The sequence below is a fragment of the Camelina sativa genome, chromosome 6, assembly GCF_000633955.1.
Source record: "Camelina sativa cultivar DH55 chromosome 6, Cs, whole genome shotgun sequence".
NCBI classification, from domain to species: domain Eukaryota; kingdom Viridiplantae; phylum Streptophyta; class Magnoliopsida; order Brassicales; family Brassicaceae; genus Camelina; species Camelina sativa.
The window spans coordinates 2,596,094-2,654,351 of NC_025690.1; the positions used below are offsets into that span (position 1 = coordinate 2,596,094).

The following is a 58,258-nucleotide window of genomic DNA, read 5'->3' on the forward strand; positions in this document are numbered from 1 at the left end:
AAAAAAAAAAAAAAAACTCGTGGTCCCAAAGAAAACGTATAATTGATACTAACATTAATTAAAGAAAAGATTCAGTAAATGAAAGAATTTGACTTTTTTTTATATAATTATGAAATAGAAAGAAACTAAGTTTACTAGAAATTTTTGATTAGCAAAAAAGAAAAAAAATCCATAAACATTACTACGTTTTGTAATAGTTTAGGTTACATTAAATTTTATTTAGTATATGTAATGTGTATTTTTATCGAAGATAATGGCGGTCTGATTGTACAAACCGGTAAAAAGGTTTATTTTTTTTTAACTGATTTTTTTTATTTCGAAAGAAATAACTAATATTAAAATTAAAAAAGCATTTTTCTTTGTTTAAAATATAGGGAGACACATTATATACCACTATATATAAACATGTGTATCCATTATCAAATGGGATGTTTGTGACCTTTTGTCTCTTCTTCTATAATTCTCTTTCTCTTTTCCAAAAACAAAAAAACAAAAAAGATGTATGCAATGAAAGAAGAAGATTGTCTTCAAACATTTCACAACTTACAAGACTACCAAGACCAGTTTCTTCTTCATCACCATCCTCAGATCCTCCCTTGGTCGTCATCATCTTTACCTTCTTTTGACCCGACCCATTTCCCATCTAACCCGACCCGTTATTCTGACCCAGTTCACTGCTTTGACAGAAGAGCTTCTGCGTCTTCTTCTTCCTTTAACTATAACGACAGTTTCGTCTCTCCTCCTCCTTCCATGGAGCATCATCAGAACCATCTGAGGATTCTGTCCGAAGCTCTTGGACCCATCATGCGTCGGGGCTCGTCCTTTGGGTTCGATGGTGAGATCATGGGAAAATTGAGTGCACAAGAAGTCATGGATGCTAAGGCTTTAGCTGCTTCCAAGAGTCATAGTGAAGCTGAGAGAAGAAGACGAGAGCGAATCAACACTCACCTTGCTAAGTTGCGTAGTATTCTACCAAACACAACCAAAGTAAGTTGTCATAAATTAATACGCTTCCCCTTTCACGTCTCTGATCTTTTGAAATTTAAGTATGTTTTTCGAAAAATTTATACTAATTAATTTAACTATCTAATGGTACTTTCGAAAATTTATCTCTATTCAGTTATAATTAGTTAATAGTAATAGTAATTGTAAAATTTTCAAAACTGATAAGTGCCTCAACACGATATATTTATATGCTTTTTTTTTCTGTGGTTATCGATCATATATACATATGTGGTACTATTGTCATTTGTTTTTTTTTTCATTGTTATTTATCTTTTTTCTAACACTATGAAAAATCTTAATTAAATTGGTATTTCTGGTAGGCAAGTATAGTTCATAGATGTGGTATTTTAATCTGTAGTTATTATCATTACGAAGAAGCAGAAAAAAAAAATTAGTACATATTTATGATTCGTTTCTCTTTAATACAGACGGATAAAGCTTCGTTGCTAGCGGAAGTGATCCAACACATGAAGGAGCTAAAACGACAGACATCACTTATCACGGACACGTGTCAAGTCCCCACAGAGCCCGACGATCTGACCGTGGATTCGGCTTACAACGACGAAGAAGGAAACTTGGTGATAAGAGCTTCCTTTTGCTGCCAGGACAGGACTGACCTCATGCATGACGTCATTAATGCCTTGAAGTCTCTTCGCCTTCGAACTCTCAAAGCTGAGATCGCAACCGTAGGTGGTCGTGTCAAGAACGTCCTGTTTTTGAGCCGAGAAGACGATGAAGAGGATCATGATGGTGACGATATGGAAGGCTATGATGCAGAGAGGATGATGAATGATCGTGTGAGTTCGATAGAAGAAGCGTTAAAGGCGGTTATAGAGAAGTGTGTCCATAATAATGATGAAAGCAATGATAACAATAACTTGGAGAAGTCATCTTCAGGGAGTATTAAGAGACAAAGGACTAGTAAGATGGTAAATCGATGTTACAATTAGTTAATCCCTCTCCATAAAATTATTATTAATTAGATTGTCAAGTCATCATTACTTAATTAGGGTTTAGTTAATTAGAATTGCAAAATGGGATTATGGGTTGGTGGTTTTAATATTTAGTAGTATCTTTTTGGGTGTCTTTTTTAAGATTTGGTTTGGGTTTCTTCTTCTATGTTTTTTTAATCTATGAAGAACCCTTTGTTTAGGGTTTTATAGTGATGGGTTTGGCTTATATATTGTGCTATCATTAAGACATTAATTTTCTCGTCTTGATTAATATAGGAAATGTAATTAAAGAGTTTGGGTTTGTATTAATTAATGAAGGAGTGGAATCAAGAAGTTATTTTATGATCATATAGTATATGCAGTGTTTAAGAAAGCGCTAGGCGGTATCTGGACGGTGACCCAACGCCTAGTGCCTAGAACGCTTAGTTGGGGCCTAGATGGTTTTTAGGCGGTTTAGGCGTTTACAACATAAAACATTATATATATATAATTCTATTAAAATATATGATATAAAAATAAAAAATTTATAAACAACGGTAAGAAAAATACATTTATTTAAGTTATATTAACAACATATAAATGTTTATAATTACGTATATAGATATAAAACATAATAATTTAATTATATGTAATTTAAAAATTAGAAATAAATATTAAAATAAAATATATGTAATTTTAAGCGGGTTAGGCGGTCATTTAAGCGTCTGCTGAACGCCTAGCGCCTAGACCGCTTTTTTGAACACTGAGTATATGTAGAGTTTTCACTCTCGCATATCCATTGTTACAAACGAAAAACAATTATTTATGTCGAAGTCAGTTTTAAATGTGCATGGGTAAAAATGGTCTATATCGTAGTCGTACCTTTGCTAGTTTCTGATACGTATAAGACGCTCGTAATATTTTTTCCTCTCAATCTATATACCGTACAAATATATAGTTTATTAATGCGATATTTCCTAGAAAAGATTGAGGTAGAGAATTTATGTGATGGAGGGTTTGTAAGTTATGACAAGTGAAATCGATTGAGAGGAGTAGATCGAATCTTTTTCGTGGGAAGTGAGAACTTAGATCTTTGTTCTATTTATAGAAACTTAGTTTTGGGATCTCTTGCAATATTGTCTCTTTCGCCGTTACTGACCTACGTTATTTATTATTATTACAGAGGCATTTGATGATAATACCACAAGCACATTACGTCATATATGATCTCGTCGTCACTTTTGTATATATAGTTTTTTTTCTTCTAATTTAGTCACTATCCCAAATTCTACGTACAAGTACTACAACAAAAGAAAAGACTTTATTTTGTAACCATGGATCTTACATGTTATTTTAACTTGGTTCAAACACTTCAACTAGGTTCTTTCTCTATTGGAGTTTTTTAATGATCTAAAATCGTCCAAAAGTTGTATTTCTTGGACGGCTTTTAGACAGTGTAGATTCCAACGAGAAATGTACTCGAAAATATAATCTACTAGGAAAAAAATGACTCAAAATACAGTTACGTACGAATTAGTTAAAGCAACCCGTTAATGAGTATGTTATAGGCCAGAGTGAACCAACTCGTAGACCCAAATTTGGCCCAACAAATGCAGTATTCGATATTTGTGTTTCGTGGTGATGTGCTTATTATTTTGACACATGGGCTGATGTTGAGGCCCAATGTTAGGGAAAAATTAAAAACAACAAAAAATGTGGCCTATACAGGGATCGAACCTGTGACCTTCGCGTTATTAGCTAACATGCTACATATCAAAATTTACCATACGAATAGACCTGATTGGTAGCACACTTTTAAGGCTTTAAAAATGTTTAAAGTTTTGATAGTTTTGATAGGCACATTTTTGCCAATCAAACTTTTTTTTCCTTTTATTTTTTTAAAAGCTTTGAAAACTACTTACTTTTTTTATCTTCTTTGTTTTCCCATTTTTTTTAAAGCCTCGTAACCCATACTTTAAACACTAAACAATTTTAAAAACATTTTTTCTTCCTTTTATATTTAAAAGCTATCTAAAAGTATATATATATATATTTTTTAACATATTTTATTTTTATAAATTAATTACTCTCATTTTTTCTCTTTCTTTTAAGATCTATTTCAATAACAAATTTTCTTTTTTCATCATCATCACTAATAATAATGTAAAAGAGTTTATGAAATTTATCATTAATAATAGAATAACATTCGAACAATGCCTTGATTAGTGGTAAATAGATATTTGACTGCTCATATAACTACTCAATGCATTTTATATTTTTTGCATTATTTCAAATTTTAATAACTTAATAAATTGATGTATCTAACTTCAATTATTTATTTTTTATTCTTATAGTTGTTTATTTTTTATTAGTTTTCAAACAAAATCACATATTTGATTGATATTTTTTAGAATTTTAATTTATCATTAATAAAATTTATTTTTCATTAAAGTGCTATATGAGTTAATTTTTGACATAATATATATTCATTATTATTAAAATAATAATAATAAAAATAACAGCTGCAACTTTAAAAGTTGTTGGTAAACAATCAAATTTTAACAGTTAAAGTTTCAACAGTCAAAATATCTACAATCAAATTCTCTGCAGTTAAAATTTTAAAGTCAAAGTCTCTACAGCCAAAAATAACAGCATAGTCTATTAGTTTAGAAAGAAGGATATAAAATTGTGATACTTGGCGATAGAAGAAGATAATCAAAACTGAGGATAAGTTTTTTATATAAAGAAGTTTACATGAAGTAATAAATTGTCCATATGATGTCTATATATATATATATATATTCATGTATGATATATATATATATATAATAAGATGAGAAAACCAGGTGCGATGTATACAGATTAGAAGAACACAAATATGAAGTGTACTTGGAGAGAAGTCCATAAGTGTTTTGAAGTACATAGAAGTGAATATATATAAGTATGTGGACCAATAATGTCGAATCTTTTTTAAACATATATAAAAAAATAATATCACAAACAATGCACGAGGCCGAAGACCAAATAATCATGTAATTTACATACAGACCAAAAACACTTTAGCTAGTTGGAATTTGTGATTAGTAGTTGGAGCCACCATATATAAGACGATCTGTTCATTATTCGGAAAAACTTGGTTTTAAAAACACATCATGCAACAAAGATACACTGGTATGATAAAATGAATTAGCAGAATCATTAATGGAACAAAAAACTTCACTTAATCTTCTTTCAGTTATAAGTTTTTCATTAGCCTTGTGGCATAAAAGAATTATTTATCCAAAAATTTATGGAATCAATGAATCATGAATTTTTTACGATTAGTGAAATCCTACCGAATTAAGAATGAAGAATCGTTTTGGAATACTTGTGAAGCTTTTTTCATAGATAGTGCAACATGGAATACAATGTTTCAGAATGAAGATATTGAGTTCTTGTAACAATTCTAAAATTGGAAAATAAAAACAATTGACAAATGTTACATAGGAATGTTTAGTTTTATTGGGAAATGTAAAATAAGCCATTAAATAGAAACTCAATGATGTGAACATCAATAAATAAAATTTGGACCGAGATGTGAGAAGCGGCATTAGAAGAGGACGACGGTTGTGGCCACGACGGCGACGGTGGTAGGACCGCCGCACGTGGTCGAGCCTATCTACTTGTCTTTTTGACCGTTCAACTTCTTTTGTATCGATCCTCGCTAACTTTGTGCATCAAGATTTTCTTACTGGTCATAGATTCTACAAAATTCTCCAACGAGGAATAATAATAGATAGATGTACAGACTCAATATCAGATTCTAGTGACCATGGCAACTAACATGATGAAAAAGGTAGGATTAACAAAAATAATGTATTGAGCCAGGTTTCATAGTTATGTGATAATTGCTTTTTTGTTAACTTTATTACCAAAATGTTTTATTTGCGTGAATGAGTGAAAAAAACTGGTGGTTAAACAATCAAGCATCTCAGTCTAGTACTCCAATCTGGTATAAAGCTCTAGCCCATGAGGCTTCCACTTATTATTGACACTACTTTTAAAGATCTTTATACGGTTTATATCCATATTCATATTCTCTACCATGCAATTTCTTGATATTTAGTTGAGAAGATTCTCTTAGTTTATAAATATCTGAAAACGTGTGTGGTTTAAGCTTTATGATACTCTATCATTCATCAAAGAAGAAAAACACACACACACACACACATATATATATATATATATATATATATATATATATACATGACAAAATAAGTTATAAGGTGGTAGTGTAGATGAGTACCAAAAAACATATGGGCTGCATAGTTAAAGTTGGCCGACAACAGAATCAACAATGATGCAGATTCAGTTTCTTCTCACCTGACATTTTGACCCCATTTTTCCTCCTTTCTTCATCACCAATCTATAGCTAATTTTCGTGAACAATTCAATGTTTTTGGCAGCAATTCATATTTTAATGATAATATTTTGTGGTTGGAGCGGTTGAGACTGTCCTAGATTATTTACTATCTCTCATTCAAAAACCTTTGATACTTCAAATCTTCACTTAACATTCTAATTTTTAGTTCGAACTTCGAGTCATCACAAATTTATTAGATCAAGAATCTTGAACATCTAATGGGCCGTAATATGCCCACAAGCTTAGTAATTTGTTGTTGTCTTTACGATATTGACGCCATTAAAAAGAAAAATTCATTTTTATTTGGTTTTATTAATAGAATAATTTTGACGTGACAGCATACAATACATGTCTTTCCAATATCATAAATAATTTGGCACCTAATGGTCACGTCAGATTTAAATCAAGAGGGACCGATCAATAATTTTGATATTGTGTCCCTTGATTTATATCTATAGTCATTGAAACTTTGATTAGTATAATTTTATAATTTATTAGAAACTATACACATATATACATCACCATAATACTAAAAAGTCTTGATATGAGTCCAACGAACTAAACTAATCAAATAACCAAAGAATATTTAATTAGAGTCATAATTAGAAAGTAGAGATTATCCCATACGTGGAGCACCAACATGACATATGATTTTACACAAGTAACCAAAGAATACTTAAATTTCAATTTTTAAGTTATCATCAAAATCAATTAGCTAATCATTTGAACTAGGAAGAGGTTAGTTGAATTGACTAAAAAAATTGGGAGTTCTGTTCATGCATTAAACATAGTATTATTCAAACTTATACCTGTCTCATAATAATCTTTGTATACTTAACATTTGTAATTAGGTTTTATGAACCGAGACTTATTAATAACGGAGAAGTAAATTTTATGCATTCATGTAATTGTTAATGAGATACATTACTTGCTTACTCAAGAGTCAAGACCAAAGCTGAAGCTGGTTTGTTGATTAATATAACTGGTTGAATAGTTGTCATTGCACTACAAGAAAACAGCTTAAAACTGACGAGCATAACTGTCAGTAAGTTGTCGGAAACACCTATTACCAACAAATTACTGATAGATAGCATCCGTCGATTCTAGATTGTCGGAAAAATAAATCTGTCAGAAATCCGTCAGTAACTACTGACGGAATTCCGACAAGCATTTACCGACAGATTACCGACAATAATATTAATGGTAAACTGTCGGTAAATCCGTCAGTAAAAGCCTGTCGGACAGCCGTCGGAGACATGTTTGTCGGTAATCCCGTCGGTAATTTGCTGTCAGACATCCGTCAGAAATATATTTCCGACAAAATTACCGACAGAACAACATTGGAAAATATCCGTCGAACCGACGGAAAACCGACGATTTAACGACGGAATTTCGAGAAAGTCCGTCATTTCCGACAGATTACCGACGGTTTGTTTTCGAGAAAATCCGTCGTTTCCGACATAATTCCGACGGTTTGTTATCGAGAAACTCCGTCATTTCTGACAGATTTCCGACGGAAATATATATATATATATATATATATATATATATAAATAACATTATTATACAGATTTTATTATGAAAATATTCATTAAAACTGAAATGCTTATATATTTAAATTCAGAAAGTTAAAAGTTTGAGAGAAAATATGTTTTAAGTGAAAAATATTCTAATAACCGAAAACAAATAATTGTTCCAAAAAGAAAGCAAAGATTCAAGAAAACCTAAGTGGAATGTCTTGCCCGCATCTCACTCATGAAGGCTGCTAGCTCCATGTCCCTCTTCTTGTACTCCTCGTCCCTTCTTTTGTTCTCTGCTTTTTGTTCTTCCATTTCCGCTTTTTGTTCTTCCATTTCCTTTTCCAAAGTTGCAATCCGAGTATCCTTCTCTTGCATAGCTTGTTGGAACTCTTGGGTGGGAGCAAATGAGAACCCCGATGAACGAGAAACCGAACTTCTTTCGGAGAGATTTCCTAGTCCAAAAACCCGTCCCTTGGTTTTAATAGTTTCCTACACATGCATTTTAAAATTATATAAATATTTTAAAACAAAACAAAAGTAAAACAAAAATTTTAAAAATAAATGTTACCTCGAAAAAAATTTCGTTTAATTTCTCTCTTCTAAATTCAACCGTAGACTCCGATCCATCAAGAGATTGTAGCATCTCCTCCTCCCGCTTCCTCGAACTCTCAACAAGCAGCTTAGCTCTACCATCTTGTAATTGGCCGGTCTTTTTGTTGGTGTGCATATCCTCCATCAAAGTAACATAGTCTGGTACCACACCATCCCTAGCAGTCTAAAAAAAACATTTAAATTATGTAAAGATTGTCTAATTAATGATAAAGAAAATAATTATAGAAAGTCTTAAAACTTACAAGTTGCTTTTGTCGGGTATAGGCACTTATTGGACCATTGTTGTGGGTAGCCATACCCAACCCCCCACGTTCGCTTCTTCTATTCTGAGAATGTTGGGAGGATGTTGCTTCTGTAGCTGGTTCCCCCCAATATTGAATGAAACCTTTAAAGAGATCCTCGTTCACATTTTTTGGCACCTTTCCTCTCTTCCACAATTGCTTCCACTCATGCAACTGTTTAGAATATCGTATTGCGGCATACTTCTTGAAAGCTGTTCGAACTTGGCTCGTGACATCTGGTTTCCAATTGAAATCTTGCTAAAAATATAAAGAAAATGCATTAGCAAAAAATATATAAAACAATGTTATAAAATTAAGTTGTTAAAGTTGAAAACTTTACCGCAAATTGCCGAAACCAAATGTCTTGTTCTTTTGTAGGCATAACTGAAAACTTTGCATATGGTGTTTTGAGGATTCCATACATCATATGCAAAATGGATTTTGTGATGCCATTATGAGAATCACAAAACCATGTTGTCCCTGGAGCACCATACGGATCTAAGCGGGGGAAAAGTGATCGGCCAGGTTGAGAAACGAATTCTTCAATGCTCATCTCCACTGGAACATTTTCTGAACATTGAGAATCTGGGACAGCGCTACTAGGTGATTGTGAAGCACTAGCTTCTCCATTAGCTTGGTTCATAGAAGTGTTTGCAACATAAGAACCATAGTTCCTTCAACAAAAAAACAACAAAATTTAGAAAAAATCTTCAAGCATAATTAAATTAACAAAAATCAATCAATAACAAAATTCAATTCATCAAACCCAATTAACAATTTATATTCCACCGTTTACTAATTCATCAAAATTTAATTAATGCTATCCAATTAACAATTCAAATCCTCAAATCAATAACCATTGAAGCTAATTCTCAAAATCTAGATAGTTGTCTCAAAACCAAAATCAACAAAAACCCAATTCAATCCCTTAAGAACAAACCAATCAAACACTTACAATTCTTAAAAATCTCAATTCTCAGAGAAAAATGAAGAACTCAATTCACTAATAAAGAGCTTGGCGTCCTCCTAGAAAAGATCTAATAAGTCCCAAACAGAGCCAATTAATCAAATCTAATAACTCTACCATATTCCTAAGAAATCTAACAAACCTAAGAAATTCATTAGAAAAGAGAGAACTTACGCCATAAGAAGTCGCCGGATCGGAGGGAGACAATCGCCGGAGTTTCGCCGGTTTGGAGGGAGTTTCGCCGGTTTGATGTTTTTTTGTCTGAGATAAAATAAAACACTCGGGGGAGAAGAAGATAAAACAACTTTGTTATTATCGATATTACCGACGGAAAACCGACAGTAAACCCATCGGTTTAGACTGAAATATTTAATGAAAATTTCATTTTATTTCATTCCCGGGGAAAATTATGGGATCCGTCGGAAATCTGTCAGTAATTCCAAACTATTTCCGACGGACTTCCGACGGTTTATTTTAAAATTTCGCAAACCGTCGGTAATCCGTCAGTATCTCCAACTATTACCGACGGATTTCCGATGGCTTAGAGGTTAAACCCCTTTATTTCATAATTTCCCTTCACAAATACGCATATATTATGTGTTTAGATTGACCATGTAAGTAATGTTCAAAATAAGCATCTATATGATTAAGTTATAGAAAAAAAAAATTCAATGATAAGTAACAAATACTTGAACCATAACTTGTAATACCACATTACAACTACTTTAGCCAAACAACTTAACTTATTTTTTCAAAAACAAATTTTGAAGATTGTTGTTTAAAAGAAGATTATTAAGCCATTAAAACATCCATCTCTATACGTTTCTTATAAAATAAGTGCGTTACAGAGCCAAAACTAGAGGTTTTACACTAGTCCATCAGTAAACCGTCAATATCTGTCGGTTATTACCGATGGTTTACCGACAGAATCGAAAAAACGGACAAAAAATTAAAAAACGACGAAAAATTTATTTCCGTCGGAAAGTTGTCAGAAAATACCGACGGATTACCGACAGTTTACTAATTTCCGACGCATTTTCCGACGGTATTGTTTATTTATAAGAGTTATTTTATTCTTTTATTTATTTGAAAGAGATATTTTATTTGAAAGTATTTAAATTTAGTTCTTTATTTCTTAATTTATAAGAGATATTTAATTATTTTATTTATTTATTTCTATAATAGATATTTTATTTTATTTATAAGAGATATTTATTTTTTTATAAGAGATATTTAAAAGTATCAAAATTTATATACTTATTTGTAAGAGATATTATTTTTTTTACTAAAATTTTGGAAATAAAATAATAAACTGGAATTAAAATTGAAAATTAAATATCTACTTTAAAGATACAATAAGTTTAATAAAAACAAACTATTCTGAATCAGAAGAAACTGAGTGAATCATCTCCGTCAAATTCTCCAATTTCATCCTCTGACTCTAAGTCGACTCTGTCATCAGTGAATTGGGAGAAGTCAACCACGAGGTCAACATCAAAAGAATGCTCAACTGGGGCCATGTAGCCAACTCCGCTAGGTTGCAAAGGATCATGATCAGCAACTCTGTATATTTGTGTAACTGTTACCCAACGATCTCGAGTATTAGAAACGCGAGGGTGGCGAATGTAGCAAACCTGTTACAAATAAAGTTATTTTACTAATTACGTAAATAAATTCTTTAAATAATTATTCAATAAACCGATAATGTAATCCTTACTTGGTCTGCTTGTGACGCCAGGATGAACGGATCATATTTCACCAACCTACGTCTTATGTTAACGGATGTAACACCAAATTGGTCAACTCTGACACCACGATCGATGTAAGGATCATATTAATCACAAAGGAAAACAACGCATCTCAAGTTTAACATCCCCGGATAGCGTACTTCTAAAATCTCTCTAAGGACACCATAGTACACAACATCACTTGTATGAGATGATATACCCGAATCGGTTGTTTTCCGCCTACTTCCTTCCTCGTGAATCCGAAATGCATATCCCCTCGTGCAATACCCCGGACAAGACGTTGCAATATAGTTGGAACCGTTTACTAATTCTACTAACCATGTTGGAAATGTTTGTCCTTTTTCGTTTTCATCGTTAACCTTAAAAAATATGTTTAAAAAAATTAATGATATTTAATATTAAATTTTTATTAAACCAAGCTATTAAAACACTTACATAATATTTCAACCATGGCGCAAAATCCCTTTGCTTATGCTCATCAAGCTGCTCCTCGGTATATGTCGGGTAGTAAGAGCGTATTAACGCCATGTAAATCCTATTACAAAACCAAAAAAAAACCGAATTTTAGAAGATATGAAATTATAAATTTAAGTTTTAATTCATATTAATTTTAAAATGTACCTCTTATATTCCATAATATCCTCACAATTTGTGAGAATATACATATGTAAGTGCGTATACTCTTGCTGCGACAGTTGGCGATTCTTTCTTGTCCCGCTGAGTCTTCCTACTTGTGTAAACAAGTTAGGTACGTATACCGAATAACTAGCCACTTCGCCTCCATCATCATGACGAGTAGGACGTCGTCTTTTTGTACGAACTTGGGCAGGAAAGTAAAATTCGGCAAAATTTGAGGCTTCTTCGTTTATACTTTGTGCCACAATAGAGCCTTCAACTTTGCTTAAATTTTTGACCTTCTTCTTCAGATGAAACATATACCGCTCAAAAGGATACATCCACCGGTACTGAACAGGACCACCAAGTTTAGCTTCTCGCGGAAGGTGTATTGGGAGATGCTCCATAACATCAAAAAAAGATGGGGGAAATATCTTCTCGAGATTGCATAGGATCATTGGTATGTTTTCTTCCAAGTTACGAATACCGTCAACTGTAAGTGTTCTAGAGCATAAATCCCGAAAAAATGCACCTACCCCTGTAAGTAAAAAGAAGATCGGATTAATACTGTAAAACCTCTATGAATTAATTCTTTGCTGTATATATAAATAAATATGTATATAATTCTTTAAAAAATGGCGATATTTAGAAATGTACCTGCAATTGCTTGGTGGACATTACTTGGTAAAAGATGCTCAAATGCAAATGGAAGAAGTCGCTGCATCACAACATGACAATCATGGCTCTTCATTCCAGTAAACTTTCCTTCAGCCATATCAACACAATTACGTAAATTAGATGCGTATTCGTCAGGAAATTTAATATTGTGGGTAATCCAGTGGAAGAACGCTTCCTTCATGCGCGTGTCTAACCGAAATGACGGGACTGGACATCTCCCATTTTCTAGTACATGAAGCGAATCGCGATCACAAATATCTGGCAAATCTAATCTAGACTTCAAATTATCTTTTGTCTTTCCCGGGACATTTAGAACAGTGTTCATGAGGTTGTGGAAGACGTTCTTCCCGATGTGCATGACATCTAGATTATGTTTCAACAAAAGATCTTTCCAATAAGGCAATACCCAAAAAATGCTATGTTTATACCAATTGTGATTGATGCCAGCACCGTAAACAACAACATGTCCATTACCACCACAATCTGTAGTCCTCTCTGCTCCAAAGTCTCTTAACTGTTCCAGTAAAATATTTCCGTCAACTTCAGGAGGTGGTGCATCAACCACTTGCTTATTCTTCCTAAACAATGTCCTCGAACGCCGATAAAGGTGACGAGCTGGTAGAAATCTTCTATGACAATCAAACCAACTCGTTTTACGTCCGTGCCTCAACTGGAACGCATCTGTGTTATCTTGACAGTACGGACATGCTAACCTTCCATGAGTTGACCATCCAGATAGCATCCCATAAGCTGGAAAGTCACTAATCGTCCACATAAGTGCTGCACGCATCTGGAAATTCTGCTTGGTTGAAACGTCATATGCTGTAGCACCATGATCCCATAACATTTTCAGCTCATATATCAACGGTTGCAGAAACACATCAAGAGATCTCTTCGGATGATCTGGACCGGGAACCAAAATCGAAAGGAAAAGAAACTCTCTACGCATGCACAAAGATGGCGGTAAGTTATAAGGTGTTACGATTACTGGCCACAACGAATATTGCCTTCCATGCTTTCCAAATGGGTTGAAACCATCTGTAGATAATCCTAGGTACACGTTTCTTGGCTCATACGCAAAATCTGGATACACAGATTGGAAATGCCTCCATGCTTCTGCATCTGAAGGATGTGTAATCTCTCCGTTTGATCTATGTTCTGCGTGCCATCTCATTGGACCAGCCGTACGCTCAGATTGATATAATTGCTTCAGCCTTTCTGTGATCGGTAAATACCACATCCGCTTATATGGAACTGGAACCCTACCGCTTGTTTCCTGATATCTTGGTTTTTGACAAAATCGACACCTTGTCCTATCTTCGTCTTCTCTCCAATAGATCATGCAATTATCTTCGCATACATCTATCATTTGATACGGCAAACCAAGACCGGCGACCAATTTCTGAATCTCGTAATATGTACCTGGAAAATGATTATCTTCAGGCAAAATGTCTTTCACAAAATCTGTTATCGCATCCACACATTCCTCAGCCAAATTGTAGTCCGTCTTTATGGTCATCAATCTGCTTGCAGATGATAAAGCCGAATGACCTTCCCTACAACCTTCATATAACGGCTGCTTAGCTGCGTCCAACATAGAAAAAAACTTGCATGCCTCTGCATTAGGTTCCTCTAACCTATCAACATTTTGACCCATCGATTGCATATTTTCCCTATATGCATCATTCACCATCTCAACAGTACCCACACCATAATCTACTTCTGTTCTAGGTTCCTCTACGCTATCAACAATATATGGTTCGCTAGAACTAATATACTCTGGTCTTTCACCATGGAGAAACCAAATTTTGTAACCCGGCATAAAACCATTCGAAGAAAGATGACCCCATACTAAATCAATCCTAATATTGTGAGAATTCCGGCAAATCGAACATGGACATTTCAACTTACGTGTTTGAAGAACGATCGGTTGTTGGCATGCCAACTCCATAAACTCGCCTACACCACGAGCATACTCATCATTCAATAAATTTGATTCTGGATCGAGCATCGGTCCGTCCATCCAAGATCGAAAATAAGAAGAAGAAGACATTTTTTTTTTCTAAAAAAATGAGTGAGAGTATGAGAAGGAGTGGTTCGTTTTTATAGAGAAAGTAAATTTTGTATCCGCCCGTACTCTGTCAGTAATCCGTCAGTAATTTTTGAAATTTTCAAGGGCTATACAACGGCTACATTAACGGATATATTTACCGACGAATATCCGACAGATATTTATTTAAACGACTATAATAAGTTTATGGACGGATTTCCGACGGCTGTAAATTAATACCCGTCGGAAATCTGTCGGTAATTGAATAATATACAAACGACAACAACAACGGATATATTTACCGACGAAATTCCGACGAAAAATACTGACGGTTGTATCTGGTCAGTAATCCGTCAGAAATGTTGATTTACCGATGAGATTCCGACGGAAAATACGGACGGTAATATCTGGTCGGTAATCCGTCGAAAATTTTGACAGATTATTGACGGCAACTGTTTGTCGATAAATTTCCGACGGAAAACTGACAAACTTTTATGGTATCAGAAATCGGTCAGTATACCGTCGGTAATTACCGACAGATAGTTGCCCGTCAGAAGTGCCATCAGTTATGACCTTATTTTCTTGTAGTATTGATGTATGTGTTGCTACACCCTTCTTAAAACACAATTTGAAATTGGAAATTCTAGTGGATGTTACGGATAGTTAGCCATGCTTACCATTTTCTTATATTCTATTATTTTTTACAGTAAATAACGTTTTATTTGGATTCATGCAATTTCACATATTAGAAGACGAAAATATTAAATACACCATATACCTATCACAAGCTCGTACGTAAACTATGAAACCAATTAGTAAATTAAGCAATAAGTAAACAAGAACTAATCTTGGTTAGATTATGTGTGAGATATATATAGTCGAATTTACACAGGGAACTATGGAACTAAGGCAAAAGCCATTACAAAATTTATCCCAAATTTTTATTCGTATATTTACAAATATACCCTCCAAAAACGAAAAACCCACCCATATTCGTATATCGAAAGTGTTAACATTTCGTCCCCCTAAGATTTGACTATCGGCAAGCAAAACCCAAACCGGTTTCTTCCTCTTACAATCTTCTTGCAATCATCAGTTTGATCCTGTTAAGCTTCAAAGTATCACCACTTGAATCAACCAAGATCAATCTTGCCAACATAGGAGCATCACAACACATCGTTTGATGATGTAAAGCTTAGCTCTTTGCTCTCTAAGAACACCTCCAAGACCTCTGCTACCCGAAACTCTTCTCTTCAAAACTCCCATCTTCGGTATAAACAGAGATTTTCTTTAAGGTTTCTTCTTTGATGGTTTTAAAGCTTTTACTTGTGAAGATAAGAGAAAGTGATTAATTGAGATGAGCAAAGAAAGGTCTTTTATAGAAGAAGAAGAGAGTTGTGTAGGGACAAACAAGTCGAAGTCGCGCGTGGAAGTGCACCCCAAGTCACCCGACACTGTCTCTCACCATCCACTTGTGTTAAATGTCATACATCATTTTCAATGTTTTGAGATAGACAGATTATAATTTAGCGTATTTATATTGGTATTGCCGTCATTTGTGATAGGATTTGAATTGTAAAATTGATTTATCAGAAAATGATTAAAACATAAATAAAAGGGTCCAAATAAAAAGACATATGTAATTTATAGTGATACATTTCTAAATGTGAGGGTTACATAACTTTTTGGAAGTTTACAATTTATTCCTTTATTTTCACCGACGACAAACGAATTAGACGCTCAATAACAAATAAATGAGAACAATTAGGAATTTAGGATAAACAAATACATGTTGATCAACATGATTTTATTGAAATCTATCATCACTTCTTCACCTCATCACAAAAACCTAATGCTCCACAACTCATAAATATTGATTAGTAGAATTTAAATCTGGTAAAAATGCACATGTGACTTGTGAATTTTTTAAAAAAAATCAATTTTAAGATATTACCTTTCTTATTGGTTGTCCACAAAATGACAATATAATAAAATATTTAACGATTATATAATTATTTTTAATGTTTTTATTTTTTATTCCGATATTTTTATATTTTCGATGATTCTACGGGTTTTACTACAAAAAGGAATTGTTTATTGACTTTTCAAAAATATTATATTTCTTACAAGTTAATTTTTATGCAATATTATTGTGAATCTCAAATACGTATCTACATTAGGTTTGAACATGAATCGGATAAGCCAGTTATCGTGTTCATATTTTATGCGGTCACAAGCCGCGAACATGTATGCCCCTCTTTGTTCCCTCTTTTATTTTCAACCAAATATTTTGAGACCTTTAATTATAATAGATTGCGAGAATACAAAATATTAAAGCTCATAAATTAATTATTCATATATATAAATATAAATATATTCCATTTAAAATTACGTGTCAAACCTTGGTTAATTATAAATTAAATTGAAATATGGAATCAAATTTGAAGTTTTAATTTAATTTGGACAAACCGGATCAAATTATTAGTAGTCAGCTAAAAATTTGATTATTTGTACATGTTCGATTATACAAGCTTCTGAAATGTAATAATATATAGTTGATTGGTTTATTTGAAAATATTATATTTAATAATTTTATCATTTTGGTACTTTGTTTGGACAGTATGAATTTAAAGAATATAACTTTTGAATAATAATTTGTTTTTGTGTTGGATCCACGTCAGAACAGTTAGACCTTCCATTCGAGTTGAACATATGGTGCATTGTCGATGTGGCAATGATGATTTTGGAAGATGATGACATGGTTCGTAGATACTACTAGCTTAAAGCCAAAAAGTGGGTGCTATTAAATGTAATGTGATGATATTTTTGGGTATATATTAATATATATCTGGGTCTTTTTAGCTTAACACATCTGGGTCTTTCAGCCCATGAGTTGTTCGACTTAAAAGTTTTGGTTAGTTTAAACTTTAAACAGAAGCAAAAGTTTGATCTACACGTTAAATGTCGATGGTCTAAGAAGGGTTACTATAATTCATATTTAGTAACGGGTTGATTTTCTCGCAACCGCTTACATTNTTTCAACTTTTTTTTTTTTTTTTTTTTTTTTTTTTTTTTTTAAAGGGTTTAAAATGTGTAAAAGTTACGACTGTACTTGTTTGGTATTAACTATATTAATCATAGTAATCGCTTCACATCGTATTATAACGTTTCAAATTGCTCTAAATTTAAAACTCACTTTTTAGTATATGCCATAGCGGATGGTTGATTTTTTCTGTCTATATTATATATATTTTCTTGAATAATAATAAATATCATATAGAACACTCCAAAAATTAATTTCTCTTTCATTGTTGTATCAAATATTATCTTTATAATTCTTATCTACATGATACATATATATAATTAAACTATATATATATATAATTTTATAACATATTTGTATATAAACGTTCCAAATTACCTCTCAGGAAATGTTCTCAAGTCATTTGATGATTTATTTATATTTATCAATTCATTATTATGTAATTTTTGTTTTTGATATAAACAATGTATTTTATGGTAGTTTTATGTTAAACTGTTATCGTATCTGTTTGTAATCATCTATCCGTGTCCGCAAACACATTTGTGCGTTGAAAACTTGAAAGCAATTAAGTTATAGGGAGATTCCATATGACAAAACAAGAACAAAACACATAAGAAAATAAAGAGTTAACGTTAAAAACTTCAAATGCACTTAGTTTTGGACTTTTTAAATATAAAGTTAAAACCTAGCCCATTAATATCGACATAGCTTAGCCCATTTAGTCAGCCTTAATTTCGTTGTAGCTTTCAAATTCTTGTATGCATGCATTGTAATGCTGGCTCGAAAGTCGAAAGTGTAAGAGATACGCAAATACGCAATGATACACTATTCAATAGCTCAATATTCTCGTATCATTCCCGTATTCATGTCATTTATAAAACATTCTGTTTATAGTTATATTCTAGAGTATTCTATGTACAAGTATATATAGATGTGTACAGTCTTCTGTATAATATAAGATTCATCTTCTACCGAAAGTTCCAACACTTTACAACGAGATATGCATTGTTATGATCAATGGGCTCATCTAGAAATTGTAATCTCCCTAATACTCACCCTAAAATAACTATATACACTCCAAACCATTTTTACATTTATTCTCTATATATGTAAAAATGTAAAAGAGTACTATATATGGGCAAAACGGGGCTTGCAAACATGCATGTGAACCGAGGATAAGAGGCACGAGGCTTTTATAGATATATAACATGCAATCATAGTGGATGTCAAGAAAAAAAACATGCAACCTGCAGTGTAAAGAATCGTTGTGATATATATACTCGAATTGATATGTTACTTTAATGAAATGATATGGAGTCTGGACTTCAGTTTGAATAAAATGATATGGTTTTTTATAAAGGCTATTTCTGATAGACATAGTTGATAACTTATTTTACAAAAGTTTAACGATTCAAGCAGAATAAAGGCTGAAAGATTCTCCACGCATTGAGACTGACGACATATACGTAATTTGGTTATAACTTACAAGTATACACAGTTGTTGTTTATTTTTTTGCATGATGATCATCATAATAACTTTTTTTTTTTGAACAAATGAATCATAATAACTAAACCAACTTATTCTAGTTAAATGGTTAAAGAGGTTTTCCTAGAACTTGAATGATTTAGAGGTTGGGTTTCTTTAGATTCCAAGATATAGTTTGGTTAGGTCTGTAACTTGTTCAGTTATTTAAAAAGAATTGATGTGAAGATTAGTTTCCAAAGCCTAATGTAATCTTGAGTCTGAATCCTCTAAATGTATCACCATTTCTTTGATTCAGAGAAAACCCTTATAATGTGAAGTTTCATTAAACTGTCAGTTGATACCTCTTGTTAGTTAATTAACCGCGATTTGTAGTAATGAAATAATGCAAACAATACGTTTAAGCTTAAAGCAAGTCAATGGCGTAACACATTTTGATGTCTTTAGAAGTTCTAAAACATGTCGGTCCATTTGTATGGTGAGCTCGTTGACTTGGTTGACCTTGAACTAGCACTTTATCATGTGGTGACGTAACTGCGTTCGTCATTACAACACAAAAAATTCCCTAAAGATATATCTAAAAAAAGGAAAAAGTAATTATATGCATATGCAAGTTGCTAAGTTAAATCAAATTCGCTCATGGGGTGTCATGTCGACAACGTGAATGTACTTACTACAAAAACACTCAAATACAGTATTAATTAATAATTTTTAAGACATCATTCTTATACAATTTTTATTGTAGAAAACTCAGGTCCACTAACCATGGAAACACATTTATTAACAAATATATACATATTGAAAAGAATGATAACATTTTGTCAACAATATACATCTTTTTTTTTTACCAGCTGGAATTATATATTGGATATCGATAATAATTACAAAGATTTCAAACCACATATGATGTTTTTGATGGGTTAAAAGTACTTACGGCTACTCCTAAGCCCCCCCCCCCCAATTCAGGTGGACCCATATAATTTCTTTTACAAAAAAGCTCAAAATCAAAGAGAAAGTGTTTGGCTTTCGTCCATAAACACTTGATGAAGCCATGTAGGATGGTTTGAGGCAGCATACGACTGCAACCTGCACTCACTTGTAACACTCTAGGCTATTAAAAAGGTTCATCTGTTTGAGATTGAACTTTCCAAAATAATTCTCCAATACTTGAAAGTTTGCAACAAAAACTTGCCCTCCATAGCTTCATATCTGAAAGATGGCCATGCTTGCGGTTTATTAATAGCATCAACCAGAAACTTTTCCTGAAAAGCAAAAATCACTTTCTCAATTTTGTGACTTCTCATGCTTTTTATAGCCCACATAAGAGATATAAACTGTGCTTCTTTTTGGTCGGTTACTTTGGAGAAAGCCCTTCTACTATGGAGTAGGACAACACCATTGTGATCTCGCAATACCCAAGCACCACCATCCAGTTCATTTCTTTTGGACCACGAAGTACCTATATTACACTTTAACCAGTCCTTAGGCGGAGGCACCCATAACTTGCCATCCTGACTGAAACCTCCACTGAGGTTGACATCTTCATTCACCTGCCTGTTATCCAACAGAGGATCTACCTCTTCATCAATTGTTTGAGCCTCGATCCACTCAAACCAATCATCTTTCGCTTTTTGAGCCGAATCAACAAGTGAGAAACATACCCCTTCAAAAGCCATCTGATTCCTATTCCTCCATAATCTCCACAGCACCCAAGGAAAAATTTTCCTTATCTCCTTGAGCCAAACATTATTTTTCTGGTTTATAAGAAGGTAATGTATGTTGGAGATTACAGAACCGTTATGGAAACCAAACTCTAGCGAGGGAACTCCTGCAACCGCCCAGGTTTGTCTCGCTATGGGACATACAAAAAGAACATGGTTTATAGATTCCCCTTCAAAACCAAAAATATGACATCTCTCATCAGTATGTAAGCCCCGAGCATTTAGAGCCAAAGCCACACAGGTAAAGCTCCAGACAAAATCTTCCATAAAAAGACATGTAATTTAGGGTCAGTGGGTACCTTCCATACTTGGGATTTCAGGACATTTATGGAGAGAAGTTGGTTAGCTTGGATTCTGATAGCTGAATTACTTGATTGAAAGGCTAGCCAATAAGCAGATTTGACTGTAAAGTCACCACTCTTGTTGAATCACCAAGAAAAGAAGTCCTCATGATATAGCACCGGTCTGATTTTGATGATTCTATGAATATCAACCGGCAAAAAATGCTCTTTCAACTTTTGGGGATCCCAAAATCTTCTTCTTTTATCAATCAGCTCAGAAACTCTGAGATTAGGGTTGAAAAAGCTATTTTTCCTCCAAGGTGGACACAAATCACCATCCTCAGTCCAATTTTCCATCCAAACCATTATAGTTTTACCATTATCTATGTTTTTGGTTAAACCTTTGATTAGAAGATCCCTCCCATGTAAGATGCTTCTTCAAGCAAAAGATGGTCTTCTTCCCAGGTTAGCTTTTAGAAAGTGTGAGGTAGGGAAGTACTTACTCTTCATCACCTGAGCAAAGAGACAATCAAAGAATTGTAGAATTCTCTAGGTTTGTTTAGCCAGTAGAACTTGATTGAAAGTTTTAATCTCTAAAACCCATTCCTCCTAGATCTTTTAGTAAACACAGCTTCTCCCAACTTTGCCAGTAGATTTTATTTGCATGCTTGATATTGTTCCACCTACCATCACACTCTCCAGGTTTGAACAAGTTGTTTTAGGAAGTTTGAAACAGGTCATGATGAAAACGGACATCCCTAAAACGATCGATTCTAATAAGACCTCTTTACCTCTTTGTGTTAGAGTTTTCGCGTACCATCCGGATAGTCAACAATATACATCAATCTGCACAAATGAACAAACAAATTGTTAGAAAATTAAGTAAACTTTATTACTTTCTGGTAACAATGTGGCTCCTTAGAAATCAGCTTCTCAACCAATGGCAATAGATTTGTATGGGGAAATTTGGTCCCATGGGTTCGACCAATTATCTTTTTTTTTTTCTTTCTTTGTATTGAAACTAATTCAACAAAAGCAACTTGAAGTGATAACACGAGGAACTAGTCACTAACTAATTGTTTAATTTAAAAGTGTGACGAGCTCTTGTAATGAATTAGTAAGCAAATAATAGATTAGGTTATTTTTATAATCATTTTTTTTTTATGACTTGATTTGATTTATTACTCGGAATGAGGGGTATAACTACATCTGGTCCACAAGTAGCCCATGCTCTGATGATACTATTACTAGTTTTCTATCCACTGATATAGTCTTGCAATATCCGTGACTTGATTGATAAGTTTAGTTATTAAATTCTAAACGTTAAGTATCACCTAGTTAGCCGAAGTTGAATTTAGGCTATTAGCGAAGTTGGGCTATTTTCAGGTTAGTCTCTCATATTAATTTTTTTTTATAACCAAAAGCGTTATTATTGTTGGCTCGTGAACAGAAGATAGATAAGATCTCTCCGTCACAAAGATATTATTTAAATTGCTGCTAAGAAAACATTATTATATGTACAATTAACGCTGCCACACCTTTGAAGATGTGATATATGTTCAAAAGGTGAACTACTTCAGAAAAACAGAGTACAAGTACAAGAACAGAACATCGGAATGTTTATTAACAATGAAGAAGACTTACACAAGAGTAGAAGGCACGAGAAGCTTCTAGAAGAGTAAAGAACTTCATGTTTACAATAGGAATGTAAACATGAGGAAAGAAGGAAATTTCCTTAAACATAAAGGAAAAGGAAATTGTCCAATTCCTATTAGGATTAGAATAGGTAGATTGCCTATTGTGTGGCAAAGACCTAGTTCTATAAATAGGGTGCTAAGACCGATTGAACACTTTAGCACAAACAAGAGAAAGTTAACCTAGCTACTAAGTTTTAGTCTTTAAGAAAAGAAAAAAGCTAAGAACTTAGAGAGAGCGTGAGGTTTCTTTAAAGAGAGTTTTGAGAGATTAGAAAATTGTTTAGAACAAACTTGTAAACAGATTTTCTATTAATCAAAAGAGAGTTTAAAGAAATCATTGGTTCATAGATCAGATCATAAGTTCTCACACTTTCAATTGGTATCAGAGCAACACTTGTTCGGATTACTACATGTGAGATTCTGCGGACAGGATGGATAGCTACGGAGATCTGATCAACAACAACAAAGTCATCTTGGATGATGGAAATTATGGGTTTTGGAAGTCGAGGATCAAATCCATCATAGGAGGTATTGACCGCCTTGCTTGGAAGACTGTTCTAGAAAAGTGGGAGGAACCAACGATCAAGGATGAATCAGGCAAGCGAATTCCCAAACCCGAAGCAGAATGGACTGATGAAGAACAAAAGAGATCAAAATACAACTCAAGAGCCTTAAGTGCTATTCATTGCAGTGTTGGGAGAAAACAGTTTGATTTGATTCAAGGATGTGAAACTGCTAAAGAAGCATGGGATATCCTTCAAATTCATTATGAAGGTACAACAAAAGTGCAGAATTCAAGAAAGGATATGTTGGCTTCTAGATTTGAGAATCTAAAGATGGAGGAACATGAATCAATTTCAGACTTTAGTTCAAAGTTGAGTGCTCTATCACAAGAAGCCTTAACTCTTGGGAAGACGTATAAGGATCAGAAGTTAGTCAAAAAGTTTTTAAGGTGTCTTCCATCTAGGTTTATGGGATACAAAACAGCCTTAACTGTCTCTCAAGATTTAGAAAATCTCAGTTACGGTGAAGTGGTTGGAATGCTACAGGCACACGAGATGGACCTTAATGGGATTAAGAAATCAAAAGGAATAGCTCTAGCAGTAAGCAAAGACTTAACTGATCAAGGAGAAGAAGATGTTGTGAGCTTGTTGGTAAGAAGATTTGATCGAGCTTTAAGAAGGATAGAACAAGGTCAAGGTCAAAAGAAGAGTAATTCATTCAAGAAGACAAGTGAAGACAAAAAGGCTGATATGCAGTGTCATGAATGTAAGGGATATGGTCATTTTATCCGAGAATGTCCAACAATCAAGTTACGAGATGCCAAGTGCACAATCTGTAAAGGGACTGGACACACACATGAGGAATGTGTGAGCAACTCTAAAGTCAAGAAAGAAAAGTCTATGATTAGCATTGAGAATGAATCAGATAGTGATAGCAGTAGCGAAGAAGAACTCATTAATTTAGTAGCTATGGTGGGTATTACTGAATTTGAGAATGGGGAAGAAGTAACTGATTCAGAATCAGAAGGAGATGAAGTTCTTGACATTGTTCAGAGTTACAAGGAAGTGCGAAATACACTTATTTCTCTAGGAAAGGAAAATCAAGTTTTGATAACTGAAAAACTTCGTTTAGAAGCACTTGTTATGTCGTTACAGAATGAATTGGTGGATGAGAAAAAGCTGGCTAAAGATTCGCTAGATCTGATGAAAGAGAAGTTGGTCTTATCGGCAAAAGCTGACAAGCTTGAAGAAGAGCTACTTAGAGAAAGGAATAAATCTACAGAACTACAAACTGAATTAGACCAACAACATAGGAAGATTCATATGTTTGCAGGAACCAAGCAACTTGACAAAATTTTGAGCTATGGGAGAACTGAGAAGACTCATAGAGGATTAGGCTTTAATGAGAACATGGGAGCTAAATCACAGACAACCAAATTTGTATCTGCGGGAGCCTATCAATCTGAGAAGGAGACATCTTATGGTGTTTCTAATGGATCTTTGACTTGTTACTTTTGTGGAAAAATCGGTCACTACAAACGTTTTTGTTACAAATATTGGCAGAAGGTCTGTACCTTAAAGCAACAAGGAAGATTTTTCTGGAATGGAGTTAGAAGACAAGTTTGGATGAAGAAAGCTGACCTATATCAATCGGAATCAATGGTAGCCTCAGGATCAGGGTTTAGATGCAATATGGCCATGATTACTGAAGAACAAGAAGAAACGAAATCAATGTGCGATATGGCTTTGATTACTGAAGAACAAGAAGACAAGGAGCCTTGGTTTTTTGACAGCGGTTGCTCAAGACATATGACTGGAACAAAGAGTAATCTACAGAATATCAAGAAATTGAAAGGAGGTACAGTAACATTTGGAGATGGAAGTCATGGTTTTATACAAGGCAAAGGTACAACACGTGATACAGAGCTTCCACAACTGGTGAATGTGTATCTAGTTCAAGGACTGCGTGCAAATTTAATAAGCATTAGTCAACTCTGTGACGAAGGATTGTCAGTTTTATTCACAAAAGTTGATTGCAAAGCATTGGATGTGTCGGGTAATGTCAAGTTATATGGTGTAAGATCTGGGAATAATTGTTAGATGTGGGAGAAACATTCAATCAAATGTTACAGTGCTAGAGGGAGTATAGATCTATGGCATCAACGACTTGGACATATGAATACAAGGAATCTTGCTACTCTTGTGAATAAAGAGATAATTCGAGGAGTACCTAAGCTTAAAGGGGAAGACAATATGGTGTGTGGGCCTTGTAATCAGGGAAAACAGGTCAAAATTCAGCACAAAAAGGTTCCATATGTTCAGTCAAAATCAGCTCTGGATCTGGTTCACATGGATTTAATGGGACCAATGCAAGTAGAAAGCCTAGCAGGAAAGAAATATGTGTTTGTTTTAGTTGATGATTACTCCAGATACACTTGGGTTCGTTTTATTCGTGAGAAGTCAGATACAATAGACAGCTTCAAGATTTTAGCTTTACAACTACTGAATGAACGAGGAGGAATCAAGAAAATTCGAAGTGATCATGGTGGAGAATTTCAAAATGAGGCTATGAAGGAGTTTTGTGAGCAACATGGGATTGCACATCAATTCTCAGCACCAAGGACTCCACAACAGAATGGAGTAGTAGAAAGAAAGAATAGAACTCTTCAGGAAATGGCTAGAGCAATGATACATGGAAATCAAGTTCCTAAGAAATTCTGGGCTGAAGCATTGAACACTGCGTGTTATATAATTAACAGAGTTTATGTCCGAAGGGATACTACAAAAACACCCTATGAGTTGTGGAGAGGCAAAACACCAAATCTGAGTTACTTCCATGTGTTTGGATGCAAATGCTATATCTTAAATGACAAAGATTATCTTGGCAAATTTGATTCCAGAAGTGATGAAGGCATGTTTTTGGGTTATGCCGAAAGTAGTACAACATTCAGAGTCTACAACAGACGTACAGGTTTAATCATGGAATCAGTGAATGTAGTCTTTGACGATCAATCTGTAGCTGTACAAGATGATGATTCAGACAGTGATTCAGAACAGGTAAGCATCACTAAAGCACACAATGAAGTTTCTGAGTTGGATGTTCCAGTTACAAAACCAGAAGAAGTACAACAAGTTCATAAGAATCATTCCGCATCTGATGTTATTGGGGACTTAAATGAGAAAATGAAGACTCGAGGAGTGCAGACTGACTTTAAGAAAATGACAAGTTACTTTACAACTCTAGAAACTGTTTTCTATGAGTGTTTTGTGTCAATGATCGAACCAAAGAATCATATAGAAGCTGTTCAAGATGATTTTTGGATCATAGCCATGGAAGAAGAACTAGAACAGTTTGAGCGTAATGATGTTTGGGAACTGGTTCGTAGACCAATAGATGTGAATATTATTGGTACTAAGTGGATTTTCAAAAACAAGATTGATGAGAGTGGTGTTGTAGTTCGCAATAAAGCAAGATTAGTTGCACAAGGGTATACACAGATTGAAGGTGTAGATTTTGAAGAAACTTTTGCACCAGTAGCAAGGCTTGAGTCAATAAGACTGTTTCTTGGAATGGCTTGCATTCTGAACTTCAAAGTTTTTCAAATGGATGTTAAGAGTGCCTTCTTGAATGGGATCTTGCAAGAGGAAGTGTATGTTGAACAACCCAAAGGGTTTGAAGATCCAATTAGGCCTGAGTATGTATATAAACTAAAAAAGGCTCTTTATGGTTTGAAGCAAGCCCCAAGAGCTTGGTATGAAAGGCTGACTAGTTTTCTTATGGAGCAGAACTATAACAGGGGAAGTGTGGACAAGACTCTGTTTATTTTGGAACAAGGTGGTGATATTATGATGGTTCAAATTTATGTTGATGACATTATCTTTAGAAGTACTTCAAAAGAGTTGGTGGATAGATTTGTGAGTAGTATGACACAAGAATTTGAGATGCGTCTGGTTGGAGAATTGTAGTATTTTCTTGGGTTGCAGATTACACAGTCAGATCAAGGTATTTTTATTTCACAAAGTACTTATGCTAAACAACTTCTTAAGAAGTTTCAGATGGATAAGTGCAAAGAAGCTGTGATACCTATGAGCACTTCATTGAAACTGTCAAAAGATGTTGATGGTAAGGATGTAGATGTCAAGCAATACAGAGGAATGATTGGGAGCTTACTATATCTTACAGCTAGTAGACCAGATTTGAGTTTTAGTGTGGGTATATGTGCAAGGTATCAGTCAAAACCAAAACAGTCTCATCTTGAAGCAGTCAAGCGAATTATCAAGTATGTCAAAGGAACTGTTGATTTTGGGATTTGGTACTCTAAAGGTTCGAACAAAGGGTTGTTTGGTTACTGTGATGCAGATTATGCAGGAAGTGTAACAGATCGAAAGAGTACAAGTGGAGGTTGTTTCTTTCTAGGCAACAATCTAATAGCCTGGTTGAGTAAGAAGCAAAATTCAGTGTCCTTGTCTACAACTGAATCAGAATATATAGCAATGGGGAGTTGTTGTACTCAATTATTGTGGATGAAGCAGATATCAGCTGATTATGGTATGGATTCAGGGGAACTACAAGTATATTGTGATAACAAAAGTGCAATTGATATCTCTAAGAATCCTGTTCAACATTCAAGGACCAAGCACATTGATGTAAGACATCACTTTATCAGAGAACTGGTTGAGAGAAAGCAGGTTCAGATTGATCATGTTGATACTGAAGATCAGTTAGCAGATATATTCACAAAGGCTTTAGATTTTAATCGTTTTTCAACTTTAAGAAATTCAATTGGGGTTTGTGAGATGTGAGTCTTTGTGGGGCTGGTTCAAGAGCAAGATCGAGAAGATGTGGAGTTTAAGGTTAATTAAATGGTTTAATTTGAGCGGATTATATGATTTTGATTATATTTTTGGAGAAAATCGGTTTAATTTTGGTTAAAGTTTTAAGAAGATTTGCTCGAGACTTGTTTGATTTATGAAGCATAGGTTGTATCGATGGGGAGAAGATAAAAAAAGATAATAATAAGACTTTTTATTTGGTATTGTCTTTGGTTGTATCGAAGAAAAAAAAACATTGTGTGGTGTTCTTCGGGTGTATCGACGATTTGAGAAGATGGTGAGATCAACTCGACGAGGGTTGGTAAGAGGAGGAAGGAGATCAACGGAAACTCGAGATGATGGTAGGTTTAGTCGACCTCAGTTGGTTGATGAATCGAGTAGTGATGAAGATCAATCTCACTTTGTCGATAAATCCGGTGGTGATGCTCAAATCGATTCAATAGAAGGTGAAGATTCTTCACAGAATGACCAATCGGAACCAGATGATCAAGTCTTTGAGATGGAAGATGAAGAATCTTCAAAGAATGAATCGGCACAAGAAATTAGCGATGAAGAAACCATTGGTAATGAGGAAATCGATTCTGACCCTGAGGAAATTCGTGTGCAAGAATCGCTTAAGCGTCGAACAGTAAAACGGAGAAAGACAAAGCAAGGATCTTCTTCTACACCGAAGCGGTCAAAATTCGCAGAATCAAGTGACAAGAGGACAAGGGGAAAGTTTAGGTCTGATGTGTTTGTGTAAAAAGCTGCTCAAGCCAGGTATTCCCAGCTTATAACTAGGGAGTTTATAGAAGAAAGGAATTTAGATTTCTCGCAACCTGATGAATTTGGGATTTTTGATAAAATCATGGAGTTGGGATTACAAGAATCAGTTCAAGGGTTATCGTTATATGTCAAGGAAGTGATATGTGAGTTTTATGCCAATTTACCAAACGAAAAGGCCAAAGATGGTGTTAAGGTGTTCATTAGAGGGCAGTGGTATGAATTCTCTCCTAGGATGATCAATGAGGCGTTTAATCTAGATTATTTGACTTTAGATGAGAACAAAGCCAGTGATGCGGTTAATAAGCTGAGTAAGAATGAGCTTGCAGTAGTTCTAAGTGGAAAAGATAAGTTGCCTTGGTCGAAGTTGAAAGTTAGGGATCTTCCTGGAGAGGTTGCAGCTCTTTTGATGTTCGCTGCTTATAACTGGGTTCCATCTGGTCATCCGAATCATCCTTCAGTCGAACGTGCTCGAGTTGTGTATAAGCTGATTAAAGGTATTCGTTTTGATCTCGGACAGCTGATCTATGATCAGATTGTGGGTATGAAGTGGAGTGATCCTTCAAGGCGTGTGATTTTTCCTCGGACAATTTTTGGAACTCTTAAGATTCAGGATGGTCCACTTGAGTGGTCAAATGCAGAAGAAGAAGTTACAGCTAAGTTCTACACTAAAGATGTTCGAACTGGATATGCTTATGGGGTTAAACACGGGTTACTCACTGAGGATGGACATCCTATACCAGTTCAAGAACAAACAAATGAGGGATTTTCTTCGGCATCTGAGGTAATTCAGTTGGGTAGCATTCGTGTGCCACAGTTAGGTCAAGCAGATGAGGAGAGTTCATATGCAGCTTTGGTCGATACATCACAAGCTCTTCAGAGACTTACAGAAGTAGTACAGAGGCTCATACAGAATCATCCACTTTCCAAGATGATTTGAGTTGTTTTTAACTGTTGTATTCTCAAGCATGGGGAGATGGAGAAGAAGCTGGTCTGAGATTCTGGGGGAGCTTTGAGCTTAGCTTCTAGCTGGTCTGAGATTCTGGGGGAGCTTTGAGCTTAGCTTTGTGTTTTCATTATAACTTTGGAAGTTTTTTCGGTGATCATTTTGGTTCATTTTGTTTGGATGTTTGACTTTGGCTTAATGATCCGTTTTAGGATTCTGTTATGAACTGTTGACCTTGGTTTTAAGATATTTGTTTTATCTAAGCCAAAATTTATTATGCTTGAGAAACACAAAGTTAAAAAGGGGGAGATTGAAGATGTGATATATGTTCAAAAGGTGAACTACTTCAGAAGAACAGAGTACAAGTACAAGAACAGAACATCGGGATGTTTATTAACAATCAAGAAGACTTACACAAGAGTAGAAGGCACGAGAAGCTTCTAGAAGAGTAAAGAACTTCATGTTTACAATAGGAATGTAAACATGAGGAAAGAAGGAAATTTCCTTAAACATAAAGGAAAAGGAAATTGTCCAATTCCTATTAGGATTAGAATAGGTAGATTGCCTATTGTGTGGCAAAGACCTAGTTCTATAAATAGGGTGCTAAGGCCGATTGAACACTTTAGCACAAACAAGAGAAAGTTAACCTAGCTACTAAGTTTTAGTCCTTAAGAAAAGAAAAGAGCTAAGAACTTAGAGAGATCGTGAGGTTTCTTTAAAGAGAGTTTTGAGAGATTAGAAAATTGTTTAGAACAAACTTGTAAACAGATTTTCTATTAATCAAAAGAGAGTTTAAAGAAATCATTGGTTCATAGATCAGATCATAAATTCTCACATTTTCAACTTTTTGTAAGATAAATGTAAATAATGTCTGATGTCATTGGTACCGCAACATTGTAAAGTGTAAACCATTTTCATTCCACTATTCTTTGAACTTTTTCCTATTAAACAAAAACAAAAATAAACGTCCGGAAACTCATTGTAGTTTATTAATACATCTTAATAAAGACTAAAGAGTCAAGAGTAACATTTTTTCCCTTTATATTGGATCGTAAAAAGAAGTAAAAAGCTAATCCGGCTTAGTTTCCAAACAAAAATAAAATTAAAAATGCTCACTAAATTAGACTGGATTATCTTGATAAACATGCGCAAGATCCATGAATAAAATTGGAATTGCCAAATTTTCAAGAAACAAACAAAAAAAACTAAATATAAAAAGTAAACAAATACAAAATATATTCCAATAATTAAGTTGCTTATTTCTCATTTTTGATTTTTATGTATTGATGTCTCAATAATTTTTTATTAAGGTTAATTACTTAATAGGAATGTAAGAAAGTAAGTTGAAGATATATTATACACGCTACATTTGTAAATAGTATTCAATCTATTTCGAGCTTTTTTTGTTTTTTTTTGTTTTTTTTTTGAAAACGTGTAGCTTATTTGCTTAGTAATCACCGTTATCTGCTTGACAAAAAGAAAGAAAGTAATCACCATTATCTAAACTAGCTCCAAGAAGGTGTTACATGTATATTATTTTCTTTTTAGTAGATCTTATCCAAAAACTTATCCGAAATACTTCAAAGACACGACCTTTGATATTCGTATTTGATCTGAGAAATATGAAACGAATTAAGAATACGATCGATCCCCAATAAAATAGATGTGTAATTTGGGAGTATATAGTACAATATTGGTATTTTTATAATACTAATTAGATACACAATACTTAAAAAAAAAAGAAATCAGATACACAATAACACAAGATTTTAGCATATTACCCGGCTGCCGACAGTAGATGCGTGGGTATGACTTCGCGCAGTCATACAAGTGTCATTATAGTATACTTCATTGATCTTTAACTGAGCAAGTTTCTTATGTCGCACCAAATAGTATAAGTATAAACTATTAAGTTTATGTCACTGAAGAAGTTAAGATAATAATTTCCAGCGATATTAAACTAATTAATCCAAACAATATAAATGTGGATAACCATTTTGCTTTGTATATATATGTATATATATATATATATATTTTTGGCATCAAGCATTTGCTTTCTTTTTTCATCACATTCCATCGATAAATATCAGCATTCTCTTTACTTTTCTTAAACTAATTTTTTCTTTGTTAATTCTAACTAACAAGTTGCTGTAACGTGTATGTTGTTTGTCCTTACTCTTCAATTATACTCATTTTTCTTAGAAGATAATATAAATTTCTCTTAGTTGATGTAATGAGATTAGAGTGCATAGTTGTAGACTTGTAGAGAAAGTCACAAGTGTATGTAGGATATAATACTTAATCTTGAGAATGATTTGAATTGATTAGTCCTCTACTCCTCTCGATACATTTTTATACCAATGTTCTTACTTCTAACTGGAAGTTAAAAGGTGGTCTACAAAAATTGCTACGTTTTAATTATTTACCAAAATTTAAACACTAGTAATAATATTGTGACCATTTCTGTGTAAATATGAACACACTAAGAACGCGTTTTCCTTGTGATATAAGAACGTGTTATCCTTATGATATAAGAACGTGTTTTTCTTAGGATATAAGAATCCGTTCTTCCTACGATTATAAATGTACATTCTAGTAGTTTCCTTATATAGACTCCATTGTATCCCTATAAATAGTTTGTAACTAGGTTATTATTATACAAGGAATGAGAATCTCTCCTTCTCCTCTATTCTAACCTAGCAGCCCCATCTTTCTCTATTGATCATTCTATCTCATTCTCTATTCTTCTCATACTCATCTGTTTGTAATTCTTACATGGTATCAGGCAGTAACGCTCCTATTGTGTTTATTCTCAAAATTTCCTCTTCCGCACCAGAATATCATCATGGATCTCATCAAAACCCTAATCATCCCTGTTACACTCAAAGGTGGAAACTACTTGCTATGGGCAAGAACCACAAAGACAGCACTGTGCGGTCACGGGCTCTGGAAGCACATTGAGAGCAATGAAGCTGTGAAGGAGCCGACGACCAAACAATAAGGAAAGAGATCGTTGTGTGTGACAACGACAAGTGGTTCCAAGAGAACCAAAGTGTTTTAGCCTTCATCCAAAATTCCTTGGATGCTCCGATTCTTGAGTCTTACTCATATTGTGAGACAGCTAAGGATCTTTGGAATACCCTACAAAATGTGTTTGGTAATGTCCAATCTGAGTCGTGTGTTTGAGGTAAAGAGAGCAATTAACAATCTCAACCAGGAAGACATGGAGTTTACTAAACACTTTGGGAAGTTCAGATCTCTTTGGGCAGAGTTGGAAATCTTAAGGCCTAACTCGGTGGATCTAGTGGTTCTAAATGAACGCTGTGAACAAGACAAGGTGTTTAGCTTGCTCTTGACGTTGAATTCGTCATACATTGATCTCATCAAACATATTCTTCGTTCAAATAAGCTTCCAAGTCTTGATGATGTGTGCAATCAAATTCAAAAGGAGCATGGTTCCATTGGTTTGTTTTGAGCAAAAGGTGATCTTATCACAGCCAACAAAGGAGAGGTAGCTGTTGCAAACAAGGGCTACTATATAAATGATGGAAAGAACCGGTTCATATGTGATCATTGCAAGAAGCCTGGACATCTTAAGGAGAAATGTTGGGCTCTTCATCCACATTTTCGCCCGAGAGGAACTAATCCAAGAGCGAATCAAGCGAGTGGATATGGTGAAATACAAGCTCTAATGGTTCCTCAAATCACTAAAGGAAACAGATCAGCGTTAGCAGCCTCCTCGGAGTTGGTGAGAAAATCTGATCTCGATGCACTCATCAAGGCTCTAAAAGAGTCTTCTGGTAACGCCTATCTTACTCTCAATGCTATGAAACCTCTTATTGTTGATTCTGGAGCCTCTCACCATATGATTATTGATTCTAAGCTAATTAGAGATATAAAACCGACTTTAGGAAATGTGATCATAGCCAATGGAGATAAAGTACCTATTGAAGGAATAGGAAACTTAAACTTGTTTGAGTAAACATCTAAAGATTTTTATATGCCTAGATTCACCTCTAATTTGTTATCAGTTAAAAGGGCGACTAATGATCTTAATTGTTATGGAATATTTGGCCCTAATGATGTTTATTTTCAAGATATTAAAACGAGTAGAGTGCTTGGAAAAGGAACCACTAAAGATGATCTTTATGTGCTTGAGGATTCAAACTTATCTACTTCCCTTTCGTCATGTTTTAAATCAATATTTGATAAGGCTAATAGTTCAGTGTGGCATGCTAGACTTGGTCATCCCCATTTTTGTGCTTTGGAACTTTTGTTGCCTAGTATTTCGTTTAAGAATAATGATGGTGAAGCTTGCATCCTTGGTAAACATTGCAAAACTGTTTTTCCTGTGTCCTCAACTATATATGAGCATTGTTTTGACTTAATTCATTCTGATGTTTGGACTTCACCTTGCTTATCTCGTGAAAATCATGAATATTTTGTTACTTTTATTGATGAAAAATCAAAATATACTTGGCTAACCTTGCTTCCTTCTAAGGATAGAGTTCTTGATGCTTTTACAAACTTTCAAAACTATGTGACTAACCATTATAATGGCAAGATTAAATTTTGAGATCAGATAATGATGGGGAGTATACAAGTCATGCGTTCAAACAACATTTGGCCAAACATGGGATTGTTCACCAAACGAGTTGTCCTTATAAACCCCAACAAAATGGCGTAGCTGAAAGGAAGAATAGACATCTTATGGAGGTTGCTCGATCTATGATGTTTCACACAAATGTACCAAAGAAGTTCTGGGGAGATCCTGTTGTAACAGCATGCTACTTGATCAATCGAGCTCCAACAAAAACACTGAGTGATATCTCTCTATTTGAAGTACTTAACAAAATTAAACCGTCTATTAATCACGTACGTGTATTTGGATGTGTGTGTTATGTCTTAAAACCAGGTGAGCAGCGTGACAAGCTTGACGCTAAGAGTGTCAAGAGCATGTTTATTGGCTACTCAACTACTCAAAAGGGATATAAGTGTTATGAACCTGAAGCTAGGAGGGTTCTGGTCTGAAGGGATGTCGAGTTCTTAGAATCTAAGGGATTCTATAATACAAGTAATTGGGAGGACTTGAAAGATCTTCCCTACTCTTCATCAGATAGAGTAGACAATCTCCGCATTCTTCTTGAAAGGCTTGGAGTTGCGAATAATCAACATCAACCTTGTTCTTCTCTGGAAGAAACTGATAGTCCTCATAGTCAAGAAGTAGATGATTATGATAAAGCTGAAGATGAACTGAAAAATCTAGGTGAAGAACGTGTATCCGAGGAGGATGATCTTGCTTCCGGGGGAGAAGAACCTAAATTAGAGGAAGAAGATCATGTGGAAGAACATCCGACTCAGGTTGAGGCTACAGAGGTTGAGGCTACAGAGGATGAGGCTACAAAGGTTGAGGCTACAGAGGATGAAGCTATTGAAGTTATTCCCCTCTGACGAAGTGAAAGACTCAAGTCTTCTCCTAAGAACTGGAAAAATCCTCGCATCTTCTACNCAAAAGGGATATAAGTGTTATGAACCTGAAGCTAGGAGGGTTCTGGTCTGAAGGGATGTCGAGTTCTTAGAATCTAAGGGATTCTATAATACAAGTAATTGGGAGGACTTGAAAGATCTTCCCTACTCTTCATCAGATAGAGTAGACAATCTCCGCATTCTTCTTGAAAGGCTTGGAGTTGCGAATAATCAACATCAACCTTGTTCTTCTCTGGAAGAAACTGATAGTCCTCATAGTCAAGAAGTAGATGATTATGATAAAGCTGAAGATGAACTGAAAAATCTAGGTGAAGAACGTGTATCCGAGGAGGATGATCTTGCTTCCGGGGGAGAAGAACCTAAATTAGAGGAAGAAGATCATGTGGAAGAACATCCGACTCAGGTTGAGGCTACAGAGGTTGAGGCTACAGAGGATGAGGCTACAAAGGTTGAGGCTACAGAGGATGAAGCTATTGAAGTTATTCCCCTCTGACGAAGTGAAAGACTCAAGTCTTCTCCTAAGAACTGGAAAAATCCTCGCATCTTCTACAATAGTCAGGCGGTTGCTCACCCTATACAAGTTGTATGCACTCTGGCACATTTTCCTGTTGAGCATCAAGTGTTTCTCACTCAAATTGATCAGCATTGGATTCCACAAAGTTATGAGGAAGCTAAAGAACATAAAGTTTGGCGTGATGCGGTCGGAGATGAGACTAATGCAATGGTGAAGAATCGCACATGGGACGAAGCTGATCTACCAAAAGGAAAGAAAGCTGTGACATCTCGATGGATATTCACTATAAAGTATAAGAGTAAAAGGGAGATAGAACGATATAAAGCCAGGCTTGTCGCAAGAGGTTCACTTAAACTTATGGAGATGACTATTCTGACACATTCACTCCAGTGGCCAAGCTTCACACGGTAAGAGTAGTGCTCTCATTAACTACTAATCTATCTTGGGAATTGTGGCAGATGGATGTGAAGAACGCGTTCTTACAAGGAGAACTGGAAGATGAAGTCTATATGAGACCACCACCAGGACTTGAAGACACTATTGGTCCCGGAAAGGTGTTTCAATTAAAGAAAGCAATATATGGGTTGAAATAATCACCAAGAGCTTGGTATCATAAACTTAGTTCAACATTGATGGAAAAAGGATTTAGAAGATCAGAAGCTGATCACACTCTTTTCACTTACCCAAGCCAAAGAGGTATTATAGTCATTCTTATATATGTTGATGATATTATCATCTTCGGGAATGACAAGGTAGGTATTCAAGATACCAAACTCTATCTTAAATCAGTTTTTGATATCAAAGATCTTGGAGAACTAAAGTATTTTCTTGGGATAAAAGTTTGTCGTTCTGAAGAAGGACTCTTCTTGTCGTAAAGAAAGTACACACTTGATCTTTTGAATGAGGCAGGTAAACTTGGATCAAAACCAGTTGAAACTCCACTTGAAGAAGACTACAAGGCCGATCGTAAGGGGGAGCTGAATGATGCTCCTTTCGAAGATGTAAAACAGTACCGACGGTTGGTAGGTAAGCTTATTTATCTCACCATAACTCGACATGATATATGCTTTGCTGTGAACCAGGTGAGTCAACATATGCAGAAGCCAACATTACATCACTGGAAAATGGTGAGCCGAATAGTCAAGTATCTCAAAGGATCACCAGGACAAGGCATATGGACGGGATGTAATGGAAATGCAGAGCTGGTAGGATACTGTGATGCAGATTATGTCGGGGATCATGAAAATAGACGCTCAACATTTGGTTATTGCACGTTTTTTTGGAGGAAATCTTGTCACTTGGAAGAGTAAGAAACAAAAGGTGGTATCTCTCTCAAGTGCAGAGTCTGAATACAGGGCAATGAGGAAGTTCACAACCGAACTCATGTGGCTCAATGCTCTCTTGAAGGATCTAGGCATCGAGACTCCAAAGCCGATCACAATGCATTGTGACAATGAAGCCGCTATTCACATTGCATCAAACTCAGTATTTCATGAAAGGACGAAACACATAGAAGTGGACTGCCACAAAGTCAGAGAACAAGTTCAGTTAGGAGTTATCTTGCCATCTCACACCAAGAGTTCTGAACAACTGGCGGACATCTTCATCAAAGCAGCGAGCCCCAAGGTTTGCGAGTATATACACTCCAAACTTGGACTTATGGACCTAACCAGGCCACCGATGAAGACCCTAAGCTATTGACTCCATACTCTTTTTCTCTTAGTATGTTTTTGTCCCAAATGGGTTTTCAATACTAAGGTTTTTAATGAGGTGGGTGGTCATAGTTTCAAGCTTAACCTCTGTTCCAAAATGGTTAAGCTTGAGGGGGAGTGTGAACATGAACACACTAAGAACGCGTTCTCCTTGTGATATAAGAACGTGTTCTCCTTATGATATAAGAACATGTTCTTTTTAGGATATAAGAACCCGTTCTTCCTACGATTATAAATGTACATTCTAGTAGATTCCTTATATAGACTCTATTGTATCCCTATAAATAGTTTGTAACTAGGTCATTATTATAGAAGGAATGAGAATCTCTCATTCTCCTCTATTCTAACCTAGCCGCCCTCTCTTTCTCTCTTTCTCTCTTGATCATTCTATATCATTCTCTATTCTTCTCATACTCATCTGTTTGTAATTCTTACATTATGAACTTACAATTTTGGTAAATAATTAATTAATTTATAAAACAGATTCTTTTAATGGAATTGATGTTTCAGTAATTTTTTTGGTATACGATTCAACATTGATGTATACAGTATACATAACGCAAATCAATTATTTTCATTATATTTTCTTGAGGTTTTAACTTGAAAGGTTCACGATATGTAGATATAAAAGTGAAAAGAGATAATATAAATGTGTAACTTGAGATTTTAATTCTTTATACTACACACAGAGGACATTTTATAAAACGAATAGCAAATGTTTTTTGAATATAACAATGGTGGGGTAAATGGGAACGCTAAATGCCTGAGTGGATTATAACCATGATGCTTGTATCTATTATCAAATGCAATGTAGTTAACTACTTAATAGCCAGCGTAATCCAACTGATGCTGTATTTCTATCAAAAATATCCGGGAGCTTGTGGTCGAATGGTAGGGAGTGGGAATGGGACGCTACAACGTTTCAGGTTTGATTCTTCTGCTGTACGAAACTAAGTCATTTTTACCTGGACACCTTTACACGGATATGGGTCTATCTAACGGCCCATTTAAATATCCGGAGAGAAGGTCTATCCGTGGGTTGCACCTCTCCCAGAGTTTAGTTTCAAGCCCTCTTTAAGCCTGGTAATTTACTCTGAATTAACCAAAAAAAATCCGGTCATTGATCTACAAATTATTATTTAAACCCATCATGTTAATTGATCTACAACTTTGCAATATATATGATCTATCTAACTTATCTATGAACAAAACATGTAACATATTGATTTTTTAATATTGTCGTTGTATCATCATTCGGATGCATTATGCATACATCATTTATAAAGTACATATATATATATATATATATATATATATATATATAATGTACGCCTGTTTGTATTCGAATAATCTTGATATATTTCAACAAATTGGGTAAGCATAACCTAAAAGATTTTCAAATCAATTAAAATTTTATTTTCCACCAACTACTGCTAAGTAAGTATTAGTTAATACTAAACTAGATATTTTGTCTTCTCCCATGCGCATAACTAAGGATAAACATTTTGTGTCTTTGTTTTGATTTTTTGACATCATAGACATAGAGTTTGTTTTGAACAAAAAAAGGACATAGTTTGTTTTGCCTAAAAAAGGTAAAAGACAGAGTTTGAAAATTATATCAAATAATTGTGATAGAGATCAAAATTCAAAACTGAAGTTTACGGTTAGTTATAATCTTTATTATTAATGATTATTATATATATATATATATATATATATATATATATATTTGTGCACCAAATATATATTGATCAACCAAAGTTTTGGGTATACACCCTTAGACAATTCTTGGCAATGGAGTCCAGGGATAAAAATAAAATAACATGTAAAATTAGCAAAACAGTCCAGGGATAAAAATATGTCCGACAATATGCCATGGATTTCCAAAAGACTTGATCGAGAGTTTATAGATCCAACCAATTGTAGACAATCAGACTCCAAGTAGAGGTGATCGAAACCTAGTCTGACTACAGTATGAATTGCAGCTCAACACGCAAGGCTTTCTGCCATAAGAGATGAAGAAACATTTTCACAAATTGCTGAGTGGTGGGATAGGGACCCAGAGGAGAGTAGAGAGCTTGTCCATCCCAGACTTGCCACTCTTAAATTTGACTGCCAGGCTGCATCCGAGGCACATAACATGCCTTGTCCTTCGTGAGGGAGAAAAGACCCGGATGGTGGCTCCGCAGGTCGAGGTCGTTGAGTTCTATGTTCACATGCTCGAAAGGAAGCTCATGTGACAGAGGAACGTACCTCCACACCTCCTATGCAAACAGACAGAGAAAGAGCAAATGTAATATAATTTCCGTCTTTCCACAATGGTGACAGGCCACCGGTATGTTAATCTGCCTGTCCTTGAGCTGCTGCTTCGCAGGTAGAGCCCTATGGAGAGATTTCCAGATGAAAACCTTGATCTTTGGGGCCATGTTAATAGCCCAAACTTCGGCTTTCCAGTTGACTGACCTTAGGTGTTGTCCCAAAACAGTGGGTTGGGACCCTCTTTCCACAAAATAACCTGACTTAGTAGTATAAGTTTCTTTTTTATTGCCCAACCAGACTAGTTTATCCTGGGCTCCCAATCTGGTTGGTTTGATGCGGAGGATTACATCTTTAAAGTGTGGGAGAAGTATCCCAACTTTTTCAACATCCCACTCCCGGGTACATGCAACGAAGAGATCTGATACCTTCAAGTCTTTAATGGCTAAAGTAGCCGGTATTGGTGAGAAGAAAGAACATGAGATCAAGGGTGAGTGTTAGTACAATCATCCGTATGAGTGTCTGTACAGTCGAAGCGATGAGGCTAATAGGGCCAATGGAGTGAGATGTGTAGCACCAGCCTTATTACAAAGAGGCCCATGAGAAAGAAGGATCTAGAAGAGCTTAAATATCTAGCAATGATGAAGAATCACGTGTGTGCCTTTGGTAGGCGAGCAATGCGAGTCAAACAAAGGGAGGATGAGTCGCTTTCACCTTGCACAAGTTCAAGACAAGCCACATTGTGTCCCTTTCAGCTTACACTCACACCTAACGACTATATGCCCTGTGGTCCTCTATATTAGACCATGTAACAAACATAAGAAATTATCTAATTAAGTCTTTTACTTTATTTTCTCTATTCTTGTTCAAACTATTCTCTTAATCTCTCCTCTACATTTCCGCAATTCTAACATAGTATCAGAGCCATGTTGTCGTTTTTGACAATCTGATTCTTCTATTCTCTTTATTCTCAAGATTCTTGTCATTCTTACTTGGTTCTAGTTCACTGATCCACTTTCATTCTCCAGTTTAAAAGATTTGTCCCTCGGCCATGGAAAACTCTAAGCCGCTGGTGCTACCAACCGTTCTCAAAGGAGGTAACTACCTCCTGTGGTCAAGAACCACCAAAACCGCATTATGTGGCCGCGGACTTTGGAGCCACATCGAAGGTGGAAAAGCTCCAAAGTAAGCCACCAAATAAGATGGAAAAGAATCCATCGAAGAGGATGAAGAGGAAGCTAGGCTCGTAGAAGAAGAAGCCAAGTGGTTCCAAGAAGACCAAACAGTTCTCTCCATCCTCCAAAACTCTCTTGAAGCCCCAATCCTTGAAGCTTACTCATACTGTGAGACAACGAGTGAACTATGGGAAACTCTCAAGAATGTGTTTGGAAACATCTCCAACTTGACTCATGTTTTTGAAGTAAGGAAAGCTATCAACGACTTGAGCCAAGAAGATATGGAGTTTAACAAGCATTTCGGCAAGTTCAGATCCCTATGGGCCGAGTTTGAAATGCTTAGGCCAAACACCATGGATCCGGCGGTACTCAACGAGAAAAGGGAACAAGACAAGGTCTTTGCTCTACTCCTCACACTCAATCCGACTTTCAATGACCTCATCAAAGACATCCTAAGGTCTGACAAGCTCCCTAGCCTTGATGATGTGTGCTCACAAATTCAAAAGGAACAAGGCTCACTTGGCCTATTTAGTGGTAAAGGGGAGTTAGTCACGGCTAACAAAAAAAACATTCAAGCCGGAGGATCGAAGATCAAAAGGAGGGTTCCTTCACCCCCACTTGAGACCGAGTAAACTCAACAACAAAGATCCAAGAGCCAACCTCACTCACACTAACGATGAACAAGCTGCCGGCTCATCAAAGAGTGGAGAAGAGACAACATCCGACGACTTTGTGAGGAAATCAGACTTGGAAGCATTCTTCAAGTCCTTGGCTCTCAAGGAGTCCGGTAAAACTTTCTTAACTCTAAAGCCTAATAGTTCACTTGTTGTTGATTCGGGTGCTTCTCACCATATGATTAGTAACTCGGATATTCTAAACAATATTGACCGTCTAGAGGAGATGTTATAATTGCTAATGGTGATATGATACCATTTCAAGGAGTTGGAAACTTAAAATTGTTTAACAAATAATCTAAGGCCTTTTATATGCCTAAATTCACTTCTAATCTTTTGTTGGTTAAAAGAGCAACTAATGAACTTAATTGCTATGCTATATTTGGGCCTAATGATGTTTACTTTCAGGATATTGAGACTGGAAAACTGATTGGTGAAGGTGGAACCAAAGATGACCTTTATATTCTTGAAGATATTTCATCAAGCTCACCTAAATCTTTTTCTCCTAGTTCTCATCTTGGTGTTTCATTTAATGTTATGTGGCATGCTTGATTAGTTCATCCTCATTCTCGAGCCTTTGAATTGATAATACCTAATGTTTCTTTTGATCATTCTAGTTGTGAAGCTTGTATTCTTGGCAAACATTGTAAACCCGTATTTTCTAAGTCCACTACGTTTTATGAAAAATACTTTGACTTAGTTCATTCAGATGTTTGGACATCACCATGTGATTCTAGGGATAACAACAAATATTTTGTGACCTTTATAGATGAAAAATCGAAATATACTTGGGTTACTTTGCTTCCCTCTAAGGATCGGGTGATAGATGCCTTCATAAACTTTCAAAATTATGTTACTAATCAATTTAATGCTAAGATTAAAGTGTTTAGAACAGATAATGGAGGCGAGTATACAAGCAATCAATTCAAAGAACACCTAGCAAAGCATGGCATTATACATCAAACAAGTTGCCCATACACTCCTCAACAAAATGGAGTGGCTAAGAGAAAGAATCGACACTTGATGGAAGTAGCAAGATCAATGATGTTCCATGCTAATGTACCAAAGAGATATTGGGGAGATGCAGTCTTGACCGCATGTTACCTCATCAATCGTATTCCAACAAAGATTTTGGAAGATAAATCACCATTTGAGGTATTGAACCAATTTAAACCATCCATAAGTCATTTAAAATTATTTGGGTGTGTTTGTTTTGTTCTAGTACCAGGAGAGGTAAGGAACAAACTTGAAGCAAAGAGCACAAGATGTATGTTCCTAGGCTACTCAATCACGCAAAAAGGATACAAGTGCTTTGATCCGATCAATAGTCGCACATTTGTGTCTCGGGATGTCAAGTTCTTTGAAGAACAAGGATACTTTGCTAAGAAAGATTGGAATGATCTAAAGGATCTCGCAACTCCAACCGATCGATCCGCAAGCCTCAAGTTCCTTCTTGATCACCTTGGCATCTCGCCAAAGCAAAACCAAAATGTGTCCCAGGATACTTCACCTGACTCGACTAAAATACTTCCAACGTCAGATTATCCAGCTCTTGAAACTCATGATCTTGACTCCACGGTTCAGGCGCCGGAAGGGGAGAACACACTTGAGTTGACACATGAGGAACGAGAACATGAACAAGTCCTCGAATCGGTCAACACAACAGAACTGACGCCACAACCATTGAGAAGGAGCCAAAGGATGAAGTCACATCCATCCACATGGAAAGATAAAAGATTTTACTACAATAATCAAGCTGTTTCTCATCCGATTCAAGCCGTTTGCTCTCTTGCGCTACTACCGGCTGATCATCAAGCATTCCTCAGCAAAATCGATGAACACAACATTCCACAAACCTATGAGGAAGCCAAAGAAAGTAAGGAATGGTTGAATGCTGTTGACGATGAGGTTGGAGTAATGGAGCGCAATCACACTTGGGATGAAGCTGATCTTCCACCAGGAAAAAAGAACCGTAAGCTCCAAGTGGGTATTCACTATCAAATATTTGAGCAATGGAGAAATAGAGAGATATAAAGCTCGACTAGTCGCTTGCGGCTTCACTCAAACATATAGGGAAGATTACAAAGACACATTTGCACCAGTAGCAAAACTACATACTGTAAGGGTTGTGCTCTCACTTGCTACTAACCTTTCATGGGAGTTATGGCAGATGAATGTCAAAAATGCATTCCTACAAGGAGAACTACATGAGGAAGTATACATGACACCACCACCTGGTCTTGAAGACACCATTACTCCGGGAAAGGTATTGCGATTAAGAAAAGCCATATGTGGTTTAGATTAATCGCCGAGATCTTGGTACCATAAGCTGAGCACCACTCTTATAAGCCATGGTTTTAAGAAGTCTCACATGGATACCACTCTCTTCACCCTCCAAAGCTCCAAAGGTATAGTTATTGTCATTTATGTTGATGATCTAATCATCTCCGGGGACAACAAAGAAGGTATTCAAGATATTAAGGCTCATCTTAAGTCGGTCTTTGACATAAAAGATCTTGGAGAGCTTAAATAATTCCTTGGGATTGAATTTTGTTGCTCTTCGGAAGGCTTCTTTCTCTCACAAAGGAAGTATACTCTTGATTTGTTATGTGAGACAGGAAAGCTAGGAGCTAAACTTGTGGAGACACCACTTCCTGATGGATATCAAGTAGAACGACAAGGGGAGAGAAAGGATCCACCATATGAAGATCCCTCTCCCTATCGTCGATTGGTGGGTAAGCTAATCTACTTAACACTTACTCGGCCTGACATTTGCTATGCCGTGAATCAGGTGAGTCAGTACATGAAAGCTCCCACCACCTATCATTGGAGCCTCTTGGAAAGGATTCTTCACTATCTCAAGAAGAGCCCCTGACAAGGCATTTGGATGGGAAAGAACTCCAACACCGAGCTAGTTGGATATTGTGACGCAGATTGGGGCAGTGATAGGACGGATATGCGTTCTACAACCAGCTATTGTACCTTTATAGGAGGCAACTTAGTCACATGGAAGACAAAGAAGCAAAAGGTGGTCTCTATGTCAAGCGCAGAATCTGAATATCGAGCAATGAGAAAGCTCACTACTGAGCTCACATGGTTCAAGGCGCTTCTTGAAGACCTAGGCATCAAATCCTCCACACATATCCCTATGCATTGCGTCAACGAAGTTGCCATTCATATCGCAACAAACTCGGTGTTCCATGAACGAACCAAGCACATATAGTTAGATGGTCATAAGGTCCGGGAAAATATTAAAGAAGGCGTTACACTTCTGTGTCATACACCAAGTAAGGATCAGCTCGCCGATAACTTCATCAAGGCTGCAAGTCGTCAAATTTGCTCTCATATTCACAACAAACTTGGTCTTGTGGACTTGACTCATCCATGATCTCAATCCTTCCACCGTGGTCATCACACTCTTTTTCCCTCAATGTAGTTTTATCCTAAGTGGTTTTATATGTTGAGGTTTTAAACGAGGTGATGCTTCACGGGAGTGGAAGTTTAGCCATTGCATTCGGCTAAACTTGAAGGGGAGTATTGATGAGAAGAAGGAAAATGAGATCAAGGGTGAGTGTCCGTACAATCATCTGTACAAGTGTCCGTTCAGTCGAAGCAATGAGGCTATGAGGGCCATTGGAGTGAGATGTGTAGCAGCAGCCTTATAACAAAGAGGCCCATGAGAAAGAAGGATCTAGAAGAGCTTAAATATCTAGCAAGAATGAAGAATCACGTGTGTGCCTTTGGTAGGCGGGCAATGTGAGTGAAACAAAGGGAGGACGGGTCGCTTTCACCTTGCACAAGTTCGAGACAAGCCACATTGTGTCCCTTTCAGCTTACACTCACACCTAACGACTATATGCCATTTAAACCTCTATATTAGACCATGTAACAAACATAAGAAATTATCTAATTAAGTCTTTTACTTTATTTTCTCTATTCTTGTTCAAACTATTCTCTTAATCTCTCCTCTACATTTCCGCAATTCTAACAGTCGGGCCATACAGTTGAAGTGGGGATTCCAACGAAATCCACGAAGCCTCCCAGATCTTGATAGACTCCCCATTACCAACCACCCAGCCCAGGTTCTTTAATAAAACATCTCTCCCCACAATGACACTTCGCCAGCCATGAGATGATGAGTTAGGGCAGTCCGCTTCCAGAAACGTTTTTTCCTGACAATATTTCCCCAAAAGGGTACGAGCCAACAAACAAGAGGGTTTACCAAGCAAAGCGGCATTAAAAGAATGGAGGTCGCGAAAGCCTAGACCACCATCCCTTTTACTACCCGTCAGCTTCTCCCATGCCACCCAACACATACTCCTTTTCTCAGCCTTTGAATCCCACCAGAATCTAGTCAGTGTAGATTGGACCCTTATGCACAGAGACACCGACAACTGAGAGCAAGACATTAAGTAAGTTGGCATTGCTGTCAACACACTCTTCAACATTGTACGCTTCCCGGCTTGAGAGAGAAACCTTGAGGACCACGAAAAGGCTCTTTGTCTAATCCTATCATCGATAAAGGAGAAGATATCCTTCTTCTTTCTCCCAAAATGCTCTGGTAAGCCAAGGTACTTTCCTACTCCCCCCTCTTTAGATATTCCACTTGCTCTCATCACGGTTTGTCTTTTCACCTCTGAAGTGTTTCTTGAGAAGAAGATGGATGACTTTGACGGGCTTGTTCTTTGACCAGACGCTTTCTCATCCTTAGCAAGCAACGTCTTTAGATTCAGGCAGGATTTCTCGCTTACTTTATCAAAAAACATCGTATAATCTGCGAACAAGAGATGGTTGATCTTTAGACACCCTCTTGCCACCAATATGCCTTTCATTTTTCCCGAAACTTGTGTCTTATTGCAAAGTCCCGATAGGACCTCGCTGCATAAGATAAAGATATAAGGGGAGATGGGATCCCCGTGCCTTATTCCACGTACTGGAATTACTCGCCCTTGAGGGGAATTATTAACTAGGAATGAGTAAGAGACAGTGGAAATACATTGCATGATCCAGTTTGTCCATTTGGGATGGAAGCCGAATCTCTGAAAAACAGCTTGAATGAAGCTCCATTCTACTCTGTCGTAGGCTTTGCTCATATTAGTTTTTACAGCCATTGAGCAGCACTTCCTAGCTTCTAAGTGCTTGAGGAAGTGTAAGATCTTATGTGTTATCATGACATTATCCAAAATTGCTCTCCCTAGGATAAATGTAGATTGGTTCTTCGAGATAAGCGACTCCAATAGGGGCTGTAATCTCTTGGCCAAAAGTTTAGAAATCACTTTGTAGTACACATTGCATAATTTAATAGGTCTGTAGTCAGCCACCACTCTTGGTCCTTGTCCCTTAGGGATAAGACAAATATGTGTCTCATTAAGGTTCGGGAGGATCACCCCTGCTATGAAGAACTCTTGGATTTCACTAACCATAGCTGGACCAATCGCTGCCCAATTAGTCTGGAAGAAGAAAGCGGAGAACCCGTCTGGTCCAGGGGCTTTATCAGGATGAATACTGAACACTGCTGCTCTAATCTCCTCAGGAGACTGATCTCTAATCAGACTCTTGCTCATGTCTGCGGTGACACAGGGGGTCAAAGCGTGTGTTATAATCCCCTCCACCCCCTCTACATTGCTTTCAGAATATCCAAACAGAGTATGGAAATACAAAGAGATATATCCACAATCTGTCTACATTGCTTTCCATACTCTGTTTCAGAAGATCCAAACAGAGTATGGAAATACAAAGAGATATATCCGCAATCTGTCCTTCCTCAAAGAAGACTTCTCCAGCCTCATTCTCTATGACTGTGAATTTGTTGATTACCTTCCTTCCTTTGGTTACCGCATGAAAGTAACCAGAGTTTTTGTAACTGAGACAAAGCCATAATTGCCTGCTTCGCAACTTCCAGAAGCTTTCTTCCTCCTTATAAGCTGCCTCCAGGGCCAAATTATTTTTGTCTAGCACGGTGGGGTCATTTATGGTGCTTACCATTGCCTTCTCCAGCTCCATTTGCAGCAGCTCAATGGCCTTTTTGATATTTCGAAAGTTCTCTTTATTCCAACAAACAAGAGACTGACGTACTTTAGAAATCCTTGACTGGACAGGTCTGCTCTCATCCTCCAACCACACCTCCTCAATTAACTTTCAAACCTCTTCATTGTCCTTGAGCCGCCTATCATACCGAAACCAGCCTTGGTTCTTCTTCTTTTCCAGCCGAAAGAAGGTAATTGATGGCCTATGGTCTAAGCCCTCAAAGGGAAGATAGAGACAACAACCATTTGGAAATTGCTCTGCCCAGTCACTGTTTCCCACTGCTCTATCCAGTCTACATGACACCACATGATTACCTCGTACTCATCTCCAAGAAAGAGGGTCTCCAAAATGTCGAATATCATACAAGTCGCATTCATACATGAATGATCTGAAATCCACAAACGACCATTCTGATCTTGGAGGTCCTCCACGCTTCTCTGAACTATTGACAAGGTCGTTGAAGTCTCCTATAAGAAACCAGGGTCCTTCTCTGAGGGTGGCTATCTCCTTTAGTTTTTCCTAGACAAACTTCCTCTTCCCAGGTTCAGGGTCACCATACACAAAAGTAGCATAAAAACACTTCCTTGCCAAAGTGACTTTTGTGTCTATAAAGTTATCACCAGACACAAGGATTTCCAACGTAAAATCTTGAGTTCAAAAAAGGGCCAAACCACCCCCCACCGTGACCATGGGGGGAACAAAAGAACTATTTATAAAATTCAAATCTTGAACTGCTTTAAGTACCACACTATCAGCATTCTTCGTTTCCATGAGGAATAAGAAATCATGAGACCATCGTCGATGAATCGCCTTTATGCGCCGAACTGTCTTGGGATTCCCCAGCCATTGACGGTTCTAACTCGCGATCTTTACATAAGGGAATTGGATGGATTCCGGAAATCCATCAAACCAGACACAGAGGGGTGAGAAGTATCAGCCCCTGGAAGTGTTGAGTTGTCACCTACCAAAATCTGACCTTGGTCCCCTTAGAGTGAATTAAGAGTGCTCCTCAGAGGATGAGAGGGTAACAACGGATCCATATTCAGCTTCCTACGCGGGTTTACCTGTGCCCGAAGGATCTTTCTCTTCTTGGATCTTCCCCCTACAAGGTTCATAGGGCTAGATTGAGATTGGTCTGCTTCTTTCTCGGAGGTCGACCTGGAGGTCTTCCTGGTTTGCGTTTCCCAGGGACCCGTTTTGTAGGACGTGGAGGGGGGGATTTCGACATTCGTTGGACCTAGCCTTAACGCTATCGGGACTCTATCCACACTTCCTTCATCCTCTGGCAAGTCTTGTATAACTGGGAGATTAACGGGCTCCAGTAATCCAAGGCTTGAAGTAATAATTTGTGCGGCTGTTTTCTCCACTTTTCCTTGCAGCTCCACCATCAGTTGGGTCACTGCAATTAGCATAGTTTATCATTACTTCTCTAACCTCATTCGCAGCTGCTGCCTGTAATATTACTTGGGAACCTCGCTGGTTCACCTGATTGTGCGTTCTATGTGGAGACTCTCGAATTTCATCAAGGTGACTCTCACCCACTTGGGAATAACTTCTCCTGGAACCGCATCTAGCTTTATCATCAGCATACTTATCAGAGATTCCCCTTGACTCCAGGGCTCTAGATTGAACAGAGTTCTCCTTTAGGGGGGGAATGCCCCATTGAATGAAACTTTGCTCGGGAGCTACTAGAGTAGTATCTAGATCTCTGCTTATCTGAATAGGGAGATTGATTCCTCCCATACGCCTCAGTTCTGGCTTTGCTTGAAGCATCCCGATGTTGCTATCCTTGTCTGGGGTCCTTGAGTCGCGGCTATCAGCATCATCGCGTCTTTTGCCATCGACCTCTCGCCTTCTTCTATAAGGGGATTCCCGGTGAGAGATCAGAGGACGACCCAACCATCTGACCCTTTCCTCTCTGTCCCTCGGAGGACTTATCCTCCGGTTACCTTGTTCCTCTCTGGAGGAAATTCTATTCTTTTTCAGACTAGGACTTACCCTTCTAGCCTTATCTTCGTGATCCAAACGCAAGCATTTTTTTGCAGTGTCTCTTCCGTCTTTCGTAGACTAAATTTGCCTCAATCTCCTATTCATTGCCAAATTCAACGATAGAGGTCTTCATCAGGGGCTGGAGTCCATTAATACTAACTCGCATCCTCGCCGTTGTTGAGGTGACATCAAGTTCCTCAACCCTCCCAATATCTTCACTGGTGCTTTTAATTAGGTCTTTTGTCCAAATATGGACTGGGATACCTATGACCTAGATCCAAAAGGGGATCTCCGACGGAAAAGATCAGGAAATCGTGGGTTCCCATCTTTGCATGATAAGCATAAAGCCAGCAAAATGATATTGTCTGTTCTCCAGGACTAATTGCAAATCTTCTTCATTTGCAAACTGGAATTGAAAAAGTCCATGCCCTAAATCGGCACCCAACGGTCTGGAAGAAGTTTTCCAGTGTTCCATAAAGAATGGAATAAGAGTCCACGCTCGTTGGACTAGGGGGTTTGTGATCCTTCCTATAATTGTGAGTTTATGCCGGAGAAGTAACTCAGAGTTGTCGCACACAGGGGCTTTGATCGTAGAGACTCGGGGTCCGTTGTTGGAGGAAGCAACAACTTTCCTTTTCTCTGCATATGACAGACGCTGCGACATCACGCTTCAGAGAGCAGCAGATGTAAGAGAGGCGAAAGGACTGAAAAGAAAACAGTAGCACCGGCGGTAGCGCACCGTAGATCAGTAAGCTCAGATCTGGAATCAAGAAGAAATTTGAAAACTCGAAACTCGTGCCAGGGAGCGTTTTCTCTCTCTACTCTCTCTCATCTTTTTGGATTAAGCTTATGATTATTATATACTTATTTTTAGATTTTATTTACCACCTAGTTTTTTTTTTGTTACCTACCCAAAATATTGTTGTGGTGTCTCTTTTTTTTCTATTTCTTTTTTTTGGGGCCAATTGCAACTTTTCTTAATTACAACGTATGTGAAACAATAAAATTCACAACAAGTTCAACTCAATCAAAACTCTCTCTAAACCTAGTTTTTCTCTCTCGCCGCCTGTCATTCTCAAAGCTTCCGTTAAAACTTTGACCGACGCGTGGCGGCTCATATAGCGCCAGCGTCGGTCACCTCCTTTACATTCTTGCTTAGTTTTTCAGTCCTTGTTATTGTATCGTGCAGTTTTTGAAGCATGGAGGTTTTTGGCGAGAGGATCTGTAGATATGGAGGTTCAGATCTAGTGTGATTGTTGGTTCCCGTTTCTTAGGATCTGTTGGTTGCTGATGTGCTGGGGGAGCCGCTGGTGTTTGCGATTCACGGAGGGGACTATTGGCTAGGCTCAGTTATGACCACTGATTCTTTCTAGTGAGTATACGCGAAGTGGAGACCCCTGTTTCTTCTATCGACGGTTCTTTCCTCTTCCTTCATCGACAAATCTTTGCATTAGCCCGATTTCGAATCTTCATTATCTCGGTATCTCGATCTTCTCTACTGCTTTCCTTTTGTGTCTCCTGTTTTCTTTGATCAGATTATAACCGTTAAAGATCTGATATCATCAGTCGCTCAGGTTCTGTAGCTTCCCTTTATGGGCTGTAGCCTCCCTTGTTTGGGCTAAGTTTTTTATCCCCGACTATATCTCTTTGTTAGTTAGGGGATTGAGCTTAGGTTTGTGCTTAGTTTAGAACATTTAGAATTAAGGCTTGGTTTAACTTAATTACTTGTTCTCTGTGGCGTTGAAAGGTTCAAGTGGGTCTAGATTATTTTACGGTTACATCCCGGGAGACTCTTGACAAAGCACTTATAGAGGAAGATGCATCTTCTGCTGAGAAAGCCAAGTTCTATTCTCTTGTTTTCCCCATTTGTGTTAAAGCCCGTTATCATCCTTTGATATGTGAGAAGTCCATATGATTTTCGAGAGCTCAATCAGTCTCGAGACAAGATATTTTTAGGTTAAACAATATATCTGTAAAATCATTTCCTCTTCTAGTTGCAGGTTATGGAAAGATCATTGTATCTCTTAATTTTATTTTTGTTTTTTTCTTATGACTTGTAACCTTTCCAAACTCTTTATTTTTAATATAATTCATTCAGTGAAAAAAAAAAAGTGAAACAATACAAATCGGAGTGACAGTATATCATATATTTTTGCTTCCCCCACCCAAAAAAGAAACAAAAAACAAAAGTCTTTCGTATGGTTATTTTTCTTCTTTGTCAAAAGTCTATCATGTGTAGCTTAAGTTTTAAAAGCTGCCAATCGTCTTGTGCAGTCAGTTTCATCAAGTTGAGGAATTGTGGGTCTGTGAGTGTTGTCTATGTTATGTTTTTTGAACTAATCAGGTGAGATAATTAATTAAATAATGAATCAGCCAAAAAATATATATATTGGAGTTGTGACTTTGTGAGTTGAGAGCGTTTTATGCGTCCAGACTTTTGCAGTGTTCCAATTGGTCGCATTCAAAATAACATACTGTTAGCAATGGCACAATTAGACTTTGATGAAGTTAGATAGCAATTATACAAATGATAATACTAGTTGGAAAAAACATATAAGATCGTGGCAATCATCTTCACTTGTTATTTCCACAAGACCACATCATATACACAACTTTTTGAAACCAACTCTTTAAAAATAAAACTACAGCAGCAAATCAAATCCTGAGATTTTCCTTGTTAACTGAGAGAATCCTACACCAACTCTCGCACTAATCTCTCAAAATCCATTTAAAATTTGTTTATTTTGATCACCTAATTAAAATGTCAATAAGTGATTAAATTGATTGAAATCACAATAGACGAACTAAAACTCTGCAAAAGAAGAAAAACAAATATAGACTGAAACTTTGAAACACTTGAGCACCACCATTTAGTTGTTTATAAGTATAAATTATGTGAAATACTAACAGTTATTACAAAAATATGTGGTAGATAGATGGAGAAACTTGAATATTTTTTTGAAAAACAAATAGTAATCTTTTTCAGAAAGATAAAGATATCTCCTATATATTAAAAGAGAAGCATTCTGGAGAAAAAGCTGACGTGTCATCGCCAATCGCCAGAGAGCTTCGTACCCAGTTTATTGTTCACCTTTAGTATTCCATAAAATTACATAAAACTGTCACTGCTATATATGTCAGCTGCCACTACTGTTCATTTATTTATATGCACAATATTTTGCTCCTATAAATTCTATATTTGCCCAAAAAAATATATGATCACCAATTAAAATGACATGAATATATATTTTAATTTGGATAATTATGTAGTTAAACATTATATATAAATATGTAGTTATAGTGTTTTTACAGAAATCTTAAAATTTAGAAAATAGTCCAGTAAAAATGAAAATAAGTAATAATATTATACTAATAGCTGAGATATATAGGGATCTAATGACCAATTAAACTCTCCTATATATTAACAGAGAAGCATTCAGGAGAAAAAGCTGACGTGTCATCGCCAGAGAGCTCCGTACCCAATTTATTGTTCACCCTTATTATTCCATAAAATTACATAAAACTGTCACTGCTATATATGTCAACTACCACTACTGTTCATTTTATTTATATGCACAATATTTTGCTCCTATAAGTTCTATATTTACCCAAAAAAACATATGATCACCAATTAAAATGACATGAATATATACTTTAATTTGGATATTTATGTAGTTAAACATTATATATAAATATGTAGTTATAGTGTTTTTACAGAAATCTTAAAATTTAGAAAACACAGTCCAATAAAAATGAAAACAAGTAATAATATTATACCAATAGCTGAGATATATAGGGATCTAATGACCAATTAAAATTTATAAAATCCAGTGGTATAATACCATAACTAAAACCAATTATATAAGGGATCTAATGACCAATTATAGCCTTCCTCCTCACGAAATAATTTTGTAATTTTATATCTCCATCAATTACGGACACATATATTACTTAAAAACTAATAATATCCAAATTAATAGAATTCTTCTTAATAAAATACCTTCTAGTATCTCCTATATAAAATACTCACGCTTGATATCCCATTTTATTATTTTTTTTATTCTCTTACTTTATTATTTACATTAAATTGTCATTAGTATAACTTAAGAATATTTCATTCAATAATTAAAGGAAATCTCTACTATTAATTGGAGAATACACTTAAGGGTTTTAAAAAAAAATCATATCAAATATTCATATTGCCAAATTGACCCAATTTAAATATTAAGAAGAAGAAAAAAAAGATTAAACAACAGATTTATTATATTTTAGGAAATCATCCAAATTAGTTACATAGTAATCAGATTATGAGAATTTTGTGTGGGTATATTCATGTATGACAAAATACGGGACAAGAATATTGGAAACAAAAATTCAAGCAGAACATATGCGGACATACTATTTACTGATATGAATTACGAGGAATATGGTTTTTTCGGGTCAAAAAAAAATTTAAACATTGTAGTCAGACATATTAGACGGATGTGATCGCTTGACAATTATATTATTAAAAAATTATGCAAAAATAACTCTGCACGTACATGCGGATCGAAACCTAGTGTAGTAGTATTTTTGCAAACTATGCACAAATTAGCGGGTTTAGAAGAAAAAAATCACCAAATACATGTCCTTTATTTTTAGGGAAATATAATCAACTTTTACGAAAATAAATTAGTATATGTTTACAGAAAGTAGTGGTATTTTCAGAAAATAAATTGTGGAATGTATTTTTGTAAAATATGCACGTATTGGTGATATTTATACAAATTTCTCAACAAAAAAAAATATTAGTAAATAGAGACTCAAGTTTGATTATTATAATCCTAAAACCCTATATTCTATATATAGAGAATATTCATTCCTAATGTTTTTTGCTTTTTTTTTTTTTTTACATTCCAGTAACAATAAATAGTCACAAGTCAGAACCTCTATTTTATACAATTTAATTAATATCACGGTTAATATGCTCCCCTAGTTTTTATATATATTACAATCCCAAAGACACACATAGTTCCTTTCTAAATTAATAATACTTATAAAATGAACAAAGCTGCTATACATATACAAAAATAAAATGAAATAAAGAAAAGGTATAATATCTCAAGATCATTGACCATTGCATTTGTTGTAAACATGAAGGATTCATGCTTGCAAAAAAAAGATCCTCACGGAACAAAATTCACTTTAGATTTGGAAAAAAACATATTAATTTTCAGTGAGAAAGGAATAATATCGTAATAGTTGATTAACCTCTCTCTATAGTATCTTCAAAAGAAGAATCCTCTCCTACTTTATTTTTATTTTATTGTTAATCTATTGTTTATCATTAGAATGAGAGTTTATTTTTGATTACTATGCTTGTAAATTAGCAAATCATACATCAGGGGGAATGAACTTAACTAAGAATTAATATTCTATTTCTCATGTGAACCTCTTTTATCCATCCTCCTGGTCCACTTGTCTACCCCACTTCCCCATGCAGCCCACAACATATTCATATCACTTTTTTTGGTCGTGAATATAATAATTTCATACGTTTTAAATTATCTAACAGAGCTTGGTGATGATTAATTGATATGTCAAAACAGTCAATTTAATGGTAATACGGTATATAACAGAGAAATTATAAAAACACGAAAACACTAAAGATCAAAAAAGTTTTGCTGATAATAATAACCACATAATGACTAATGAATTTAACTTCATGATTTGTTTTAGGTGTTTTAAGCTTTTTTTTTGCTTTTCTTACAATTTGAATTTTTTTTATATTTTATTAAGCTGGTTCAAATACACTACCTATGTGAGCTAGTCACACTGAAACTTGAATGTTTAGAGGGGAAAACAATAATTTTTGCGCTCGTTTTACAAATCGATCAGTGCGGATAATCCAGTCAAAGATTATATTCATTATAGATTTTGAATCATTTTTTTATAAGCGCGTAAAATTTTTCTATATAATAATTTCCTTAATTGTTAAATAAAACCCAAAATATGGACATGCCAATTTAACCTTTCTTAAAAAATATTCTTCTATCTTCTGCATGAACCTTCCTGTAAATTTAAGTTGACCCACAACATATACACCCACACACACCCATATTATTCCCATACACCTACCCATATATTATACTTATCTCCTTAAAAACACACTAGGACAAATAATTAATTTAAAGGAAAGAAATATATAAAAACTAATAACATACATGCACACTTGATGTTTTCTTATTTCCCTCTTGTCTCTCTATTTATATATACAACATACACGCATTCATTCACACACGTTCACACATACATTCACATTATCAACATTTTCACAATCTTCTTGTGATTTTTCTCAATCTCTTCGTCTTTCGATTCAAAAAAAACATGGACACCATGAGTAGCGTAAACGAAAGCTCTACAACTACAGATTCCATTCACACTCCAGTCAAGATTCCGGCGAGAAAGTCACCGTCTCCGGCGGGTTTGCTATACAGAATGGGAAGCGGAACAAGCGTAGTTCTTGATTCCGACAACTGCCTCGAAGCGGAATCAAGAAAGCTTCCTTCTTCAAGATTCAAAGGTGTTGTTCCTCAACCAAACGGGAGATGGGGAGCTCAGATATACGAGAAGCACCAGCGCGTATGGCTCGGTACTTTCAACGAAGAAGAGGAAGCAGCGCGTGCTTACGACGTCGCCGCTCACCGTTTCCGCGGCCGCGACGCCGTTACTAATTTCAAAGAGACGACGTTACTTAACGGTAACGACGGAGGTGACGAGGATGAGGTTGACTTTTTAAACGCACATTCGAAATCAGAGATCGTTGATATGTTGAGGAAACACACTTACAAGGAAGAGCTGGAACAGAGGAAACGTAAACGTAACGGTAACGGGAACAAGACGACGGGGTTTGGTTCCGTAACCGCTGCGGTTATAACGGGGTTTAAAACGTCGAAGTTACTGTTTGAGAAAACGGTAACGCCTAGTGACGTCGGGAAACTAAACCGTTTGGTTATACCGAAACACCAAGCGGAGAAACATTTCCCGTTACCGTTAGGTGGTGTTGATAACGATAACAACGGCTCCGTGAAAGGTATGCTGTTGAGTTTTGAGGACGTTAACGGAAAAGTGTGGAGGTTCCGTTACTCGTATTGGAATAGTAGTCAAAGTTATGTGTTGACTAAAGGGTGGAGTAGATTTGTTAAAGAGAAGAGACTTTGTGCTGGTGACCTGATCTGTTTTAGAAGATCCAACGGTCAGGATGACAAGTTGTTCATCGGGTGGAAATCGAAATCCGGATCCGGGTCCGGGTCTGGGTCGGATCGAGTTGTGAGGTTGTTTGGGGTTGATATTTGTTTTAACGACGCAGCTGTGGTGGCGAAGAAGGAAGAAAAGGACATGTTAGTGTCGTTAAGGTGTAACAAGAAGCAACGAGCTATGTGATAACAAGTTCTATAGTTTTTATTTTTCTGTTAACTTACACCTTTTGCTGAGATTATTTATGTTGTAGGTTTGTAACATGTTGGGCAAAAATTAAAGGGAAAATTCTTTAAACCATTGAAACATGTATAGATTCATTTTTAGTCAACAGTCACACACACACACACACACTCCGGCTATGAATTTATTTTTAGTCAACAATAACATGTGACATAGTGACAAAACTGGTAGAAACCACTATATTTCATGTTGCTAAACTCACATATACGGCATATTTTTTAAATGTTATTACATATTTCTATTTTATTAATTAAGTTAGAAAACTACATCCAGTAATGTCTTAAGAAAAAAATTTAGTATCAAGATATATAGTTTGATTTACACCATTGCTATATCCTACTAAAAATTATACGGACTATTATGAATCTCTAAGTAAAACTACAAAATGTAAAGAGAATATTTCACACAGTTTTTCTTTTATTGGCATATTGCCCAAAGTTGTCTTTTTTGGTAATTCAATTTCTTAATATTTGTATATTGCTCTATAATTGCTTAATAATAGCAAAATATTGTATACTTTATAAGAAAATACAAGTATGAAAAATGACATTTTCAATCAAATTTTGTCTTTAAAACATTATCTTTCTTATGAAGATTATCAAAAAAATTTAAGTACTAAATATCTAAATAAAATAGTATTTATGTTCAAAAGAAGCAATCGTCTTCAACAAAACAATCTCCTCCACAATGCACAAAGGATAGCTCCAGAGATCGTCTTCAAAGTCATCGACCATGAGCTTCGGCATCACTACTAGAAGGCTTAGGAAACATTGGGGAAAGCTAATAATTCTTTGGATTGGTTAACCCCCAAATCTTTCTTAACTCTATTGTAGCCTTGTTTTTTTTTTTTTTTTTTTTTTTTTTTT

At 35.9% G+C, this 58,258-nt stretch overlaps 4 protein-coding genes across 4 annotated transcripts; 2 read left to right on the forward strand and 2 right to left on the reverse strand.

Moving 5' to 3' along the window:
• LOC104790184 (transcription factor AIG1-like) lies at positions 448-2,306 on the forward strand. The gene is made up of 2 exons (XM_010515886.1): positions 448-987; positions 1,434-2,306. Exons 1-2 carry the CDS (start codon positions 499-501, stop codon positions 1,953-1,955), a joined length of 1,011 nt encoding a protein of 336 aa, XP_010514188.1. The 5' UTR covers positions 448-498; the 3' UTR covers positions 1,956-2,306.
• On the reverse strand, positions 11,105-14,813 carry LOC104793884. Its single transcript, XM_010520309.1, has 6 exons — positions 12,740-14,813; positions 12,089-12,620; positions 11,903-12,002; positions 11,591-11,826; positions 11,437-11,524; positions 11,105-11,353 (listed from the first exon to the last, which is right to left on the reverse strand). The coding sequence occupies exons 1-6, from the start codon at positions 14,811-14,813 to the stop codon at positions 11,105-11,107; spliced, it is 3,279 nt and encodes a 1,092-aa protein (XP_010518611.1).
• On the reverse strand, positions 15,809-16,166 carry LOC104790185. Its single transcript, XM_010515887.2, has one exon. The coding sequence runs from the start codon at positions 16,074-16,076 to the stop codon at positions 15,954-15,956; it is 123 nt and encodes a 40-aa protein (XP_010514189.1). The 5' UTR covers positions 16,077-16,166; the 3' UTR covers positions 15,809-15,953.
• On the forward strand, positions 56,148-57,480 carry LOC104790187 (AP2/ERF and B3 domain-containing transcription factor ARF14-like). The gene has a single exon (XM_010515891.2). It carries the CDS (start codon positions 56,280-56,282, stop codon positions 57,333-57,335), a length of 1,056 nt encoding a protein of 351 aa, XP_010514193.1. The 5' UTR covers positions 56,148-56,279; the 3' UTR covers positions 57,336-57,480.

What these genes read in the sequence shown, in the direction of transcription:
- LOC104790184 (XM_010515886.1), top strand. Translation starts at nt 499, where the DNA reads ATGTATGCAATGAAAGAAGAAGATTGTCTTCAAACATTTCACAACTTA. An exon ending in TTCTACCAAACACAACCAAA is followed by an intron (nt 988 to 1,433) that starts GTAAGTTGTCAT and finishes TCTTTAATACAG; the next exon opens with ACGGATAAAGCTTCGTTGCT.
- LOC104793884 (XM_010520309.1), bottom strand. Translation starts at nt 14,813, where the DNA reads ATGTCTTCTTCTTCTTATTTTCGATCTTGGATGGACGGACCGATGCTC. An exon ending in TGTCCACCAAGCAATTGCAG is followed by an intron (nt 12,621 to 12,739) that starts GTACATTTCTAA and finishes TTTTACTTACAG; the next exon opens with GGGTAGGTGCATTTTTTCGG. An exon ending in GATATTATGGAATATAAGAG is followed by an intron (nt 12,003 to 12,088) that starts GTACATTTTAAA and finishes GTTTTGTAATAG; the next exon opens with GATTTACATGGCGTTAATAC.
- LOC104790185 (XM_010515887.2), bottom strand. Translation starts at nt 16,076, where the DNA reads ATGGGAGTTTTGAAGAGAAGAGTTTCGGGTAGCAGAGGTCTTGGAGGT.
- LOC104790187 (XM_010515891.2), top strand. Translation starts at nt 56,280, where the DNA reads ATGGACACCATGAGTAGCGTAAACGAAAGCTCTACAACTACAGATTCC.